General features: G+C 45.9%; 2 protein-coding genes and 1 long non-coding RNA gene across 4 annotated transcripts in view; 2 read left to right on the top strand and 1 right to left on the bottom strand.

Annotated features, from left to right (window-relative positions):
• Positions 1–13,099: 13,099 nt before the first annotated feature.
• Positions 13,100–18,292, bottom strand: LOC309375581. 2 transcript variants are annotated; one of them, XR_014170955.1, is made up of 2 exons: positions 17,767–18,292; positions 13,100–13,872 (listed from the first exon to the last, which is right to left on the bottom strand). It is a non-coding gene; the product is annotated as an uncharacterized lncRNA (long non-coding RNA). The 2 variants fall into 2 exon arrangements; XR_014170956.1 differs by having other exon boundaries at positions 17,951–18,292.
• Positions 18,293–29,945: 11,653 nt separating this feature from the next.
• Positions 29,946–35,851, top strand: DUSP2 (dual specificity phosphatase 2). Its single transcript, XM_081923228.1, has 4 exons — positions 29,946–30,344; positions 31,628–31,770; positions 32,746–32,965; positions 33,665–35,851. Exons 1-4 carry the CDS (start codon positions 29,957–29,959, stop codon positions 33,877–33,879), a joined length of 966 nt encoding a protein of 321 aa, XP_081779354.1. The 5' UTR covers positions 29,946–29,956; the 3' UTR covers positions 33,880–35,851.
• Positions 35,852–54,036: 18,185 nt separating this feature from the next.
• Positions 54,037–60,948, top strand: part of LOC309374906 (uncharacterized protein) — a gene marked incomplete at both ends in the record, with an annotated part of 7,960 nt that continues 1,048 nt past the window's right edge. The window contains 3 exons of the mRNA XM_081920125.1: positions 54,037–57,535; positions 58,591–58,713; positions 60,340–60,467. Coding sequence (XP_081776251.1) covers positions 54,037–57,535; positions 58,591–58,713; positions 60,340–60,467 — 3,750 coding nt within the window. The remainder of the gene's footprint in view (positions 57,536–58,590; positions 58,714–60,339; positions 60,468–60,948) is intronic.

Genomic DNA, 60,948 nt, shown 5'->3' with positions numbered 1-60,948 from the left:
GCTTTTCTAGTAAGGCCGTTTCCCATACAATTTGAGACCATTGGTCCATGTTTACTCCTGACGGGTCTCTCCAGTGTATGGATATGAGTCTTCTGGCTGCTGAGAGTAGGTGGGTTATAAGCTCTGTATAATGTGAGTGGTCGTTATGATCTTGGAAGATGTTCAGTAGAGTCAGTTCTGGGATGAGTTCTAATACCTGTTTAGTTATTTTGCATATCTCTTGTCGGACTACTCTCCAGAAGGGTTTGATTTTAGAGCATTCCCACCACATGTGGAGGTGCAGCCTCTCCAACATCTTGGTGAAGTTCCTGGGTAAATCAGCATCAGTTTCCATGATGTTAAGTACCAACTGTAGGTGGTTTTCAGAGTGAGTTCCCTTCTTTTGGCTGAGATGGACTTAAAGGGAGGTCAAGACCAGGCAGAGGGCCGCCCGCCCTGTGGAACGCCCTCCCATCAGATGTCAAGGAAATAAACAACTACCTAACTTTTAGGAGACATCTGAAGGAAGCCCTGTTTAGGGAAGTTTTTAATGTTTGAAGTTTTATTTTATTTATTTTATTTTATTTTAATATTACGTTGGAAATTGCCCAGAGTGGCTGGCGAAACCCAAACAGATGAGCAGGCTATAAATAGTAGATTATTATTATTATTATTATTTATTATTATTCTAGTCCATTGGGTGGGGTTCATTTTATAGCCTATGTCATGCTCCCATTGTTCTTTGATTGTGTCAAGCAGGTTTGTGGGATTTTGGAGCAGTATTTTGTATATTGTGGTTTCCTCCCTTTGCCATGTCCCTCTACTGTCAGGAGAACGTTTTTGAAGGTGGTCAGGGGCCTAGTGGCTGCTGATTTTACTGCTTGATTGTTTAAAAAGTTGATGGTGTGTTAGCCAAGGTATTTGGGTGTCCCCTAGTTTGTCTTGCATTTTTTGTGCTGGTGTGGGTTTGTTGTTTTTGTAGAAGTCTTTGAGACACTGTAGATCAGGCTTCCTCAACCTTGGCCCTCCAGATGTTTTTGGCCTACAACTCCCAGGATCCCTAGTTAGCAGGACCAGTGCTCAGGGATGATGGGAATTGTAGTCTCAAAACATCTGGAGGGCTGACGTGGAGGAAGCCTGGTGTAGATCTTTGGCTTGCCAGGTTTTTATCTGGAGGTTTTGTGTTGCATGTTGCAATAGTGGGTGATAAACCAGTGGGGTTAGTGATTAGTTTTCCCTCATGCAAATTTGACTGGACGTAACTGCCCAGGGGTCCTTTACCTTTACCTTTACCTTACCCATGGACTTGCATTGAAGGACGGGAAGCCAGGGAGCCTGGCTACTGGCAGTTGTTAATTGTTCATTGATTTATTTTACTGAACCCTTTCTAATTTGAAATAAATCAGTGCAGAAATATTTTTTTAAGTTAAAAGGCAATACTTTCCTTAAAAATAAGCTCAGTAAGCGTATCTATCTCAGCAACTCCAGATTATCCTAGCTCTAAGATACTGAGAACTGATGATGGGCAGGATGGATGAAACTGTTTTCGATTCAGTTTGCCACATTTCTCCTTCAGTCTGTGAATTATTTATTTATTTGTAAAGTCACTCTGCTAGCATATTAATCCCCAAATATTCATAATTTTGTATGCAATTTTGAACATGTTTTTTTTGTTGGAAAATTGCATTACAAAATTTGGAGAAGTCTGAATTTTGAGGGATAGATGCATTTTTCATTCACTTATTGTTTAGGGAAGTATGAATTAGGCATGACAATGCCACTGGCATGAAATTGTTCCACCATCTCTAGCATGGAGAAGTGGCTATATGATTGGTTTGGTCTATATTGGCTGCAGGTGGCGCTGTGGGTAAAACCTCAGTGCCTAGGACTTGCCTATCGCATGGTTGGCGGTTCAAATCCCCGCAGCGGGGTGAGCTCCCGTCTTTCAGTCCCTGCTCCTGCCCACCTAGCAGTTCGAAAGCACCCCTAAGTGCAAGTAGATAAATAGGTACTGCTTTACAGCGGGAAATGGGACGCGGGTGGCGCTGTGGGTAAAACCTCAGCGCCTAGGGCTTGCCGATCGCATGGTCGGCGGTTCGAATCCCCGCGGCGGGGTGCGCTCCTGTCTTTCGGTCCCAGCGCCTGCCAACCTAGCAGTTCGAAAGCACCTCCGGGTGCAAGTAGATAAATAGGGACCGCTTTCTAGCGGGAAGGTAAACGACGTTTCCGTGTGCAGCTCTGGCTCGCCAGAGCAGCGATGTCACGCTGGCCACGTGACCCGGAAGTGTCTTCGGACAGCGCTGGCCCCTGGCCTCTTGAGTGAGATGGGCGCACAACCCCAGAGTCTGTCAAGACTGGCCCGTACGGGCAGGGGTACCTTTACCTTTACCTTTACCTTACAGCGGGAAGGTAAACGGCGTTTCCGTGAGCTGCGCTGGTGCTGGCTCACCAGAGCAGCTTCGTCACGCTGACCACGTGACCCGCAACTGTCTCCAGACAGCGCTGGCCCCCGGCCTCTTAAGTGAGATGAGTGCACAACCCTAGAGTCGGACACGACTGGCCCGTATGGGCAGGGGTACCTTTACCTATATTGGCTGCATTGCTGCTCAGTCCACATCTGGCACTTTGAGGTGACATAATGTTGCACACTAGAAACTAGATCCATTCACTCTGGCCTTGCTGAGGGGCCTTTAGGGGCATCTTCTGCCAGGTCTGCCAAAAGAGTCCAGTGGAGGAAGGTTCTTTGGTGGTAGGTGTGAATGTGGAAGAAGAAGAAGAGTTTGGATTTGATATCCCGCTTTATCACTACCCGAAGGAATCTCAAAGCGGCTAACATTCTCCTTTCCCTTCCTTTCCCACAACAAACACGCTGTGAGGTGAGGGGGGCTGAGAGACTTCAGAGAAGTGTGACTGCCCAAGGTCACCCAGCAGCTGCAGGTGGAGGAGCGGAGACGCAAACCCGGTTCCCCAGATTACGAGTCCACCGCTCTTAACCACTACACCACACTGGCTCTACACCACGTAGAGGTGTTGCTTCTGGTCTGAACTCCTGGCTTGAAATCAAGTCTTCTTCTGCTGGGTCCCTTAGACAGACTTCTGCTGACCCACCTCAGAGTCATTTTCCATGATAGCTCATTACCTATATTCTCAATTTTTGTTTGTGAACTGCCCTGAGTCACCCTCCTTAGATTAGGACAGGATTGGGGAACCTTTAGCCCTTGGATGTTGTTGAACTCCCACCAGCCCCAGCCAGCATGGCCAATTGTTAGAGCTGATGGGAGCTGTAGTCCAACAACATTTGGGGGCCAATTGCCTGCCCCTTGGTTAGAATTATGGAGTGAGAAATAGCTTAAAAACTTTACTCCACTGGGGTCTACTTTCTCTTTAGCATCCCACCACAAGGGTCTGCTAGTGACCATTTTGCTAGCTATATTCTTTTCTAGCTGTTCACTTCGAGATGAGCTAAACATTATTCTGTACAAAGCCACTGCCAGAGCTCTCCCTATAATTCATCTGAAGGAGGTGAAACTCTTCCTGGTTGCATCAAGTACCGAAAGGACACGTAGCTACTAGGTGAGGAGAAATTGGGCGTGGCAGTTGTGAAACCATCATCCTGGACTCCCAAACTGGTTTGGCTGAGACCTGTTCAGTCCTATTTGGCCCCTTTTCATCCCCCTGAAGACACTGGTGTGTGTCAGGCTTTCCCAGATTGGTTTCTTCCCGATGCTTTAGAATACAAAATTCACCAGCAGCACATGGCAGCACTGCCTGACATAGACAGGAATTGCAGTCACTAACATCTGGAGGACACCATATTGGGGAAAGGTCTTGCAGGTTCTACCAGCTTGAGAAAGGTGCCTGTACTCCAGAGAGGCTATTTTACAAAACCTTAGAAACCCCCTTTCTCCTTAAAAAACAACAACAACCTTCATCTACATCATTCAAGTATCTCAGGAATTTTTTATATTTATTTCATATCTTAACTAATATTGTTAGAAATTGTGTGATGGTGTTTTCTTTTGTTTTAACAAGTGTGACTCTGTAATTAAGTTTGATTGATCGTAAGCACTCTCAGCATTTCTTAAACGATATTAAACCTTCCCTTCAAAACTTCCTACAGAATTTCAGGCCCCTCCCTGCCATGTTTTCTTGTTTTCTCCTGCTCTGGAGAGTAGGACTCGAATCAATGGCGTCACGTTACAAGACCTAAACATTCGGAATTTTTTTTTGACAGTAAGAGCTGTTTGGCCCTGGAACAGACTTCCACGAGAGGTGGTGGACTCTCCTTTCTTTGAGGTTTTTAAGCAGAGGCTGAATGGCCACCTGTCATGGATGGTTTAGCTGAGATTCCTGCATTGCAGGGCGTTGGACTAGATGACCCTATGATTCCATGATACTGTGATTCTGTGTTGTCTGTTAAAAAACATAGAATTAAAGGGAGAAATGCTGAAGGTTCAGACTTAAAGGACTGTCAGAGAGAATATTGCTTCTAGATCAGGAACACCTGAAACGATGAATAAAAGTGCTTTGTGGGCTTCTGCACAAAAGATATGTTATTTCTCACCGCTGGAGGGAAAAGCCTCTCTTCCCCAATGAAAAGAACAAGACCAGCACAATATATTTTTGCTGCTTGAGGCACCTCATCACCAACAATTCTACAAACAGAAACTGACTGGAGTGGTAGAGTCACAGAATCTTAAGAGTTGGAAATGGCCCATCTAGTCCAACCCTGGAGCTGTGTGTGTCTCTGAATAGGGTGCTCACAACTGCACGATTGTGGTTGCAGCTGTAGGCACGTCTGCAGTCTATGTGTCTGTATCAGTGAATTTCAGCCGGGGGCTGTGTGGTCAAAAGAAAAGGCATGTTAAGCGCAGAGGAAGTTTGTTATCCGATTATGGGAGGGATTTGCTGGTGTATTTATCTCTAATCCTCTCCCTTCTGCTTCCTCTCCTGCTCCCACTTTCTGCTCTGTCAGCTGAACTTGTCCTTGCACTACAGGCCTTCTGTCTCCTCCAGAAGATGGCCCCCTCCCCACTTACAAAAGGGCTCTGGTATCTACAGCAACCAAGGTAAAAGTAAAGGTAAAGGGACCCCTGACCATTAGGACCAGTCGCGAATGACTCTGGGGTTGAGGTGCTCATCTCGCTTTACTGGCCAAGGGAGTCGGCGTACAGCTTCCAGGTCATGTGGCCAGCATGACTAAGCCACTTCTGGCAAAACCAGAGCAGCACACGGAAGTACCATTTACCTTCCCGCCGGAGCAGTACCTATTGATCTACTTGCTCTGTGTGCATTTGAACTGCTAGGTTGGCAGGAGCTGGGACTGAGCAACGGGAGCTCACCCCGTCACGGGGATTCGAACCGCCGACCTTCCGATCCGCAAGCCCAAGGCTCTGTGGTTTAGACCACAGCGCCACCCTCATCCCTTTACGACAACCAAAGGGATACACTCTTGATGAAGGGCATTAGGATGCTTCACTTTACCTCAGCGTTCTTGGCTTCTTAGGGCACCACCAGACCTGGCTGCAGATGGAGCAGAAGGCTTTATTTCTTGTTATTTCTTGTCAGAAGTATTGCAATTTGGAAGGGCCTGAGGAGATCCATAAGGGAATTGCCAATTAATTTTGGGCACAATCCTCTGGGAAGTTTTCCTGCACGAGCTTTCCTGAAATGGAAGTAGCTTCTCTTCTGATTTATTTCAGTGGGCTTTGCACAGGAGAACTTCCCAATGTAGATGTGGATAGTGTCACCAGGGCTGCGTATGCACTATACATTTAAAGGATATATATATATATATATATATATATATATATATATATATATATATATATATATCCTGGGAGCTGTAGTTTGTTAAGGTCACAAGCTCTTCCTTGTGCTTTAAATGTCTGGTGAATACACAGCCCAGCTGGCCCTAGACGTAGATGTGTCTGAGTGGATTGGGGAGTTCCTTGAATCTGTTGTTATTGCAGGAGAGAGACAATAAAGCTGTTGTCTTGCTTCCTGTCTGGTATGTCATCTAAGCCAGGGATGGGAAACCTGTGGCCCTTCCGTCATTGGGTGCCAACTCCCATCAGCACCTGCTACCAAGTCAAATGTTCAAAGATGATGGGAGTTGGAGTTTAAGAACATATACAGTAGGGCACAGGTCCCCCATCCCTGTGGTAACCTTTCATGACAGCATCAGTCAATTCTTTTCGATTTCTCACTCTGCAAACATTTGGCTGGTCATCTGAAGGGCTGTCCAACCTAAGTCCAGTCTAAAGAATCATAAGAAGGGAGAGCAGTGGCCTTGAAATTGTTCATCAAAAGCACCTGGACAGCAGACAGGGCAACTGGTCACACTTATCCACTATGGAAAATTATTTTTAAATAACAGTAAATTTGAATCCATGCATGTAAATAATCATATGTGATTTTTATGCATATGTATCATTTTTTGTCCTCTTTTTCATGTGACATGTAAGTAGGAATGGTGGAGAACGTCACAATAAACAAACTTGGTTCCAAACTCTTCAAAGCTACCTTGAGCAACCTGGTCAGTTTCCATATGAACCCTAGCAATCTTGTATGATACCGACCCAACTCCACACCACGCCCACAGTTTGACAACATTAACAACCGTGTTTTTGAGCCCCCAAAATCCCTAACAATAATTCCTTATAATTCCTCTGTTTGTTGTCATTGCTTTGGATATACCATTAGATAAGATGCGCTGAAATACGCTTTCCATTGACATCTGTTTTACTGTGGTGATGATGGTAGCCATTGACATTCATTGTTATGTTTCTTCTCCTGTCTTTATACAATCTGAAGAGAAGCCAGGTTATTCTTCTCCTGTCTCCCTACCTATATGTCTCTCCATTAGATAACTGTGTGTTTGTGTGTAGATTAAGGTAATAATGCTTAATGGTAGTAACTTTTTAAATACATAAGCAAAAACAATTTTGAATGTCATACATATGTGATATAAAATGCTTACTTTAAATAAATGATTTATTGATTTCATTTTCCTTCTGTGGTATGTGTTTTCATAATCTTATGTTTTGGGTTCCTGCAGTAATGGCTAAAGTGAATTGTATTTTTTCCAAAGATAAGTAAATAAAGCAAGCTTTACAAACCTTTTCAGCAATTATGTCTGCATGTGCTGTGCCCTCCTTGGTTCTCTCTCCCATAATTCAAAATAGTGGTCATTTTTAAGAATACTTCTGCTCTCTCTGAATTTTGCAACTTGCCAACTTGTCTTCTGCATGAGTCCATTCACAGCTTTTCAAGGCAAAAGGGAAGGAAGGATGAGGGAGAATATTGGATTTACTGTTGTGCTTCAGTGGTTGTTTCCCACTGGGGATATTTTGATCTGAGTCATTTACACAAAGACAATGAATTTAAATCTTTTCTTTCCCACTCTAATCAGGTGGCAGACCTATAGTAAGAGGCAACCATGCCATTCATGCCATCCATTAGGTAAGAGGTGATAATGCCACAGTTAACAGAATTGGAAATAATTGTGTTGTTTTTGCAAAATGCCATACCAGGCTAATACAAATTTAACAGAATGGAAACCACAACTGGACTGGGCTTGAGTATCGATAATGTGATGATAATGTGCTCAAAAGATCAACAGAGAACTTCATCCCAGTGTCTAAGTGGCCATTAAATCGACAGTTAATTGTACTCTCTCATGCACAAACTCTATTTAGGTAGACAGAAAAGTTGTCCTCAACACCAATGAAAATGGAGAGGGGGAGGGAGAATAGTTATCAAGTCTAATAATTCCAACACTCTCGAAATCTCTGTTACAGATTGCACAATGTGATTAACTGTTTTTGACTTTACTCATAGTACATATCTTACTCATGGACTGTAGAGAAATGATCCTGACCTTCCCCCCCCCCCATGCTAAGCTCCCTGAGTCAAATATTTGTCTGGTCAGTCGTGCCCTGAAGCTATTCTGATTTACACCAGCAAGGAATATTGTGTTCCTGGCTTCTCCAAAGAAATACCAACACCAGTGTAGGATCTTTCACCCACAAGTTCCAGTCAACTACCTTGGTTTTACATAAGCTTTGTACTAGAAGAGTCTTCTAGTCCTGAGGAGTAATGGCCAATAGCTGCTATGAAGGTGAGCAGGAGGGGAAGTGACCGGTGGCGAGTTACAGAGCTTTTTGAGGCAGGGTGGTCCAGTCCAAATGCACTATTTGTAGACACATTTATGAGCACACTGCTTGCATTCCCTCAAACTGGGTTTGCACCACCTAAAGAAATGGTCTTTTTTCACTGCCCCTCCTTGCGCAGACATCTTTTAACATGTGCAGGAGCATAATCATGGTAACATTTGAAAAAGTCCAAATCTGATGATTTAGGAGGGTATTCTGTACCGAATAATGTGGTGATCTAAGGCCTATCCTGAGCTATATATTATTCTTGCCATGTGATGATGACAGGGCCATGAGGCAAGCTGAGGCAGTTGTTCTCTGTTTTGCCTCTAGTCAGCCCTGTTGTGGTCTCCCCACTGTAGCATTATTCTATACATTGTTCTTCTGTTCTGACTAAAACACGGAGGTGCTCTAGTCTAGAACAGGTCCACACACTCACAATCCTGTTGTCACTCCATCACCACCTCAATATATTTACACTGCAACTTGCAGGCCAGGCCTAACGAGCAGCTGCTTAACATTTGTTGATTTTTATTTATCATCTTACGGTGCTTTGGTTAATTTTATATCACTTTGTTGAATCTTTTTAAGTTGAATTTGTAGAGAAGGTGTTTTGCTTTTTCAAAGCATATACAGGAAAATGCAGGAAAGACAGATGCAATCACCATGGCTTGTGTCAGTTTTGTCCAACTTGTAAAAACCTCTCAACAGTACCACACGCCACATGAGGGAAACAGTCCTCAGGCAGATTAGGAAAATGTATGGTTTTGAAAAGCCAGATGTTCCATTTGTAGGTTTTTGATTGATTCACTTATGTAAACATTCTGGTAAATGTGAAAAACATTTACAGAACGTGTAACACAAGTACAAATTCATTTTCATCTGCTCAGAATACAGTCCGCCAGGAAGTCCCCTTGTGCAAGTTTCTCTGCCTGAATAACCAAATGTTTGTTATACTGAACAAGCATATAAATGGAAAAGATGGCTCATCTATTTCCTACACTTAACAGGGGAGGCCAGAGTACAACCATGCATATAGAGGGCTCTGGGGTGTTTTGTGGAGGGGTGTGTGCCGTGGGGCCATGCCAGAAAACAAGTGTGGGTCTGGCCCAATGGCAAAGCAGACTTCTCAGAAACTGCGCTGACATGGGCAGCTACCTAATTTTCCCATATGACTGATCTGGCCTTGCTAGATTCTAGTAGGTTGACATATGGCAGCTTCTTTAAAGGGCAAGGGGTTTGGTGCTAAGGTGTGCCTGGGAAGACAAATGCTGAGGTGATGGCGGCAGTCACATGGCGACTGGTCAGCTTTGTGTATCCTGCCACTTGTCTCGCTACCCGGCTTCGCACACACTCTTCACCTCCCCTTTCTTTCTTACAAAAGCTCATGCTAAACCCTGAAGCTTAGTTCCTGGAGCCCCTGGTTTGCTATTGTACATTAATCCTTTTGGATTTATTTTTTAAAATTCACTTTAGTGTTTCATTAGTTTTCATCCTCAATCCTCTGTGTATTATTTCCTTCCAGATTCAATTAAACTGGCAGGCTGTGCCCTGAGCCAGCAGGGCTAAAACGGGAGCTTCTGGGCACGGAGGTCTAGTTGGGTTTCATCTAATGAGCCTTTAAGCTACAAGGCACATGGCTGGACCACGGGATTGGCCATCTGCAATTGTCCTGCTTGACCCTCAGAGCTCCGTTCAGTGACCCACTTGTGGGTGGAGTGGAGGTGGGGGGGTTCTCTTTGACCTTCAAATTGGCGTGATAGCAGTAATTGTAGGTCTGAATTCTAATGCTCTTCACAAGCAGTTCTACCTAATATTCTCCCCTCATATTCTTGTAGTTCTCAGCATAAGATTTCGTGTAAGAGGAACGTAGAATCACATTATTTCCAAGAGGCCACATTTGCACCATATATTTAAAGCATTACAATGCTGTACCACTTTAAACAGCCATGGTTTACCCCAAAGAATTCTGGGAGCTGTAGTTTGTTATGGGTGCTAAGATTTGTTATGGGACCCCTATTCCCACCCCCTGAGCTACTCTTCCCAGAGTTCCATGGAAGGGGACTTGATTGTTACACAAATCTGAGAATTGTAACTCTGGGAGGGGTCTCCAAAAATGATCAGCAGCCTTAACAAACTACAACTCCCATAATTCTTTGGGGGAAGCCAGGTCAGTTTGAAGTGTTATGTGTGAATGTGAGAGACCTTCCCTGCTTCAGTGGACATTAGCAACATTAGGGGTTCTCTTGAGTTTCTGTATATCTTTTTTGTCTTTTGCCAGAGAACTCTATGATAAAAGACAGTTATAAATCTGTAACTAATATTCTGAGGGAGTTAAACCTTTATAGGGTTTTTCTTGTTCTGTCAATCTGGGCAGCAAAACAAGCTAATTCACTTTTCCCTCTCAGCACAAGGGTGTAGAGAACAAGCAGCTTCTGCCTCTCCTCTTGGGCTGATGGACGAAGCAGAGAACCTCTCCTGTCCCAAGTCTACTTGTGAGTCAGGCACAGTTGGGTGAACTACTTAGGGAAAGGTTTGGCTTGTCACAACAGAGTCATGAGTAAGCATAGGTATGAATCTTCCTGGTGTCAGTTTAGAGTTTATGTAAGCCGAATAAAGGTCTAAACAACAGCAAAGCTGGACAAGTTGATCTATAAGGAAACACTCTAAATTCCACGATTGGGCCATACCTGTATCAAAAAGAAGTCACTCAAAATGTGGTGATGCATGGTGTACATCTGTCCTTGGTGCGGCCCTTGTAAAACTCAGCAAGGAGCAGGATGGGAACAAAAGAATTAGTTGGCTCCATCTGCCACTGACCCTGGCTCCACCAGCCATTTGCTCTGGCAGCCCTTACTTTTCATCAGTGGCGTAGCGTGGGTTGTCAACACCCGGGGCAAGGCAAGTAATTTGCACCCCCTAACCCGTGGATTTGCGCCCCCTAACTCTAACCCCCAGATGTTGTGCCCGGTGCGGCCGGCCCCCCTGCACCCCCCACGCTATGCCACTGCTTTTCATTTCTCTAACTTCTGCCCTAATCAGTCCCATGAGACCAGCCTCTACCAAGAAGAAGAATTTAACAGATGTGGTATTAAGCAGCTTCCTATATTCTTCATATTGTAAACCTGAACAGTGGCTGGCACACCATAACCTAAAATGCTTCCTGCGTGTTATTCTGAGGGGGCTTAGAAATGTGGCAGGCTGACTTGGCAACCTCGACCTTGCTGAGGCTCTTATTCCCATATGTTTATTCCTGATCTCCATTTATCTGTGGGAGAACTAGAGGCTTCAGATGATTTATCTCTACACTTGATGAGACATGGCATCCTTCACATACGCCCACTGGTGAGCAAAAGCTGAACAAAGCCATGTAACTGTCTTAGGGAGTGTGTGAAGGGTAGGTCTGAAAACTGGCAGCAAAACACACAGAAGAGGGCAAGTTCCATGCAGACAGCTGATCCCGGGAATGTAGTCATGCCTGGACATGAACAGCCTGCAGTTTGAGGTTTGCCACACCCTTTGAAGAAAAGATATTTTATATAGTCATCCATAAGCACCATATTGGTTTCTCTCACTCAAGGATAGCCAAGTTAGTGCTCTCTGGATGTTGTTGGACTACAACTCCCATAATCCCTGACCACTGGCCATGCTGGGTAGGGTGAATGGTATCTGGAGCCCAACACATCTAGAGGGTGCTATTTTGGCTTCCCCTGATGTAATGACTCAACCAGATAACTTGCAAGTATTAGGGGTGCAGTTTCACTGCCCCAACTTGTGGTGAAGCATCAACTCCCGTTACTCCCCATACATTTTCCACACAGCTAATAGAATCCGGCACTGGGGTCTGCAGTTTACATGGCTGATTTCCTGAGGTTACAGCATGTCTTTTTTTGTAGATCCATCTTATTCTCTCATCAAAACCAGGAATGCAAAAGGCTATCAGATGTATGAAACCCTGCAGAGAAATTACCCAATTTCAGTAAAATGTCTGGCTTTCCCATTCCTTGAGGGACCTCCAAAGTCACTCCAGGGTATTTCTTGAGATAAAAAATTCAGTGCCAATTGTAAGCAAGATAACACCCCCCCTATCACTCGCTCTGTTTTATATGTGAGTGAGGAAGTTGATGAACACATTTCTTAACCTCCACCCTCAACCCCTCAAGAGACTGAGGTGAGACATTCTTTCCAGTGCCCTCTGGCTGACTTTCTCCCTTTGGGTGACATACACAATGTTCACATTGGTGGTGGTGTCAGGAAACGTGTTATGCAGTGTACTTGTTTTGCTCCATATGTGTGGTCTCAGTTCAGACGGCTTCCCCAGTCCCCTCACATGAGAAACCCAGGCCCATGGACCAAGATACTGCATGATGAGGAACATATGCAAGTAGCAGCGTCATATCCTGTTTGCGCCCAGCTTCATGTTCACTGTCATGGCAATGTCTGAGCAAAGCCACAAAAACCACAGAATAACCGTCAGAAGCTGGGCCTCAGTTCAGGTACGAGAAGGTCAGGAATCAAGTGGTTGTGATGACACAACCGTTGCCCTCTCCGTAACCTCAGGAAACATTTACGACACCAGTTCTCCTTTGATGAAGCAAGGCAGGGGCTCTCCTCAGTGCAGGGCCTGAGGTGGAAGCATGGCCACCAGGTTCGCATGCCTGCCCCTGCTTCCTTCACATTTCTGCTGCATGATGACAACGGAGTCCGTGGAGAAGGATGGCTGTCGCTGACTGCAGCTGAACAATCAGAGCTGTGGTTTCACTCTTGTGGAAAGTGGCAATGATGTCACCACCTTCTGGTTTCTACATCAATATCTAGACTTACCTTATCAGAGTTCCTGGTCATGTGGCTGAACTGATTCCCAGCACATCCACACTGTGCTATGTTAGGTTTTTTAAAAAGAAGTTTTCCCTTTAGATGAATAAAGTGTGTGGAACCATTCCAAGGTTTAGGTTTATCATTGATAGGGAGGTCATCTGAACCATCTTTATATCGATATAGGGATGCTTCCAGGACGCCAATCCTCATGTATGTCTGCTGGCTGTGTGCATAGCTGTCTCCAACGTCTTACTTGTAAGCTTTCCAGGGTCATTGCTCTAGGAATGTACAGGAACGGAGGTGGAACAAAGGGTCCCTATGTTCTTATTGCTGAGCCCAGGGCCAGCTCCAGGTTTGATGGGGCCCTGGACAATGTGTCCTTTTATGGCCTCTTTCCTCCATTGGTGGTCCTCCTCCTCCATTGTTGGGCTTTCTAGGTGGTGGTCAGTGATAAACAGTGCTCTGAGGAGCTCCAGGTAGCAGCATTTAGATTTCCCATAATGCCCCAAACAACTCTATGCCAGGGGTATTGTGGGAAATTGAAATAGTGACTTAACCCATCTACATGGTGTGGTTTAGAGGACAGGGAAAATGCTTTAAAGGTGGACTGAGGGCAGGTGTCAGTGATGGCCCCAATAACTGTCCATAACTGTCCACTACTGGGTGCTGGTAGTGGCCCTAGCTGATCCTGACCCTCAGTTACAAGATGAGAGCAGCACTGGAAGCAAGGAGTTCTTACTTCTTACCATCCTTATGGCAAATGTCAAAAGGCTTAGAGACATTACATGGCAGGTACCCCTTTTATGTCATCCGGAACTCTGCAGCAGCTGAAATCCTATTGTTGGTAATGATAGGCACCCACATATCCTATTTGACTCCAGGGAGCAACTTTCTGATATTGTATAATTCCAAACTGCAGCTGAAATGATATAATACATAAAACTGAATTTCACCAAATTTCAAAAAGTTTAAAGAAAAAGTAAGAAGTCGAAATGAGAGTTCCACTCCTAAAGCACACCCAGTACTTGCAGCATTTTTCAGATATATAGAGAAAATCCTGCTGTATTTTTTGGACGGTGGGGAAGTTGCAAGTACACCTAGTTGCATAGGAAAGAGAAGTCCTTTCAGCCTCTCTGGTGGGCACCATTGCGGGCTGGCATTCCCCCATGCGCCAGGATCCGATGTGGGAAGTACTGTTTCTTAGGCAGCAAAGGAAGCTTCTGGGTCAAGCTTGCTGCCTGGGTAATTGGTCCCGCCCACTCACCTAATTGGCAAATTGTGAATGGGCATGGACCATCAGGGGCGGGCTCAACCAACCCCTCCAGAATATAACATAGGCCTTGCTCTGCAGCCACTTTTCACTAGATCTCCCACCCTTTATATATTGTCATTGCTCTGCTTGAGCCACCGTATCCGAGACCAGGCTGGAATCTTCCTAGCTGGCAAATTGGCTCCAGCCCTCTGGGTTTCACCATCCTTCTAGCAAGTGTCACAACTTTGGTGGTTTGGCAATGGATAGGCCTAGTCCTGGTCAGAGAGGAGGTTGTGATCTCTGCCTGGTCCCTCTGAAATGGGGTGTCGTGTTAAAGGGGTACTGGGGAAATTCTTTGGTCCAGATGCCCAGGCAGGAGTGAGGGGCTACAGCACCCCTCAGGTACAATCCAGTGGGGCTGTTACTCCTTGATGTAGGTCAGCAACTCCCTCATTTTTGGTTGATCCCAAAATACAAAGTCTTCCAACAGGTTGGCTGGAAGGGGTGGGGTCTACCCAATGCTTGTGCCAAACCTCTTACATATGCTGTCAATAAAGTTGGGGCCTGATTTTGCCTAAATATTGGTTGTCATTTCTCTTATTCTTGGTATTGGGGAGGACCGAAGGGTATGGGGGGATGCCTTGCTATGCAAAACACGAATCCTTGAAAGCCTGCTTCTATGCAATCTTTAAAATAAAGGAGCACTCCTTTGCATCAGAGCTCTCCAATGATTATTTTGTAGTTGGCTATTTTTTTAAAAAAACAGAGCTTTTTGCTGACAGGGCCCTGCCAGCTGCTCAGGTTGCTCACAAGCTTGCATTAGTCCCATTTTAGAAACCACTTAATAACAACAATAACAATACAAACAACAACAACAACAAAGAAACTGCTTCCCCCAAAGTGTGCTGCATCTTGATTGGAAAGCACTTGTTTAGATGAAGCCAAAAGAGCAGCCCAGCTGAGCAGCAGCCCTCAATTTCCTTTGGTCCTCTGTACACCTACCTGCCTCGTGACTCTTCCAATCGCGCTTCCAATCGCCAGGAATTTCAGGGACCTCAGCTGCTAGTATCAGGGAGGCGGAGAGGGAGGAGTGAGTCTGGTTTCATGAACAAGGGACGCTTTGTCCTGCAAGAGGCCCTTCCTGAGTCGCATGGCAGAACATGGTGCAGGATGCATTCCAAGAGGTTTTCACACAGACAGGTGTTTCAGGAAGATTCACAAAGGCACACCCCTTGTCAAAAATTATTTAACTGCCATCCTAGGAGCCCCTTGAATCAGTCCAAATCTTACAGTGAGCTCTGATCTTCATTACACAGTATAAGTTGTGATAGGGGAGAAATCTGATTCAGCTTGCATTTAAAGGCAAATCTACACAATTCACACTTTCCAAAACAATATGGGAACAGAAACATGGCCAGTCTTCGAAATTTGAACTTTCCAAAGTTAGCAATGCAGTTCTCCAGCCAAAATGCCTACACCAGTGTAAAGTGTCCCTATTTTGAAAATAACACACAAAAATGCATTGTAATAGGGAAGATTGCCTTGCAAAAATGTGTGCACTGGGCAAAATGACATACAAAAATGTGTATATTAGGAGAAATTCAGACCAAATTTCTGATGAACTTTCACAAGGCCATTTAAATCATTTTAAAAAATCACAAACTGATGTGGAAATGTGGAGAACTGATCTTGACTGGGAAAAATGAGGAACTGTGAGAAACCAAAATGGACAGATTCATCCATGACTTGTACAAGTACACTGTATATTATGTTCCTATCGATCGCTACATTGCTCTCAGACAGTTAAGAGTTCCTATTCCCACAGAAGTTATGTAGAAAGGAGAATTCCCAACAGCACACTTTGTCTCAGAGATGAAGTAAACTGCCATAATTTCCCTTGCACAGAAATACCAAAGGCACTATTCCTAGTCAGCTTCCTGAAATCCACCCCCCTTAGCATCCCTGTCAAACTAGTGCTAACCAAACCAAGTCATGAACACGGAACAGGTGACTCCAAAACAACAAGCCAGGTAAAGGATCCAGGGTGGGAATGCTCATGGTGAAAGCCTTGTGGGGAAATGGCGACCGCCAGTCCCTTCTGCAAATGCAAGGTGGCGTGATCCACAAGGGTAGCAGACCCCAGCATAGATCCTTATTCTCTCCCCCTCCTCTTCTTCCTGATGCATCTCTTCACTCACCCCTTTTCCCTGGCAGTGAGGGGAGTGCTATTTTGTGGTTTGCCTCAGATGCCAAAATTGGGCCAGCCCTGGGAACATGTAATCATGATGGAAATAGTGGAAGTGGATCACCGGGCCCAGAAGACCTCAACTCATGACTAAAACAGTAGTGAAATGGACAAACATGACAAGGTGAGGGGGAAGGGCATTGGCAAAGGGTTGGCTCTACCTAGGCTATACTCAGAGTAGGCCCATAGAAAGCAATGATCCTATGTTAGTCATGTCCATTAATTTCAATGGAGCTAATGAAGAATTAAGTGTGGGTGTGGCTACTCAACTCAGTAGGTGCTCAACTCACACACATCCAGAGAAGAACATAAACGTGTACTCATATATATATGAAAATATCCAATATACAAACACCTATATATGCACAACACATGTGCAAAGCGTGCACCTATATTTAGCCCAAAGTGGGGTTCATCTTTGCACACATCTGTAGATATGCAAGCAATAATTAAAAAGGTCATAAAAACACACGTAGATATACACACACACAAACCCAGGCATGCATGCTAACATACAAAATAGGCATGTGTGCAATGCTCACAGAGATATCTTATGTGCACACACACGTATGGCCAAGTACAAAGGCAAACACACAAACATTTGTGGATGTGCAGACACAAACACATCACATGTATGTATTCAAACCTGTAAATACGTACATGGATTTGCAAAGCACAGATCTAGATTTCTACTGCAAATGCATGCTAAAAGTTTTGCACATACATGTGCAGAAGTGAACTAAACACACAAACACATGAATGTTAAAACCTTCCATGCACATATAAAGCACAGACATGCACAATACAAAAGAGAAAATAATAATTGCAAAGCCCATCTCTCTAAAGACCTCTAAACTTTGGACATATGCAGGTATATATTGCACATAGCACACCAGAATATATGTGTATGTACGAAACACATGCTAAAAGCATATATTCAGAAGGGCACACATATGCAACACATACATGGATTCACAAAAGTGCATCCCCACTATATACAATCATGTATATTTTGCATGCACAAAAGTGCACCCAAGTGCAAACACCTATGAGGATCCAAAAGCATGCAGAATTATACAGAATATAAGTGTGCATAACATTTCACTCGTCTGCTCTGATAAATACATGCATGTGTGCAGAAGTAATCTTGAAAATCCTGCACTGATCTTAAATCTGCTACAAATAGGAAGGTTTCTTTTTAACCTCCCACAGCTGACCCTTCTAATGCATGCATTTGGCAGCTCCAAAAGGTCACTCTGTTGCAGCTTCCATAGACTTTCATAATATAAATTAAACAAAATTGCAATTATCCTCACCATGGACAACCGTGTCCATCTTCATTTGGGCGCATCAGACAGACACACCTCGGTGGCAGCATGAAAAGTTAGAGCTCGTGGATGCAGCAGGCATTGGTTTCCCCTTGCACTTGGAACCCAATTTTCCTGCAGCAAATTCACTTCTCCTTTTCCCTTGAATTCCCCGATCCTCCAGATGACGCACCTGCATTTAGCGAAGTGTCTGTTGTTTGCTCTTCCACATTGTCCCACCTCCGATGGACCGACAGCATTCCACTTGTGATTACGGCAGGCTGGGCTCAGCACCGACAAGAACCTCTCTCATTAGCTCACACCAGTTTCTGCAATTACCTGCTGAATTGTTTGCGAACTCGAATGTGGAAAGCAATTATATAACGACAGCATTTTCACTGGCACTGTAATTATAATTTCCAAGCTGGTGTTGTGCAATGCAAACTACAGACCCATCCGTGCATCTTGTGCAGTGCTGGGAGGTTTCATGTGACGTGCAGTAAGATCTGATAATAAACAGTATACCATTTCGCTTTGCATGGGGCAGCTTCTAAACACGTGAGTACCTGACAAACTAAGCAGCCATTCCCAAACAGGTGCAGTGGTTGTTCCTACGCCAGCCTCTGTGCAGGATGGGTGAGGAAAGACCTAGGATGCTGTGAGGGGCAAATAAAGTGGCCAGCTTTTGATTTCAGGAGGACATCTAATCCAACCCATGATGGGGCGGCCAGCTGCTTCTTAAACATTCCCAGCAAAGGAGAACCCGTCACCTCCCAAGGTGGCCTCCTGCACTAAAACAGTTCTTACCATTAGGAAGTTTTTCTTAATGTTTAGTTGAATCCCGCTCCTGTGCAGTTTCCACTCGTTGGTTTCCCCAACGACAAAAGGAAACCAGAGTTGCTCCACCTTCTGTATGACCTCTGTCATGTGAGGCCACCATCAAGTCTCTTCTCCAGGCAGAGTGTATCCATTTCTCATGTAGGGTTGCCATGTTTCAAAAAGTGAAAATCCAGACAGAGAAGCTACACTGCCGTTATCGGTTGACGTACGTCTGGATTTGCCTGGACGTTACTGCTTTTGGATGCAGTAATCTGTGTATGTCCAGTAACTTCCAGACGTTTGGCAACCCAGCCATAGAATGAACATCTCTCACAGGACTTGGCTTCCTAGCGCCTCCTTGTCCTGCCCACTCTTCTCTGCACAAGTTCCCACTTGTCAATATGTCTGAACAAGAAATGTTAACCTGTATAGGGAACAGGGGGTCATCCCCAGGGTTCTTGTATAAACCTCTGTGCAACCAGCAACTCTGCTTTACCAGAGTTCCTGAGTGGGTGGTGGTTTCTGCTCTTGTGAGAGTGGATAAAGAGCCGTCTTTAGACTTTCCCCTTTTAAGGTTGGGAATGCGCAAGTGGGGTGGGGGTTGCACAAGCAGACCCATGCCTCCTAAGCAGGTTTGACATCACCTGTTCAGGTACAATGTCTAAGCAGGGCTTATTCCCACGATGCGGGTTGCATTAGCCTTTTCAACAGCTGCATCACACTGCTGGCTCATGTTGAATCTGTGACCCACTACAATGCCTAGAACCTTTTCACATGTCCTGCTGCTATGCCAGGTCTCCCCCCTTCTGTACCTGGGCCTTGGATTTTTTGTACTGAAATGCTGAATTTCATTTCAGCTCAATGTTCCACCACACTACAACTTCCTATACAGTGGGGAAGGAATATGGCAACCCACGTAGGAAGCTGCCTTATTCTGACTCAAGACCATTGGTCTAGATAGCTCAGTATTGTCTACACGGACTGGCAGCAGCTATCCAGGGTTTCAGATAGGGGATACTGCCCCAGCTGCAATCTTATGCATGCAGAGCGGGTGCTCTACCATGGAGCTGTGGTCCTTCCATCCACCTGGAAGATGCAATTGGAAATGGAGTCCCCAAATCTATACACTGAAACCCACATGGTTGCTTGTACCAGCAATATTTATACCATTGAAGCAAGAAGTGCATCCCAGGAGCTCTTGCAATCTTACAGAGAGATGAAGCACCAATAAAGGTTGCACCCCTAAGCACCAGTTGTGGTTATGACCCCTTCAGACTCGTGTTTCTGCAACAAATTCTAGACACAATAATAGTGCATTAATGATGGATTTATTCTGCTTTATGGTTCCCCAATGCAACTGCATTGGAGGGGCTGCAATGCAACAAAAGTGGGGCAAAAATAAAGCAGTTGCATTTATTTATTTGTTTGTTTGATTAAAAAAAATACGTGAGATTTCAGCAAGAAGTTATAGGGTGTGCACTTACAGGAAATGAACCAGTGTGACTACACCAAAACCTTTTCAGGCACCAACAGTAATGAGAGTGGGATTGTGTGTAATTGACCGATAGCATCATGAGCACAAATAATCATGAATGTGCAATAAAAAGGAGAGGCCTTATTTTATCTGTCAATCAATTTATCTATCTATCCATGTGGGTTGCATGATTAAGGTGAGCATGTTGCGTGATGTGCACACATGGCCACTGTGGATTTTTGGGGGGCCCCAGAAAATTCTTGACAATTTTGGGGGGACAGTCAGGCTAGATGGCGCCTATGAACCAAGGTTAGAGAGGCGGGGGTAGTGCAGGCAGGGTGAGCCAATCCTAGATAGATAGAGGGGATGCCCACCCTCTGTCTATTGTGTCTGTCTGTCTGTCTGTCTGTCTGTCTGTCTGTCTGTCTGTCTATCTGCAGAACAGAGGATCTGTTTCGTCCAAATCTCTGAATCAAACTACTCATTACACTGGGTGCAAGGGAATAGAATGTGTGGCTTTCTTTTAGAATTTAAATAGCAACTGCGGGAGAAGCAGTCAGATCAGGACCTCAGGACATGGGGCTTTTTAAACACTACCCCTGTCACAATTTTCAAATACCCCTGAAGCTGATATGAGCCCTGGGAAGGAAGTCTAATTGGGGAGAAAAATGGGCAGGGCAGGATTGAAGCAGGAGAAGCACACATACCAAAACCTAGACTCACTCCCCCGGGGAAGGCATAACTTTACCCCATCCACAGGGAACTTCTCTCTCACTGGACTCCATGGAAAGAAGGCATATATTTGATTTTCTAAAAACCACATCAGGATATGGTGGAGCTCTGCCCACAGTCCCAGAACACCAGCATCCATATATAAAACCCATTCTAGGAGGCTAGAACTCAGGTGCCAGGGTGCCTGGAACAGAGCTGTGTCTTCCTAACCTCAAGTCATGCACACTTATGCCCTAAACCATGCAGTGGAGGTGCTTCTTCTTTTTACTTTTATTTACCGGTATCTATTGAATTTATATACTGTCCTATACCCGCAGGTCTCAGGGCAGTTCACAGAATAAAATCAAAATATAAAAACAAAAAATACATAATCCAAATACAAACAACAAGAACCAAATAAATACCCCCCATACACACCAACTTTGCACCAACAGGACGCATTTAGGAACTTGGCTGAGCACATCATCACTAAGACATCTCTTCTCAGATCCCCAGCAGGTAACTTGCCGTACTACTCCTGGCACAAACATCCAACACCAAGCTTCTCTTCACCCCCAGGACCAGGGATTCAAGGGGGGTGAAAGGAAAGGGGGCAAGATGCGGTTGTCCCCCATCTGCCCTCCCCACAGTCATTTGACATATGTGGTTACTGAGTCTTGCTAAATTATATTGCTCCAACAGTGGGGAAGCAGACACATCTAGTTGGGCGATCTGTTTCCAACAGAGGTCAGCCAGCCAGGAAACCCCAGAGCATAAGCACGTCAGAAAAGCCTGTTGGATGAGGCCAATGGCCCATTGATTCCAGCATCATGTTCCTGCAGGGGCCAACCAGATAGATGCCTGTGGGAAACCAGCAAGCAGCGCCCAAGCACAAGAACCCTCTCTCCCACTTGCCGTTTCCAGTAACTGACATACCACCCAGAACTGCCCTTTCATGTATAAATGGTTTTATATTATTTCATATGTGATTTTATATTATTTTACTTTGCCTTGAGATTTTAAATTTTGTAATGTTTTTTTTTTTATACTGGTTATTGACTGTAATAAAATGACTTGACTTGACAGCAACTGCTATAAGCACGGCATGAGCACAATCGCCCTCTCCTGTTGTTTGTCCCTCCATCAGCCTTCCCCCACCAGGTGTCCTCCAGATGTTGTCTGACTGCAACACCCACCATCCCCAGCCAGGGATAACGGGGGCCGTCCACCCCTCTGGTTTTCAGAGGCGCAATGCTTCTACATGCTTTAGTTCTCCTGGACAACCACCCCATGATCCATGAACTTATCCAATCCTTAGACAATAATGTACAGAGGTGTTTTTCGATGCATGCTCAGGACATAAAAAGGCTCCTTGCGCATTCTTAACCCATTCAGTGCCCTGTGGCTACACATTCCCCCTTCCCTAGTATTCCCTAACCAGAGTGGCATGCAGGGAAGTAAACACACCTCAAGCGAAGCCAGCGCCACCCAGGTCAGGGAGTTGCCCCCGACTTAATTGACTTGGAATGCTTTGCTTTTTGGCTAGGGAACAACACGGCAGCATCCTGGGAAGGCAGATGCAAAAGGGAAACAAAGCCGTCTGCCTGGCACCATTCTTGCCACAAGTGCCTATTAGTTTGTGGGCTTAAGCCAGCCTCCCTGGAGGAAAGCACCTCTCACGTGGAACTCAGCACGAGTCAGCTCTCCAAGTTGGCCCTTCCAGGCTAGTGAGAGGCCCATTAAAGCAACATTTGGCTCCTTTGCTCATCACAGGGTAGGCTGCCTTCTGTTTCTGGGGAAATGATGCACAGTGGAGGAAAGAGACAACAACAACAACAGCAAGATAAATAGAACACTGCCACCACAATACAGGAAGCCATGGCAGGCCTCTCTCTGTGCAGAGAGGAGGCAGGGAAAGAGGAACAAGATGAAAACCTGTGCCATGCAGAGGTCTCAGGATTTTACAGTGCAGTCATCCAACCAAAAACTATGTACAAAAATGTGTATATGAAGGGGAAATGTGCATAAAAATACCATACAAATCCGCATTATTCTAGGGAGCATTGCTTGCAAACATATACATAAGGCAAAGGTGCATACCAAAGCGTGTATATTAGGAGGAGAAGCGTGCATTGAAATGCAGACAAATTTTAATGAGGAAAATTTGCAAATGCATGTGGAAACTTAAGGGTGGAAACATGAGAGCGAGAGAAGCTGAATTTGGCAGATTCACCCACCCTTAGCAGAGGCAGAACTAAAATAGCCACTTATTTTCCAAACAGGTATCCTCCAACATGGTCCTCCCTCCAAAGATCAACTCAATGGAGCTGAGGACTCTTGGGACTCATCCACACTTCTCTTTGTACCGTGATTTCTAGTCACGGGTCTGACACTTGCTAAGCAATCGTGTTCAGTTTATGGTTTTTTGATTTGTTAAGCTATGCAGGAGGTTGTGGATTCTCCTTCATTGTGGAGGTATTTAAGCAGAGATTGAATGGCCATCTATCATGGATGCTATAGAAGTTCTAGTTACAGATAGGTAGCTGTGTTGGTCTGCCGTAGTTGAAACAAAATAAAAAAAAATCCTTCCAGTAGCACCTTAGAGACCAACTAAGTTTGTTATTGGTATGAGCTTTCGTGAAAAAGTGTGCTATGGAAGTTGATATTGCATTGCAGGGGGTTGGACTAGATGACCCTTCGGGTCCCTCCCAACTCCACAACTCTTTGATTTTACACTCTCTTTCTCAGCATGAAGGGATCTAGCTTACATAAGACGATGGAACTTTCATAATGCTCAATCAGGCTGACTGTGCTGGGCATGAGGAAATCCAAAAGGATCAATTATTCCAATTCAGCTCAGAAGTAGAGTGCAGTTTGGAATCCCACATTTTGGAAGCTTTTGCACTTTAAACAGCACTTTGCTTCCAGAAAAAGTTGGTGAACTTCTCTTGTAACACGGGGACACACAAAAGAAAGAAAGAAAGAAAAGAAAAAAGGCCCTCAGGTTGGCAAAGGTTGACATGTAGTTAATGGAAAGCAAGGGGGTGGGGAGAACTATAAATGGCAGAAGGAATTTATTTAAAATTGGCAGTGGAAGTGTTGCTAGCAGGAAGCAGGTGGGTAAGATTAATCTGAAAGCTGCAGAGGCTGGAACTGGGTGGAAGTGCAAGAGAGTCACTGCGGCTGTGAAAGAAGGAGAGGACAGGAAGGAAACCACAAGCACAGGTGGTACCAGAGATGTATTTTAACTTGGCGGTGGGGGCGATGAGATGTCATCACTGGAGTTTTGCATTTGAGCTTCTGCTCTCTGCCCTTTATCTCTTCTCTCTGCTTTTGGGGGCAGTAGGATTGTTTTTCATGGCTGAAGTGTTTTAAAAAGGTGGAGCACAAATGTTTTAAAACATAAGTAAACAAGCAAGCAAATAGGAACAGAGACAGTCCGTGATATTTTCCAACCCTATTCGAGACACACACACCCCCCGCTACCCCACCTCAATCCGGCTCCTCTTATGAGTGTCATAGAGCAAGCTTTAGAGGGAACATAACTTTAAAAGAAGGGACACGGGTGGCGCTGTGGGTTAAACCACAGACTTGCCGATCAGAAGGTCTGCAGTTTGAATCCCCCGATGGGGTAAGTTCCCGTTGCTCGGTCCCTGCTCTTGCCAACCTAGCAGTTCGAAAGCATGTCAAAGTGCAAGTAGATAAATAGGTACCGCTGCAGTGGGAAGGTAAACGGCATTTCCATGCCCTGCTCTGGTTCGCCAGAAGCAGCTTAGTCATGCTGACCACATGACCCAGAAGCCGTACGCCGGCTCCCCCGGCCAATAAAGCGAGATGAGCGCCACAACCCCAGAGTTGGCCACGACTGGACCTAATGGTCAGGGGTCCCTTTACCTTTACTAACTTTAAAGACTATTGGACAAATTCATGGGAGAGGGCTATTGACCACTACTAGCCATGAAGGCTCTGCTCTGCCTCCACTGTCCAAAGCCGAAATGCTTCTGGATGCCATTTGTCCAGAAAACACAGGAGGGCAGAGAATTCTTATGCTCATGCTCTGCTTGCTGGTTTTCCACAGGCATCTGGTTGGCCACTGTGAGAACAGGGTGCTGGACTAGAGGAGCCAGTGGCCTGATCCAGGAGGCTCTTCTTAGACTCTTAACATAACTAAGCAGGTCTGGGCCTGGGAGCCACGTGTACACTTTCATGATGGAAGAAAGGCAGGATATAAATGTAAATTAATAATGAATAAATGAATCTAGTTGGCCTTTGTTAAGAGAGTGGGGGTTGGGCTGGATGGAATTTGCTTGGTCAGCTCCAGGGGAAAAAACCCATTATTAGTCCTTCCAAAGTTTCTGAGAGCATTGGCTTGTGCCATGTGGATCACATGCTTTTTCAGTTTTCAGTGGCACTCAGAAAAATATTGGTGCTCCGAGCAATGCCTTCGGTTGTCTTGTGCAACTGGAAAAGGCCCAGGTAGCTGGAATATAATAATAATAATAATAATAATAATAATAATAATAATAATAATAATAATAATGATTTATTATTTATTTATACCCTGCCCATCTGGCTGGGCTTCTCCAGCTACTCTGTGGCTTCCAACAAAATATTAAAATACCATAATACATCAAACATTAAAAGCTTCCCTAAACAGGGCTGCCTTCAGATGTCTTCTAAAAGTCTGGCAGTTGTTCTCTTTGACATCTGGTGGGAGGGCATTCCACAGGGCGGGTGCCACTACTGAGAAGGTCCTCTGCCTGGTTCCCTGTAACTTCACTTCTCGCAGTGAGGGAACCGCCAGAAGGCCCTCAGAGCTGGACCTCAGTGTCCAGGCAGAACGATGAGGGTGGAGACGTTCCTTCAGGTATACTGGAACAACTGGAGAAGGCCTGGTGCAGGGGGCCAGGAGAGAACGAAATTCCATTCATGTTTCATTTAAGCCAAATTGATCAAATGTGCAGTTTCTGAAACAATATGGGAACCAAAATACAGCTATTGCCCAAAATTTGCACTTACCTAAATTTTGCAATGCAGTTTGCCAACCAAACAATGAGCTTGGCAACACTTCCGCTTGTCCCATGCCTAGAACCATAGAATTATAGAGTTGGAAGGGTCCCTGAGAATCATCTAGTCCAACCCCCTGCAATGCAGGAAGCACAGGCCTGAGCAATTTTTCACTTGTTCCATGCTTTCTATGCATGGGTCTGAGCCCTGCAGCTTTCCCCTAGAAAACACACTCTTTACAGCTGAATTGGAACAAACAGCAATCTTCAGAAAACCCAAATGACCTTTGCTCCAATTCAGTGTAAAGATTGGGAAAGAGCGCATAAAAATGAATGTATTGGTGAAAATAGCACATCAAAATACATTAAGTTAGGAGAAGTTGCTTGCAAAAAATGTGTACATAAGTTAAAACTGAACATAAAACGTGTTTATTAGAAGAATTTGGTATTAGAAGAATGCTCATGAGTTTTCATGATGTTTTTTTTTTTTAAATAACAAAATGCAGAGAACTGAATTTAGGACTGGAGCAATTAAAAACTGAGAGGACTAAAATTGACAGATTCTTCCATCCCTTGCCTGGACTGAAATGACTCAGGGTCAGATTAGAAGTGGCATTTTGACACACCATTTCCCCTTGTATGGTAGGTTTTGTTTTCTGTTTTTTAAGAAATAGGCATCAAGAGACCTTTTCTTCACATAGTGAATAGCTGGTGCTGGGCAGAGGGACTGTGGTAGAGACAAAGGTTTAAGCTTGCCCTCCCCAGGCCATGGTCCTTATCCTGCTCAATTTCCTAACTCCACCATGTGACAGCTTTTGTTTTTTCAAGGGCAAATGATAAGACATTTCACCCCCTGAAGCAAAGGGCAAGATGACAACTTCCCATGTACAAGAGTCAACTGAACTGGTAACTGCATCTTCCTTCCGTCTCTGATGGAATAGCACCTCCCACCCCATCTATAGCAGCCACTGACAGCTGGTTTAGGGTGGCCAGGACAGGGGACAGCCGAGGGGGCCAGCCAGGGAAGAAAAGCCATGGGGCTCTTGCCTTGGATAACGGTCGGGACAGTCCTAACTATATGGCAGGTGTAACATATTGTTTGGTCTTCAGTGGCATTCAAAATGACTCTGAATGGCCACTGGAAAACACAGATACAGTCATAACTCGGGTTAAAGACGCTTTGGGTTAAATCTTTTCAGGTTGTGTCCCGCAGCAACCTGGAAGTAACAGAACGGATTTCTTCCAGGGTTTGCCGCTTGCGCATGCGCAGATGCTCAAAATGACGTCACGCGCATGCGCAGAAGTGGTGATTTGTGACCCGCAGGCGCAGGTTGCGTTCTTCTCAGGTTGTGAACGGGGCTCTGGAACGGATCCCGTTCGCAACCAGAGGTACCACTGTATGGCTTTATATTTGGCTCTAGGGTGGCCAGTTGTAAAGTGATTTGAATTTAGCCCCACAGGCTTGTTTTGAGTTGTGCGCATTTGCCCTTCCCTAGGCACCAGGTTCATGCTCTTCCTTAAAGGCCACTGTGTAGGCCTGCCTGAGTGTTCATTCAGTGCATCACCAGCTTCTCATGGAAATCAGCTGAGCATACATTCACATGACCTTGTGTGATTCCTCAAAATGCATTTTATTGTCCTTGCTTAGTCCCTATTGCAAAGACCAGGCAGACATTTAAGAAGCAATATAAAAAGCAGCAGCATCACCTGATCTAAAAACACGGATCTGAAAATATTCCAGTTCAGGATCCAATTGTGCTCTATATCCTAATTGATTAAGAAAAATGAACAAAGAGTCTCCATTCTACAGTTTCAAGTTGTGTTTCCAATATCCTAAATGCTACTGTGGAATTCCCTATAAAAGTCAGAGGCTGCTTATTAAATGGTACTCAATACATACGATATTTATAACCCTCATCAAAACCAATAAAGCATGTTGTTTATTGCCTTCAGTTTCCGGTATACAAGAGTTAAGAACTCCACACTGTAGCGACCAGTTTCACCTCCTTCTCTTCTCTGGGATGATGGAATTCACATTTGTTCATTAAGTCTTTAGCTTAAGCTTTTAGTTCTTATTCTCGGCTGAAACTCACCCTCAGGACCTGAATCTGCTCATATTCCTCCCTTGTTGACTCCCCCACCTCCCAGCAGATTTGGAATAGGCTTCAATACAGCAATTTACAGTGGAATCTTGCACTTGTCTACTCAGAGCACCATTGAGTTAACTGTGCCCAGGGCTGTAGTCCTAGGCTGTGTACACATTACTGTTTACTCTGGCTCCATTGTGCTCCTCCACTGGTGTTTGAAGCGGAGTACACGTAACATTTGCCACAATCCGTGTCTGTTCTGTAGTTTCTTATGGAATACTGCTGCTGGATGCATTTCACCTCAGTCCAGCTTTTATCTGAAATAACAAAACATAAGAAGCCACATTCACTTTGCAGTTAAGCTGAGGTGTGTACATTTGGGACACAGCTGTTGTGTATATTCAGGTGGCACAGCTTCATTGAACAGGAGTTCAGGAGGGCTGTAGGTTGGGGAACACAAATCAGGTAATGCATATCAGGAGAGAACATCCTAGATTATTTTGCAACACTGCTGTGTCTTAATCTCTTGAGAAGCATATCCTTGGATGACTGAATCACTTAATGACTGCAGCACTACCTGCTGGCAGGAGGAGAGGATAATCCTTTTGGCTGAATTCTTTCTTCCCATGGAGCCTGTACAGTGGTACCTCGGGTTAAGAACTTAATTCGTTCTGGAGGTCTGTTCTTAACCTGAAACCGTTCTTAACCTGAGGTACCACTTTAGCTAATGGGGCCTCCCACTGCTGCCGCGCCACCACCGCACGATTTCTGTTCTCATCCTGAAGCAAAGTTCTTAACCCGAGGTACTATTTCTGGGTTAGCGGAGTCTGTAACCTGAAGCGCCTGTAACCCGAGGTACCACTGTATGTGCTAATTTGTTATGACAAAGCAGACAACTAGCGTAGGTGAGGAAGGGGAAATAATTCCCAAGCATAATGTTTACATGATTGTGATATGGTGGGGGCACAGGATGGAAATACAATTGATGGACATCTCTCTCTCTCTCTCTCTCTCTCTCTCTCTCTCTCTCTCTCTCTCTCACACACACACACACACACACACACACACACACACTCCTTTTGTGTGATCAACTAGGCCCAGCACACCAAAAGAAAAAAAGAGACAAGACTTTATCAGATTTCTTGACAACAGTTCAGAATCAAGTACCGGTAAATAAATAAAAACTAACTATCCAAATATCTGAAGGGTTGTCCCATGGAAGACGGAGCAAATTTGCTTTCTGCTGCTCTGAAGGCTAGGACCCAAACCAATTGATTCAAATTGCAAAAAAGGAAATTCCAACTAAATATGAAGAATGTTCTGAGGCTAGGAGCTGTTTGACAGTGGAAGGAACTGCCTTAGGAAGCTGTGGACTGCCTTTCATTGGAGGTTTTTAACAGCGGTGGGGGGGGGGTCATCTGTCAGGGGTTTCGTAGCTGTGATTGCTGCGTTGCAAGGGCTTGGAACAGAGGACGCTCGGGTCTCTTCCAAGTCTACAGACAGTTAATTGATTCCATGATTATTGGCTGCTAAATGCAGTTCACCGAAAAGAACCCTTTGGGCTGAAGGAAGGAAATATGCAAAATGTTTCTGTAGTGTATGATGCCTACAGTGGCCTATTCACACATACATGTAGTCCTTTAGTGTCTTAAGGGAACTATTAGGCGCAGATTCCCGTTCTCAGGGGCCAGGCTGATCCTCTTAGCAGGCGAGTCTCTAACTTCCATCTGCGGCTGCTTTGAGGTCTGGTGACGGAAGAGATTGGCACGGAAAGGAAACAGTTCTTCCCCAATATGGGCCAAGGCGGATAATCTCATTCCGTCTGGCTGCCTCCGGATCGAGCGCGCTCCTCTCCCTCCACGTGAGGGGGAGGGCCCGGCTGGGAGTTCCTCGGTGACGCACACTTCCATATATGGCGGCCCGGGGAGGAGCGCCGCCCGCGAGCGCCGCGGTACTTAAGCTCCCGCGCGGAACTGGGACCAAAGTCGGATCCCCGGCTGGCTTGCGAGAGAGGCATCGCCGGGACTGTTGCGCGAAAGCTCGCCTTCATTACTCTTGTTTGCCCTCTCTCTCGATCTCGGCTTCCCCCGTCCGGCGCCAGGATGGTGATCGAGGAGGTGGTGGCCCTGGAGAGCTCCGGCCTGGCGGCGCTGCTGCGGGACCCCCGGGAGGGCGCGCGCACGCTGGCGCTGGACTGCCGGCCCTTCCTGGCCTTCTGCCAGGCGCACCTGCTGGACTCGCGGCCCGTGCACTGGAACGGGCTGCTGCGGCGCCGCTCCCGCGGCCGGAGCGCCGTCAGCCTGGACTGGCTGCTCCCCGACCGGGCGCTGCTGGCCCGGCTGCGCCAGGGCGAGCTCAGCCACCTGGTGGTGCTGGACGAGGCCAGCCGCTCGCCCGCCGCCCTGCGCCCCGACAGCCTGGCCCGCCTGCTGCTCAACGCGCTGCTGCGGGAGGAGCGGGCCGGCACCTCGCACATCTACCTGCTGCAAGGTGAGCACCGCCGCCAGGTGGGCTTCCGCGGGGAGGGGGCGAGACACGACCCTCTTCCAGGAGAGGGAGGGGGAGTCTTTGGGATGGGGCTTGAAGGAAAGGGATGCCTGTAGATGGTGGCCCCGGAAGGGTTCAGATCCCCACCCAGGACTGAAGCTCGCTAGGTGTGGGTGGGCCAGTCGCAGTCTCTCAGTTTGCCCACTCTACATGGACATCCATGATAGATTACATCAAATGCTAGACCTACTCGGAGTAGACCCATTGGAATTAATGGACATTACTATCTTAAGCCTATTAATTTAAGGAGGCCTGCTCTAAGTAGATCTTAGTCAAGAGGCAGTCTATTTATATTTATTTTACTTTTATCCTGTCCTATTTTGGGATGGTGGGTGGGATAACATTAATAATTATAATTATTTTGGGGTGGAAAGGAGTTGCTTCAAGTTCAAACACCCCGCTTTGACTTGATAGGAAAAAATAAAAAGCCTTGATGTATTACAGCAATCTTTTTAGAGGTTTTAACTTGCCAAGACAAGTTTACACTTAGTTGAGTTCCTCACCTTTTCCCCAAAACCTTTGATTCCAACTGCATCTTTAATTGGGAGAACTGAAGAAAATTCAGTTTTAGGGGGGATTTTATTTTTTTAGTTTAATTAGGAGGCATTAACATAAAGCCAGGATAGCCCTGGAATAGAATTGCTATATCCCAAGCAGACTCACCCCAGCTGTTCCCAAGGTTACTTGCAGCTAAGTCTGACTGCTATAGTGGTAACTAAATTGGAATTAAAGCGGTGGATGTACAAATCCCTTCCACAATGGCTGCCCTGGCGCTAAAGTGAACAGGTCATTCGCTAATCTGATTAGCACCTTCAGTATTGTAACCATGTCTGCTTTTGATATTGCATGCAGAGCCATATCACTCTTGCACTGTCACATAATGTAGCACCTTCATTGGGCTGCATGAACACCAAAAAAACACAACACCAGATACTAAATAAATACATTTGTTACTGACAGCAGTAAATCTGGGCCCATCCATGCATAAAATAATCAATCATACAAGATATCACAAACACAGGTTAAAGTTTGTGGCCACAATAGTGGTGTAACTGCAGGTACTTTTTAATGAAAGTGTATTTTAAAGGCACTATGAATAGATCTGAATGAAATGTATGGTCACTATGAACTATTCCAATTTGATATGTCCTTAGCGGTTGCATCTGTATAACATTCATCCTCAATTGAGATACACACTAAAAACTCTTCATTCGTCTGATGTTTAGGTGGCTTTGAGAATTTCCAAGCCAGTTTTCCAGAACTGTGCTTCACGTCGCCAACACCTTCTACATCACCTCCATCTCCATCTCCTGCTCTCCAAAGCCCTGAAGACAACAGCACAGAAGCAATTACTCCATTGTATGACCAGGTAAGTTCATGTGAATCTGGAGACCAAAGCAGCAAGAAGCTGAAATACCAATTCCCCCCCTCCCCCACATATTACGCTAAGCAGATATTTTTTTTAAATTAATATTCTGGGCCATTTAATTGCACTGTCTAGACTTTGCTATGTGAGTAATCGTAGTAAAATTACTGCTCACATGACAAAATACAATTGAGACTGCATAAAGGTATATTTATTCAGGTGTTCTTGTCCACCCTCTCCCTGAGGCTTGGAGCTGGTAACCACCAAGGCTGTCACCTACTTTAAGGATTTCACCTGATGCATTGTCTGTCTCAAGCGCGCTGCCTTGCCCCCGCAATTGAGGGGGCCGGTACCACGTGACGTGCGCAAGTAACACCAGCATGTTGTGTGATGTGCTAATGTCACTCGTGCCCCCCGGCCCCCCTAGTTGGTGCCTATGGTCTGCCTAGTAACAGATAAATTTTAAAAAACTTAAATCAGTTATTCTTTTTTACGACTGCATATTACCAAAACCTCAATATAGATGGTTGTGAAGATATCCAAGGAAGTCCAAGAGTTTATAGTTTAATCAGTAAAAGTTTAGTTAAAAGGAAGAGTTATCTCTAAATTTTTTTTCCTCCCCTTTGCAGTAACATACAAGACTCAAATAACCCTTTTTTTAAAAAGCAGAAGTCTCTTCAGCTCAAAGCTCTTGCCCATTAACCAACTAAATGATAGAATCATAGAAATGTGGGGTTGGAAGGGACCCTGAGGGTCATCTATTCTAGTCCAACCCCCTGCAGTGCATGAATATGCAGCTATGCCATACAGGGATTGAACCTGCAACCTTGGCATTATCAGCTTAGTTTATTAATCTACTAATAAACCTTGATAGCATAGTAGTAACACTACTTGGTTCATCCCTACAATATTCACCATCAATCCTATTTTGGCACAAAGGCTGATGGGCGCACTCTCCTTGTTCTTTCTCTTCTGCAGGGGGGCCCAGTGGAGATTCTGCCATTCCTCTACCTGGGCAGCTGCTACCACTCCTCCAACCGGGAGGTTCTGGAGTCCCTCGGAATCACTGCTGTGCTCAACGTCTCCTCCAGCTGCCCCAACTACTTCGAAGGCCAGTTCCTGTACAAGAGCATCCCAGTGGAAGACAACCACATGGCTGAGATCAGCGTGTGGTTCCAGGAAGCCATTGACTTCATTGGTAAGTGCAGGTGGCCAGTCAGGCAAACCTTTTCTGCACAAAGAACTCTCGTTCCCTAATGGTGGGCTTGGTTGTCTGCACCATCTTGCCACTTTGTAGGGAGGATTTTGCCACAAATGGGGGCAGATGTGTGGTAGAGAAACTGTTATCCATACCTGCCTCATATTCCAGTGGATTAAGTTATCCCTTGTGATAGTGGAAGAGATTTTGAGAGATTTGCTGTTCCCATGGCACACTGATATGCTTTGAACCTCTATTTTGCTTAATGTTGTGAGTGACAAGACGGTTTTGTAGATGGTTGGGGGTTGACCTCCAAAGCTGTACCAGGCAGAATGCCAAGCAAACACACAGATGCACACCCCCCACCCTTCCTTTGAGAAGTAACTTGGTAGAAGATTCCCCGTCTTATGGATTAGGGAAATAGCAAGCTGCCTCATATTGGCCCATCTAGATCTATATTGTTTACACTGGCTGGCAGTGGCTGCAGCCCTCCCTGGAGATGCCAGGGATTGAATTTGGGACCTTCTGCATGCAGAGCAGATTCTCTACCATCCTGCCTCCTACCATGCAGGCAACAAAAATGGCCCCCTTGCCCCATAAATGCACTTGCTCCTTGGATATGTCTGCTTCTGGCTCTAGGGCTGTGCTGCTCTTGTGGGCTGTCTCTTATGTGGCTCTTCTTGCTTGCTCCCCCTGCAGATTCAGTGAAGAACAGCAGTGGGCGCGTCCTGGTGCACTGCCAAGCTGGCATCTCCCGTTCGGCCACCATTTGCCTTGCCTACTTGATCCAGAGCCGCCGGGTGCGGCTGGAAGAGGCCTTCGACTTTGTCAAGCAGCGCCGTGGGGTGATCTCTCCCAACTTTGGCTTCATGGGGCAGCTCCTGCAGTTTGAGACGGAGGTGCTGTGTCATTAGCCCAGCCGCCCCACAGACCCAGCTGGGAGGGTGGGGCAACCTTCCTCTCTGTGGACAAAAAGACTAATAATGTGTGTTTCTGTTTACATCTCCAAGCGGGTGCTGCAGCAAAGGACAATGTTGTGGTTTTGGTTCATTTGCTTTCTATTGCACTAACTCCTGACTTCGGTCTCATGACTACAAAAGCAAAACAAGAGTGTATCAGGAGTGAAGAAAAGAGGGTGGCTCCAACTGTGTGTTGGGAAGCTGTCCTGTCCCTTTGTTGGGGAAGAGCTTTAAGGCCAGATCTATTCAGGTGATGCATTCTGCTTATTGATCATTACTGTCCACACACACCCCAAACGCAAGTAATTGCAGCTTAACACTGTGGCATCATATCCTAGCAATGGTAATGCAGCTGTGCTGCAAACCCCTGATAGGATTGTCAGAAGGTTTTCTTTTTTTGAGGTTGAAGCTACTTGGGGAAGTGGGAAGTGAATATCGTAATGCAATGATATTGTGCTAATCCAGCCTTCAGCCGTCTGGTGTTCTCCAGATGTTTCGGACACTGGGGGAGTTGTAGCCTGGAGGACACCAAGTTAGCAAAGGCTGGGTTAAGCCATTGTACCCTATATGGTATGCTGATGTCAAAGTGAAGTATAAAATGTGAACAAGCCAGCAAGAGGCTTATAGTTGGATAGCCGTTGCCGGTGTGTATCTCACCCTTCCTTCGTGGAGCTTAAGGTGGCATGAACAAGGCTCTTCTCATTTGATCCTCGCAACAGCTTTTGAGAGAAAGGTTAACCAGAGAGGGTGACTGGCATCTAGACACCCTCTAAGTTCCATGGGCTGAGTTGGCCTTTGGGAACCTGAGTCTGCCTTGCTCGTGTCCCAACAGTCTGTTCACCATTGTGCCATCCCTTCAGCTGGTACACTGGGAATCACTGCTGGGTTGTGGCTTGGCCAAAAGGACAAAACAAGTATGTCCCTCAATGCTTGTTTGGACTTAAGGTGAGTCCCAGGTTTGAAAAGCTGAAGAAGACTTAACTGCAACTGGCCTAATTCTCCCTTCAGCCTGAGAATTCAGGTTGAATGGAGGTGACTTTATAGTCCTATGGCTAAGGCACTCCAGAATCCCTCCTTTTCTACATCTTGATCAGCTGGCCCTATGCAGGAATTGATAGCACACTTCCCCATTTTAAAGGCTTCTCTCTGCCTTCTGTCAGTAAAAGTGAAGCTGTTTCACTGAAGCTTTAAAGACTGAGTAATATGTAAGAGAGATCCTTTTAAAAAGAAGCTTGGTTGGCTATCTTCACCTGACTATCCTCAAGTCAACCGTAGATCAGATTTTATTTTAAGCATAGGAAGTAAGATTATACACTTGAACTACTGTATCTCCATTGTCCAAGTGGTATGAGCTGCTTGCCTCTGGTCTCCAGCCTTATGCAGGTCAGCCATAGATCACCAAGCTCCATCCGTAACGGATTGCTCGTTATTCATATATGCTGTGAAACTGGGAGTCGATAAGCTTTATTAGGGTGAGAGTTGGGTTCCGCATCCCCAGATCAAGAGGGGAGATTTCACTGCCAATTGTACAGCTGTCCCCCTCCCCCAGCCCTGGGGGAAGAACAGGCAAGTATCCTGCCTTCTGGTATGGAGGGGCGGTAGGGGAAGGGGCTCTCTTCTGAATGCACTGAGAATGGACAACACCCACTGCAGCCAAATAAACCCCTCCTTCCCTTCCCCAGGGTGTTGTCGTAAACTCACTGAGCTGTCCTGTGTACCTCCCACTCATTTCAATGAGGCTTGCACAGGCAAACTTTCTGGGGGATTGTGCCCAGTGACCTCTTTCTGCCCCCTCCCCCGCAATATACAGTTTGTATATTTGTGGAAGAAAGAGGAGACCTCTTTCTTGACTGACATTGATCGTAAATGTCTTTTGCACTTTATATTTATTATTACCTGTTGCAATAAACAACCAGTTTTTATATTGCTTCTTGAGTCTCTTGATGCTTGATGTTGTACACACACACACACACATTTTGCCCAGCTGACACAACTTCTTGAACCCTGGAAGGCAAGGCAAACCCATTTAGCAAAGGCTAAAGTAGGATGCTCCTGCCAACCTAGCAGTTTGAAAGCACATCGAAGTGCAAGTAGATAAACAGGTACCACTCCGGCGGGTAGGTAAACAGCGTTTCTGTGTGCTGGTCTGGTTCACCAGAAGCAGCTTAGTCATGCTGGCCACATGACCCGGAAGCTGTATGCCGGCTCCCTCGGCCTATATAGTGAGATGAGCGCCGTAACCCCAGAGTCGGCCACGACTGGACCTAATGGTCAGGGCTCCCTTTACCTTTACCTTTAAAGTAGGATGCATCCACAGTGCAAGTGGTCTCTTTAAAAAAAATAAAACCCTTCAATTTGTCAAAAGTTCTCATCAGTCATGTCACCAGTCCTGAAGAGTTTATGGCTGCAGTGATGTAAGCTTTGAACCCAGGAGTCTAGCTCAGATGCTTCGTTGCTGTTCAGCGCTAGCTGCTTAAAATAATACCGGTGTTCCTTTGGTACAGAACTTTGATTTGATTACAGAATAAGCTCGTGGAAGCTTAGCTGTGGCCATGTGGCTTGACCTTACCTCTGATGTTTTTGTCAAGGCAGCTGGCGGAGAAAGATTGATGCCCCCTTCCTCGCAGAGGCCAAGAGCTTTAGTTGACCTCTGCTTGCCCTCAATCAGTCCATCTCTGGATCATGGCAAGTTGCCCTGTCTAGACCAGAGCCATCCCTGGGGGGGGGGGAATCCAGGCTGTGTGTCAGCAGGAGGAATTAGCTGTGAGTGGCAGGTGGGATATTGAGATGGAGGGGAGGAGGGGGAAAGAGCACATTTTCTAATCCTTCCCTCTTCCAGGGGGAAAAAAAACCCTGATACAGGACCATGGGCATATCACAGACACCTGCCACTAGCTGATCAGCAGAGTCCAGCAGCTAAGGTCTGGTGCTTTGAAAACCCACAGACATCCTACCTTGCGTAGAGGCAAAGCTACACCTGCAACCTCCATTAGTCTCTCAGCCATGGTTTAAGATCTCCTTCCCAAATCTGGGAAAGCACTAACTTGGCTTTGGGAAGGAGGCGGTGTTATAGATAAAATAGGGGGAATGGCTTTTGCTGTCCAAGAGACTGAGTCCCCTAAGTCCATGATCAGTTTGAGATGAATGGATGGAGGCAAGTTCCATAGAAAGCAAGGCAGAGCTTTATTTTTCTGTCACAACAGAGTTCCCTCCTCTCCTTACAAGGAGGTAGGAGAGACCCAGAACAATGGTGCACAAGCCCCTACAAAGACTTTTGAAATTGCCCACCCTGTAGCCCAAGACCACCCCCCAAAACATCATCCATACATCACAGAAGGAGGCAGTCTCCAGCAGAAATTTGAGAATGTTGCTTCTCTCCTTTCTGCCAGGATGCCTGATAATACCTTACTTGGTTGCATTTTCTGGGTAGCCTGGCCATTCCTTTGAGATGATAAATACTTTAGTTCCTGAATCTCTTACTCATGTTGATAGTTTTCTCATTTTAACAGATACTTGCCAGACTATATTTGCAGGGAGGTGTAAGCCCCTACAGTCCAAAGACAACTAGAAAACTTTTCCCATTTCTTTCCTCCTTGCAGAGAAATATTTGAGGTCAATTTGGGAGAGTCAAAATGGCTTCAGGATTGCACTCCTGTACTATTTCAGATATGTGATTTATATACTTACATGTCTGTTTGCTTTGTACATTTATGAACATTTACTCTATATTTGAGAACTTAGAATTCTTATATCAGCAGGATAACTCTTAGGACCCTTGCGCCTCCTTCCCCAAGCCCAGGGCCTCACCGACTGGGCTTGGGGGGCATCAAATGTTACCAAAGGCCGTCGAAAAAGGCACCAAGGGCCATGCCTTTGTCTATCCTGGGTTAGAGTGGCAAACTATGCCCCAGAGACCAACAGGGGCAGCACATCCCGTTTCATCACTGGCACCAATTTTGGGCAAGATTGTGCCAATTTGGGGTTTCCATTTCCTCCCCTGCTTTTTCCTCCCCTGTGCCTTTTTAATAGCAGCATAAGAGAGAGAGATTAAGATTACGTACCTCTGTGTGGTCTTTCACATAGCTTGCCAGGAAGAGATTCACCCATTTAACTTCTGTATGTCAGATTATAAAGGCACAGGGTCAGGGGCAGTAAAAGAAAATAAAGTTAACAGCCCTTCTCAGATTTGGGAGATCAGAAGTTACAGTCAGGGTGAAGAAAAGGAAAAAGCACCCTAGAACCTTCTCAAGAACTTTCATTTCTTGCTATTTCACCTCCATCAGAAATACCAATGGACTCTGTATCTATGTCATGGGAGCCAACTGTAGGGGCCATGTGGGCTTCAGCCCCCACAATAAAATATCTGAGGGGGCTGAGCCCCGACAAAGTTGATGGGCATTCTCATTCAAATGGTGTGTGTGCACCGTGTAATGTGATTGATTGTGCAGGGCAGGGCTTACCTGGGCCCCCACAATATTTCATTCAAGTTGGCACCTCTGCTCTATGTGTCAGTTAACCCCCCCCCCCACAGCCAGAAACATTCTGTCTGCACTAAATTTACCCAGCAGAATTACTTCATCTCAGCCCACTCACCCGAAACAGCCACATTCAGCTAGAAAATCCCAGTCACAGATGTTCACCCACTTGTGGGCACCAACACAGGCCCTAAAGATAGCCATGGCACATTCAGATATTCTTTCATGCTGGCCTGCTTACGCATGAATGCATACACACAGTTCATTGCACTCATGTGTGCACCTGGCCCCTATTTCCCTTGAAGGCAGCAATAATATACAGTGGTACCTCTGGATATGAACGGGATCTGTTCTGGAGCCCCGTTCGCATCTAGAGGTAAATTTTTCTAGCGACAGCACGTCTGTGCATGCATGCGCCGCTTTTCGCTGCTTCTGCGCATGCGCGTGACGTCATTTTGAGCGTCTGTGCCTGTGCAAGCGGCGAAACCCGGAAGTAACACACTCTGTTACTTCTGGGTTGCCACAGAGTGCAACTCGAATGCGCTCAACCCAAAGCGCATTCAACCCAAGGTATGACTGTATTTCAAAGAACATTACATACCACATCGCGATCATTTTCTCAACCACACAAGGCCACCATTATAAACCTTCATGAGGGCTTGAGACTGATACAACAAGGCACTCCCAAAGGCTACTGAGGCAAGTGAATAGCTTAGGCGAACTTTGAACCAGGGACTTGTGGGATATACAGTGGTACCTCGGAAGTCGAACGGAATCTGTTCCAGAAGTCTGTTCAACTTCCAGAAATGTTCAGAAACCAAGGCACAGCTTCTGATTGGCTCCAGAAACTTCTAGCCATGCCAAGTATAGATAACACCAGCTTCTTAAAAAGTCTTACTTTTCTTATTTTGTCTAATCTCCTGTTAAAAACAATATTTGTTCTCCATCTCTTTGTAATATTGTTTAGCACATCAGAGAGGGAACAAGGATGTTTGGGTTAGTATGGGGTATGTGTGTATGTGTCTGTCCATTTATATTAGCCTTTGCCAACCTGGTAACTTCCAGATGTTTTGTTTCAGACAGCTGTGCTGGCTGGGGCTGATGGGAGTTGGAGCCCCAAACATGATGTATAGAAGCATCTCTTGCACATCCTCTTCTGTTTAGCTGAGTCTGACTGCCCCCTTGTGGCTAAATGGTGCTTATAAGAGCAGGAAAACAGTGACACGGTGCCTCCTTCTTTGGACTCTTCAAAACCTTTGCACTGAAGCAGATGGACTTATGGCAGTGTTAGCTTGGAAGTGAAGAATGGGGAGGACTTCCGGGTTGGCGCCATCGCCGAATGGCGGGCTCCCTTCGTGCTCCGGAGGGAGCCGGCTCGGCAGGGGTTGGGTCCTACCGCGCCGGCGACGCGGGGACCCTCAAAAACCATGGGCACGGGGCCCATGGACATGGTGACTCGGCTGGCACCTTTGCGCCCCTCCCCGGCCCGCGAAAGAGCCTTTTTAAAGGCTAAAGAACGGGCGCCAGGAGGAGGGGTGGTGCTTTGAGTCCTCCGCTTCCCCTGCCGAGCGAAGCCGCATGCCATTCGGTGGAGAGCGCTAGCTTCTTCTATTAAGAATTCGGACCCAAAAGAAGAACCCGTGAGTAATTGGACTATGGACTAAAAAGAGGGATAAATTTTTAAAAATTGGAGCGAACGGGGGAGGTGGAAAAAGGAAGTCAGCCCCCCCTTAATTGTAGAAGAGCCAAAACAAAGGACTTGACAACTAAGATCGAGAGTAACCTTATCTTGATGAATCTGCAACTTCGTGAGGGGAAAATATAAGAGTGAGCTGGAGGAGAGAGTGGAATTTGTATTAAAAAGTAACACCCCCCCCCCGGAATCCCTGGAGCGATTTGTGAAAATGCCTGGAGAAGAGCAACGGAGGTTTTGACAGCTGTCAAAGAGCTGTCAAAACGGAAGAATAAATTGGAGTCTTTGTTATGAGGACTTTGCCGGTTACATTTGTTACATTTGTTATAAATTGGACATAAATTGTTTCAAATAAGAATCAACAAGCTATTTGGACTGGTGGATGTGATCTGGAAGGGAGCTCAGCTGCTGTGGTCCATCTAGAGGAGCTGAGGGTTATTGCATGTGTTTTCGACAGGAAACTTGAATAGCTGAACAGAGTTTTTAATCTCCTGGGAAACTGCAGAAATGGAACATTATTTTGTCTACAGAGGTCTACACACCATAAGAAACAATGGATTTATCTGTTGGAAAAATGAAAGGGACATGACACAATGTTTGGTTCCTGAATAACAAGCATCTGCAGAGAAACTAGAAGCTTTTGGAAAAAGAACATTTCTGCGGGAGAACAGGGAAATAAACAAAGAAACAAGAACGAACTGGAAGTGGGAACATTTGGGATATCCAGATTTGACAAGCTTATGGAAATAAAATTGGAGTTTTTACTCCTGGATACAAAAATCTGGATAGAAGAAATGGGCCCCTTTTGGAGATAGGCTCCTTCTATGATCGGACACTCGAAATTAAAAATGACTGGCAAAGAATCAGAGGGGTATGGGTGTAGTGAAATGTGGGAACCCCAGAAAGATACTAGAAATGGAGGGATATGGGGAACGCAGCAGGGAAGGGGGGGAGGGAAATTTGGAATCCAAAAGTTGTAAAATTATCTTTTTTTTTCTGTCTTTATTCTATATTTATCTGCATTATATCTGAAAAGGGGGACCTCGTGGAAGGGAGTGGATAGATCTTAGGGGATGGGAATTTGGAAAAAAAATTGGGTTATTGATGATGAGTGTAATTTGGGGACAAGAATTTGTTGAATTTAATTGTTTATTTGGAAGATTTGGAATGCAAGAGGGGGTGGGGAGGGGAAGTCCTGGTTATTGGAAAAAGATTATAAATTGGATTTAATTTGTATTAATTTGAAAAACCTTAATAAATATTATTTAAAAAAAAAAAGGAAGTGAAGAATGGGGGCTGGGGGCTGGCCTTGGGCAAAATGCCCATAGTGGGCACTGAGTGGGCTCACTTCTTTGCCACTTTTGCCACTGGCCATCTGCTTGCCCTCTCCATCATGACCTAATCCCCATCACTTCTCAGAAGGAGAGAGCAATGCCGGCGAAAACAGCTTCCTGGATGTTGATGATGTGCTTGGATGAGGCCGGCAAACAAGCAGAAAGGAGGTAAAATAAAGCAGACCCTCCACGTGTCCCTATTTTCCAGGGACATCACTGATTTAGAGAATCTCGGTTTCTGATTTGATTCTAGATTTGATTCCACTTTTCTTTAGGACGTCCCTATTTTCATTGGAGAAATGTTGGAGGGTATGGAGTTATCAGACCCCGGAGCCATCTGAAGGCAATCCTGTGCATAGGGAAAGTTTTTTATGTCTAATATTTTTTATGTTTTTATGTATGTTGGACGCTGCCCATAGTGGTTGGGGCAACCCAGTAAGATGTGTGGGGTATAAATAATAAAATTATCAATATGGAATGGGACGTCCCTATTTTCTTCGGAGAAATGTTGGAAGGTATGAGAAATGGGGGAGTGAGCACCAGCAGGTCCCTGACAATGCCAGCCCCAGGCCCTGATCCCTGGCCTCAAGTTGCACATGCTGAAACGCTCCCTTTTACGCCCCCTATTATTTATTTCTATAAATAACTATTTGTTTGTTTATTACACTGCTGTGTCAGCAATCCAAGCACATAATCTGGGCTGTTTACATGAACAGTGAAATATAAATGCAATTCACAATAAACACACTAAAAACAGAAGCCAAAAAGCTGGGCTAGGGGGCCTGATCCAGCAAGGCAATTCCTGAATGGGCAAAACTTTTGCTATCAGTACATCTCTGTGATGTTTCTGGGCACCAGGAATGAGGAGCAGTTTCATAAAAGAGGCCTTATTCAGAGGAGCTTCTAAGACCCTCTGCTAGAACTCAAACTGAAGCAGTCAGCTCAGTTGGCTAAAGCACGGTGTTGATAACCAGGTTCGATCCCCATATTGGCCGCCTGTATATTCCTGCATTGCAGGGGGATGAACCCTCGGGTCCCTTCCAACGACAGGGCAAGTCCTCAAATTGCCAAGTCCTTAGCTTTAAGGGAGCATCACCAAATCACAAGCTCTGTCATTATAATCCCCATGAGAGGAAAAGGCTTCACCTGCTAATCTTCAAAGTGCCAGGCTGCTCTTAAAGGCCCAGGAGCAGATCCAGAACGGGGAAAGGTGGCAATCTGATCTGTATTGGTTGAGTGAGCTCTTCAAGCTGTAGACTGTAAGAGGAAGCTGCAGAAGGGCTTCATCACACAAGGGGTTAAACTGACCTCCTAATGAAGAGGCTATTGCCAGGTGTTGCCTTTTCCCTGCTGCTCTATATAAAAGATCCAGGGGTCCCCTTTGGTTGTGGCCTAAGTATTGTTTGCAGTTTGTTTAGGGGAGATTTATCTTACTTATAAAAATACACACGGTAGCAGTGGGCTTTTTTCTTCCGCTATGGCTGTATTCCTTCATTTTTGGACTGTGGTTATAAGTGTTTTTTGGCTGCTTTCAGGTAAGGGCTAATCCTTTTTAACAACGAGGCATCAGTGCATCTGCTTGTAGACCTTGTGGAAGAGGAAAGGCGTTAGCTCAGGGCTAGCTGCATGCAGAAGCTCCCAATTTCAGTCCCTGGTATCACCAGGAAGGGCTGGGAAAGACCCCCCCCCCCGCTTGAAACCCAGGAGAGCTGCTGCCAGCCAGACCAATGCTCTGACTCAACAAAACACGGATTCCTTTGTTCCTAAGAACTTGCAACGCCCCACCACTTGGCAGATCCTGGGACCCAGGCTGCTGCTCCTCCTCTGTTGAACCACTTACTCACTGGGTGGGTGGGTGGGGTCTGCTGCTCTGGAAAGTAGCGTGCTTTGGCCTCACTTGGCCAGGGGCTCTCTCTGTGGTATCACTCAGAAACCTTTTGGTGGCCATATGTTTTAGGCAAGCTGCTATTAAGGGGGGGGGGTGCTATCCTGGGGTCAAGAGCAGCTACTGAGCTGAAGGGCATGAATAGCTGTCTCTGTTAGGTAGCATGTTCAGCTAGGTTTTTTTCACACTCCCTGCCTTCTATTTGCTTAAGGATGACTGCTGCAAAAATAGAGTAATGTAGGTACTTGAAGCAGCAAAAAGTATGATATAAAATGCTCAATAACCTGTGTCTAATTCAATCAGTGTGTTATTTGCAAGTTTGCCATCCTGTGGTGAAGCCTAGTATTTATCTTCTTGACAAATCAAACTGAACAGCAAAGGTTCTTTTTTGGTCACTGGTGGCAGAAGAGTGATTAGTAGGGATGCCGAATTAAATTTACATTATGTTTAATGTGCAATTCAGCCCTGGCTGTGGTGCAGATCTAAAACTGGTTTTAAAATGGTCACAGCTTCCCCTTAAGAACTGATTCCCATTAGCCCACGATTCTCAGGACTTGTTAGAAGCCCTGCCTGTCTTCAAAAGCCCCGAGAGTAGCCATAAATCTGTAATGCCTTTGTCACTTTCACGCTATATGCTCAGAGCACATTTATACCTCTTCAAACAGTAATGGTTCTCCCCCCCCCCAAAGAATCCTGGGAACTGTAGTTTGCCAAGAGTGCTGGGAGCTATTAAAGCACAGTTCCCAGTACACACAGCAAACTATAGTTCCCAGGATTCTTTGAGGTGGGAATCTCTGTACTTTAAATGTATGGTGGGGATGTGAGTAAAGCATCAACCTAGGCTGTTCTGCATCCTGAAACAGCAGTAGGAGGCATAGCTCGGTGGTAGAGCAGCTGATCTGTATTCAGAAGGCCCCAGGTTCAATCAAATGGTTCAGGTAACAGGTGATGATGGGTGAGACTCTGGAAAGTCAGTGTGTAGAAGTTGGTAAACTAAATGAATAAGAAGCCTGACCTAGTATAAGGCAATTTCCAATATTTATTGAATTTATATCCCACTTTTTACTTCAAAGAGACCATGGTTCTCCCTCTCAGTTAATCCTCACGACAACCCTGTGAGGTATGTTGAGCTGAGAGGCTGTGACTCCCACCCAATGCGTTTCATGGCTGAGTGGGGATTTGAACCCAGGCCTTCCGGGTCCTGACCTGGGTTCCTTCTGGCTTCCTATGTGGCCAGCCTCCTCTTGGGTCCTTCCAACAAGGTGATTGTTGATGCAACGGGTGTGCCTCTCTCTAGCGCTGCCCGTAGATGGCCGGGGAGACACCTTCTACATTGAGCATGCCCAGGGGAGTGACTGGGATGAGGCCAGGGATCCCCCTGATGACATCCTTGACATTAACCAAGGTAAGTACTTCTGCTGACTCTGAAGAGCACATGCCCCCACCCCCCGCCTATAAATGATGAAACACTTTACTTACCACAGTAGCAGGCACTTTAATATGCTGATTTATACATTTTTGCCCCCATTGCCCTGGTTCAGTCTGCTGTTTTTGTAAGTTGCAAGGTTTGGCTCACTTTCATGAGTAAATTGACCAAAAACTAATAATCACTATCATGTTTCCCACTATTTAGCCTTGTGTTTCTTTTAATGAACTGCCCCTTAAACAGAGGCTGCCCTGCCTAAAGGGGGGGGGGTCATGGCCATGCTATATGCAGGGGTGCACTGAAACCACTCACTCAACCCTGGTCACTGGGAACCTTATTTGGCCACGCTTTGGGCTTGATATTGCCATGCATGCATTCAAGGATAGCTGCCAGTCATAAGGGCTGGCACAGCTGGTGACTGGGTGGAACTGCAGCACTAGGGTGTGCTGCATTTTTCAGCTTTCAAATTCCAAAAATTCTACTCAGGTGCAGATCCCTGCTGCATCCACCACAGATGGGCATTGGGACACTATGTGCAACTTTTGTTCTCTTGCAGTGGATCCCATTGCATAGCTGTGGTTACATCCAGACCATGCCCCCCCCCAAAAAAAGTATGGGAACTGTAATTTGTTAGTTCTGTGAGAAGCAAACCTTAGTTCCTGGGGTGCTTTTTGGGAAAGCCATGCTCTTCAAACATATGGTGTGGGTGTCATCTATCAAATGCAGTGTTCACCATCTAAGACCTCTGATGGTGCCAAAATCAGTCCAGAGATGGAAAAATTTGTATGAGAAACCTGAATTTTGTTAGAAAATGTTGCATCCAAAATGTGAGTGACCAGAGTGGCAGGTCTGAAGTTAAAAACTGCAGTAATTTGCTTTCAGCTCTAGTCTGTCGTATTAGGCTATTTGATCCGGTAAAGGCTTCCGCCAGGTACTGAGTCCATTTTTCTCTTCCCAGAGCTGATTTTTCCAGGGGCGCCAGAAAGCAGTTTTCTGATCGAGGGGGATATCATCAAAGCGGTAGGTAATGATGGCAGAACTGGTACAAGAGACAGACTCTTTCCTAAGATGACTTAGTGGAAGATCTGAGTGTGGCCAGGCCAGGGCGTAGCCAGGATTTATTTTAGGGGGCAGGCTTTATGTTGGGGGGTTCAGAACCGAGTTATCTGCAACACAGTTGGCCAGTTAAGTATTTTTATATATTTACTTAATTTACCCATGGGCCTCTACATCAGGAGTGGCTACAGGGTGCCCTTCGGGTTACAATTCACATCAGCGCCAGCCAGCAATCGCAGTGGTCAGGTTATGATATGAACTGCAGTTCATAAACATCTGAAGAACACTGCTCTTGCTATCCTTGCTCTCTACATCCTGTTGAATCTGGGTAACATGAGCAGCTTGTTTGCTTACCAAACTACCCGTATGGTATGATTGCCATATGTCCGGAATTTCCCAGACATAGCTGGGATTCGGTTGTCAGAAAATGTGTCCTGGCGGAAAAGGCTGAAATCTGTATGTAAGTGTAGATTTTGGCGAATTTCCTTAAAAATATATTTCTTGTGTCCGGATTTTCACCTATTGAAATATGGCAGCCCTACTGTGTGGGAGAGGAGGGTGGCTGATAGTTTGCATGAATTCATCTGCTGCAGTCCTGAGAAAAACGCTGAAGCTGCTACGTATTTGCACTGCTGGGAAGCTCATTCTCACCAGCCCAGGGGATTCTGTTAGCTTTGTGCCCCTAGAACACTGGTGCCTAAAGCAACCCTTTTGCATTTCTATCCTGCCTGTTTTCTGTGCAGCTCAGAGATCCACACGTGAGGCTTCCAGATGCTCTGCCCAGCCTGATTTGCTTCAGCAACTTGGCACTGTGTTGGCAGCCTTTGGCCCACAATTTGGTATTGCCTGCTGGGTTGCTTCCGTAAACTAAAAGAGTAAAAGAACAAGCAGAGCATAAAAACTGCTGTCCAGAGACCGATGAGGTCACTGCAATCCTTGGTGTGACCTCGGGAGTGTCCCTAACAGGAGAACTTGGCATTCTGTTGATAGTAAAAGGGTTTGTGGAGGGGCTGCTGCAGCTCAGTGGGCAGACAAGCTGAAGGTCCCAGGTTCAGTCCCTGGAAAAGCTCTTCCTTGGAACCCTGGAGAGCTGCTGCCAGCCAGTGCTGGCAACGGTCTGGCACATTATAACGCAGCTTCTGATGTGAAAGTGGTGCTGATTCTCTCCCATCTAGAGTCCTTTCAGGCTGTTCCCATCTGCCAACCCAAGATGGCCAAAGAAGAGAGGGATTGTCCAAATTCCCTATGTAATCTCCTACAAATATGGTAAGTGGCAAACTTTGGAACCTCTTCCAGTAGAAACAGGGCATAGATGTTATGAATAACTTAGGTTCTTTTATGTGTTTAGGTGTTTAGCATAAATGAGATTCAGTGCACTCCAGGAAGAACACAAGTAAGCAGTCAGACAACCAATATATTGGAATTTCTACATAACATTTCTTTATTGATTAACAAACATAACACATAACAAGACAAGGGAACATGCACTCCGTCACTCACGCAAACACACACGCAAACATAGTCACCGTCTCTTCCCTGGAAGTGATCAAGTTCTGGTAAGAGTCCTGAGTGATCAGACAGCGAGGCCCCAGCTGCGTCTGACAGACTCATCTGAACAGTCTCAGTCTTACGTAGGTTTTTTGGTGTTCATCTGAATCTTAGCATTTCTCACTGCCTTTGGCATGTTCTTGGCAGTCCTCTGTCCTTAGCATGTTCTTGGCAGTCCTTTGTCTTTAGCATGTTCTTGGCATATCACAACTCTCATTGTTTGTACCTGGTCTTCTGTAACTTTTGGCACAGTACAATACTCATTGTTTGTAACTAGCATTGCATAGTCTTTACGCTTCTTTGCAGGTACAGTACTTTAGCCAGAACATGAACAGTCCATTAGCTCTTCGATCAACATAGTTCATCAATTGTTCATTAACAGCATCCATTTTGTGTGGCGTTCTTCAGCCATCTTGCGGCCCATTCAAACATGGCATTTGTTACATAGAGATAAGGTAGAAACCTGATTCAGGGCTTGCCCATACTTTACCTTTTGCCCTGCTCTTTCCAGGCACAGTTCCACACTTTAAAGCTCTCTGTTTGAGAACCCCCCTTTTTTGCCCCAGAGCTTTCCCTGTGAAAACCTCTTTAAAGCTGAATTGCAGCAAACAGCAGTTGGGTTTTCTGCAGATTGCCATTTGCTCCGATTGAGTGCTAAAGAGCAGGGGTTTTCATGCGGAAAGCTCACGAGCAAAAGGGGGGGGGGGATTTGGACATGGAGCTATAAAGCATGGACCAGGGAAAGGTAAATGTGGATAAGGCCACAGTTTGCATTTATAGGCAAATTTTGCTCATTAGCGCTTTCCAAAATACACAAGTGGATGGCCATCCTTCAAAATTAGCACTTCTCTGACTGTTCAGTGCAGTTTTGTAGGCTGGTAATACCTGCAAAAATGTGTACACAAGGTGGGTGTGCATAAAAACTTATGTGCTTGTGAAACTAACATACAGAAAGACATTAAGTTGGGAAAAGTGCATACAAAGATGTGCCTTTTGGGAGAAATTAGCAGTGAAATGCTGATGAATTTTCATGAGCAGTTTTTAAGTCATAAACTGATGTGGAGAATTGAACTTGGGATTGGGACAGCGAGAGAATAAAGATACATGGATGGGTTCGCCCAGCCTTGCTGCTGAGGGAGAGGTGATGGAGACTGGATGGAGTCCAGTTGAGGAGCAAGTGGATCCAACTTCCACCTTTCTGGCAGAACAGCCTTCTCTCCCCAAGCAAGTGCTCTCCAGATGTTTTGTACTACAGTTCTCACCAGCCTCAACCAGACATAGCCCACAACTTCTGGAGAGCACTGGGCATGGGCAATTCCAGGGGGACAGAGGGGCAATCACCCCTCCCTAATTACTGGACTCCTGTCATTAACATTTACTGTAATTTTTCTTTCAGAGCTCTTAATAGCTTGTCCATCTAGAAATATACTTTGCCCCTTCTGTGCCCACTTCCATTTTTTTTCTGGGGCTGCTACTGGTGTTGGGTTGGGAGGGCTGTGGTAGACCAAGTTTTGAATGATCAAGGTGCTGAATAACTTAGCCCCCGCCCCAATCTGTGCTATGCTTCCAAAGCACTAGGAACTGTAGTATTTTAAGGGTGATGAGAGTTGTCAGGAGACCCCTATTTCCTTCACAGAGCTGCAGTTTCCAGAGTTCCCTGGGAAAAAAGAGAATGGTTGCTAGAACTATGGTTCTCATAGTAGAACATGATGGGGATTCTGCTTCCAACACAGCCATCGTGGCTACTAGCCATCGTTAGCCTTATACTCCATGAACTTGTCAAATTATCTTCTAAACTTATCTAAGGTGGTGGCCATAATGACATCCTGTGGGAACAGATTTCACGACTTAACTCTGTGACTCTTCGCCGCCATTTCTGGCTCCAGGAAATCCTTTTTGGTTCTCATTGGAATGAGAGCAATCTACCAGGATAGTGTTGACTCCCCTGGATGACTATGATTTGGGGACAGGGACAAGGGAACGAGCTGGGGGTGTGTTGGTGTGTGCAACAGGAGGGGACAGGCCTACTTAAATGTCTTGCATTTGATTAATGGTGTAGAAAATAAGCTGAACTTGCTAAGTGCTCTTATTCTGAGGAAAAGGATTCTGCTCTGAGCATTATGACACTGCTCCTGTCTGTATTCTTATTGTTCCTGCCAGACGAATCCAGCGTGAAGATACTCAAGGGAGCATTTGAAGACTTTTCAAAGTTCACGTGCATCAAGTTTGTCCCTTACTCCAACCAGAGAGATTTCATTGCTATTGCCCCGCTCTCTGGGTTAGTAGTGACTTACAAGATGTATCTTACTGGGGAGTAATGGGGTGGTCTCCTAGTGGATGACCCACCACCTGCAAAAGCTAGATTCTCTTCCTTCCAGTGCCTCTGCCTCCTCCAGTTTTGTTCTGCAGCTCAACTTCCTGGCCTAATATGCAGATAATCATGCCGGCTGTGGACGATGGAAGCTGTAGTCCCAGATCATTTGGAGAGCACCAGTCAAAATTTTGGGATGGGCCATGTGCTGAAAAGGATCTTGGAAATGTTGACTTTTGAATATTTGCAGTTATGCTAGACATGCGATGACATTCTTCAATAGTAGCCAACTCTGGGTGGTATATGGGAGCTGCTTTTAACAACATGTAATACACTTCTGTAGAAAGATAAATGTCTTGATTTTAACCAGCTGGTAGTATTTCCCCTTGAACAGATGAGGAACAATCAAATTTTGAAGTCCCGGTTTCAAATCCAAAACTTCATTTAGGGGTACATGTCAAAAGTTAGCGAGTTTGAGTGTTGGCTTATAAAGTTTTCTGTACTTCATATGTATGGACCTAATTTGTGGATCAGAAGTTGGTTATTTGCTGGATGTTGTATTTATAAAATATTCTGATGCAGTTCATGGTTCAAAACAGTTTGTTTTGAGCTTTTAGGAATGCATATTTAAATACAGAAGTGGGAGAGAATTGATTTGTGGGTGAACACAGACCATCACCCACAAATCCTTATGATAATGATCAGGGATGAAGGAGCTGATCTGGTGTGACTGGTGGACATAGCTGGGTGAAGCACACTTGTTTGGACCAGCTGTTACCACTCAGAACCTGCATACAAGAGAGGTGGGATGGCTATAATACTATAACCCTAGAATCCTTATTTTATAAAATAGAACCAAATTTAGCAGTTGTAACACTATTAACATGCATACAATGCTACTGAGTGCAAGACATTGTCTACTAGGAATATGTTTTTCAGTGGTGGCACCATGGTTGTAGAATTTCCTCTCCAGCGACATCCAAAAGGCCCACTGCACTGATGGGTTTGAAGATTACTTTACATTGTTACTAGAAGATTGTGCTTTTTGTGGCTCTTGGAATTTGCTGGAGGGTTGTTACCATTTTAGTATATTGCTTTTGCTTTTTATTGCTAGGCCTTTCTGTAGATTTCCAATGCAGATTTTATGTACTGTTGTGTTCCCTTGCTTTTTCTACCACAAAATGGCTATCTATATTTAAATAGGCAGGCTGGTACCCTATGAGCCTTGGCTCCTTAGGCATGGGATTGGTTGTTTGGTTGCAATACGACTTCTTAACGCGTCTCTTTCACTCTCTCTCTCCAGCTGCTTCTCCAGTGTTGGGCGCATTGGTGGGATGCAGGTGGTTTCCTTAGCGCCCGCTTGCCTCCGCAAGGGGAAGGGGGTGGCACTGCATGAGCTCATGCATGTCGTGGGCTTCTGGCATGAGCACTCCAGAGCAGACCGGGACAAGTACATCAGCATCTCCTGGGATGAAATCCTGACTGGTAATGGGTGCTTCGGCTTTTCTAGCTGGCTCTGTGCAGTGGCACAGTGTGGCACCAGGTGTATTTTTTTGAGGGGGCACGACCAAGCACCCCCACAACAGGCTGCCCCATTGGACCCTGGCTCCAGTGCATGAGGGAGGGAATACCCCCTGCCTGAAACCTGGAGAGCTGCTGCCAGGCTGTGCCAATCCAGGGTGTGCTCAATGACCAAATGCAGCTCTCTGGCCTCTCTGCTGAGCTGCCAGGACTAGGGGTGGGGTGGGGGAACTTAAACCCAATTTGCTTTTAATGCCAAATCTATCAAATTCATTTGGGACTCTCCCCCCCCCCCCCGTAGTGGGACCAGGGACTCTGAATGTTTGTTATCCACTGCTGCTGAGACCCTCCTGCTTGTAGACCTAATCCCCTTCTTGGATTCACAGGCTTTGAAGTAAACTTCATGAAGTCTTGGAATACCAACATGCTGGTGGATTATGACTACTCCTCTGTAATGCACTATGCCAGGTAAGCAAGCCACAAGAAGGCTCCTAGGTATTTTAAAGAAAATGTTGGGGACATGTGAAGCACCCTGAGCTGCCTCTCTTTGGCAGTGGAGTGGGGCCAGGACAGGTATGTCCACATTGCCAAAGGGGTGCTGCATGTTCTGGGTGACTGTCTGCAAAAGCAGGGGCATTTCTAGTAAGGGCAGAATTTTCCAACCTGTTTGGAGCCTGCCATTCATACTCCTTGTTCTTACATGCATATTGTTTGGTAGCCATGGGACATGTCTGAGTCACTGTGTCTGAAGAACGTGACCTACACTGGCTATCTGAAGGGACGGCTGGTGATAGGGACCCTTGTGGTGGGACCATGACTTGGGAGCAAGAGTGCATTGTTTGCATGAAGAATCCTGGCTATGGGTGATTTCCAGTCTGGAGGCAGTGTTTCTGAATACCAGTCACTGGCTGCCACCGACGGGATGTGCTCTTGGACGCCAGCAGGCTCTTCTTAGCTTCTTACATTCCAGTTCAAAGGGTTGAGTAGCAGGTAAGGCCCTTCTGTACCTGAGACTCTGGGCTGCTGCTGCCGGTCAGAGTGGGTGGTACTAAGCTTGATGGAGCTAGATATAAAGCACCTTCTTATGCTAAGCAGAACCACGATCGTCCACCTGTGTATGTACAAGAGTGGCTCACACTGGCTTTATCTTGTTCTTTGCCTCCACTAGGAATGCCTTCAGCATGTCTGGCTCACCCACCATGACACCTCTCTCCAGTTCCCTGACCTTTCTTGGACAAAGGTGGAACCTGAGCAATTCAGATGTTGCCAGAGTCAACAAGCTTTATAAATGTTTTCAGGCTGCAGCACAGCCAGGTAAGAGAATGAAGACACATAGAATTATAGAATCATAGAGTTGGAAGAGACCACAAGGGCCATCGAGTCCAACCCCTGCCAAGCAGGAAAAAGCTTAGTTTCAACAAAGCTTAGTTTCCCAAATCCTATATTTTGAACGCATATGCGTGCGTGCAATTGAGTTTTCCATATGTTGGCCAATTGCTTTGATTTAGTAGTAAAATGTGGGCTTTCCCAGGGAAGGCACTGGGACAAAAATAAAAAAAAACCCAGACACAGAGCTTTAAAGGAAGTCTGGATGAACCCTCAGTTTCTTGGTTTCTCTACCCTACACAGGTAAGGTTGTTCCTCACCTTAAATATCAAGGGAGTCGCAGGTTGGCTCTTGTGTGTCCCCAGCTGATGCTCCAAAAGTGCCTGGCATGATAAACATGATTGTGTTCATGTACACATCTCTTCTGATGCACACAACTTAACAATGGGTGAAGCAGTGCTGTGCTAAATTTCTTATGCCTTTTAAAAAGCCATTCTCCCTCTGTTAATAAGAGAAGGAACTGCATTTGCAGGTTATCAAAAGGGAGAATAGTTTGGTGAAATTCTCATGGGCGGGGTGCAGGGGTTGTGTTGCACTTGCCTTCTGAGTTTAGTCAAAGGGTATTGTGGAAGCGTCCTTTCTTTCATTCTCCAAATCTGCTCACCAGAGATCTGTACTCTGCAGCCTTCCTGGGTGCCTGTGAGATAATGCCTCCCATGTAGCTTTTCCAGATCAGGAGGTTTGAGTAGGCAGGAAGGCTGCAGACTGCTGAGGAAAGGTTTATAGGAAGAAAATAATGATGATAATAATAATAATTAATAATAATAATTTATTATTTATACCCCGCCCATCTGGCTGGGTTTCCCCAGCCACTCTGGGCGGCTTCCAAAAGAATATTAAAATACTGTGATACATCAAACATTAAATGCTTCCCTAAACAGGGGGAAAACATTATCCAGAACAATTTCCTGCCAAAATTCTATAGTGGCCTGAGAATGAGGGAGAATAATTGAGGGTTGTATCCAACTAAGTTTCACTGAAATTAATGGAGCTGAGTTAGTCATGTCTATGCTGTGTACATGCTATACCTTGAAAGCATTTTCTTTCCCTCAAATTATTCTGGGCACTGTAGTTTAAGGGTTGCTGGGAATTGTAAACTCTACTGTGCGGAGAATTCTTTGAGGGAAAGAATGTGCTTTGAGTATAAGTTGCATACGCAACCAATGACTTCAGTTGGTCTGCTTTGACTAATGTTGGCTACAACACAGAAGCATCTTTCAAAGGGGAAGAAAACTTTCAAGAAATTGGGAAGATTTTCACACAGGACATGTGACATGACACAGGAACATGTGGCTGGGAACATGTATGACGAATGACAGAAGTTCTAATTGCTTTGTTTTCAGAGGCATCTACCAAGGGAGTCATCAAAGAGAATGTAATGGACTTCATGCCAAGTGAGCCCAAGCCCCATACAACGCAAAACAAACCCAGATTATCTACTGCCTGGAATCTCAGTTCTATAGCGTCTTCCAGTGAAATGCCACATCCTGCCAGAGAGCCTCTGGGGACCATCACACCATCAAGCAAGGTTGCTGGTGAAAACATTAGTACCACAGAAGCCCAGACAAGGGAGGTTTGGTCACCTGGGACAAAGAAGCAGATGCAAAGGACAACGTCTCAACACACCCCTGGTAAAGCAGAAGGGAGTAAAAAATCTCTAGTGGTTACAGAAGAGATGCTGCATCAAACCGTATCTGGAGAAATGGCAGTGAGTGCTGATGCCCAGAAGACTTCTGAGCCGCAAACTCTGCAAAATCCCATCAGTAGTACAAGGGAGCTGAGAAGCCAGACTCCAAGCTATGAGGAGGTCTACATACCAAGTGACCAAAGCCCCACAGAAGTAACGACAAGTAGGGCTCCGGAGGTGGAGCTTTCGCTTTCCTTTCTGACCAAAAGCCCAGACGCCTTTCCAATGAAAACGGTCCAGGGATCTGCCACAAGACTTGGTAAGAAAGCTCTGGACTGGACACCTTCTGGAACAAGAGCCATGCATATAGAGCATAGAACAAAACTGCCTACTGCTATGGCGAGAGGAGAACTGTCTACTGCTATGGAGATTGGAAGCTCACCATTAACGAGAAGCAGTGAGGCCGAGGATAGACATGGTTCCCCAAGCCCAGCTGAGGACCGCCCTTTCTCTGCAATGGAAAACCAGACTGGGAAACAGCTGGCTGAGCTATTTCTTCAGACCATAAGCATATTTAGAAATGAAACAGGTAGCACTGCTTCTACAACCCCCGTAGTCCGGGCTGAAGCAGGGTCTTCATACACAACAGCCTCTCCAAGAGCCTCTAGGAACTTGATCACAGCCTCCGGTGTGGTGGGACTGGAAGAAACCAAACACAGTGAAGTAGAAAGCCTGGGAAGCTTTGGCACAATTGAGAGCCAGAGTGAGATTATGAAAAAGGAAATGGAAAGCTTCCACACCAAGGAAGGGAGCAGGCCAACCGAAGTGCTATCTTCTAGCGGCAAAGAACAGTATACAACACATAGATTGGAACCTGGCATGTTTGCTACCCAGGGGCTTCCCTCTCTTGGAAGTTCAGAGGCTCAGGAAAGCCACCTTAGTCAGGCAACTGCTGGAGCCCCATCCCCTTGGGCTTCTGTCATAGGCCCTCTTGCCGTTTCCAAGCTAAATGTAGCAACTTACTCAAAGAGCAACCAGACCCAAGTGGAACAGTTTGATCGGTCAGCTGCTCAGCTGGCCAGGAAGGGCTACAGAAAAGAGACACTTACAACACACATACCACCAGGGCCTCTCTTAGTGCAAGTTACTGAACCTGAGCTGGAGGCTGAGGAGCAGACCCTTGTCCATGCAGAACTGCCAAGCCAAACTCCCACTTTACAGGATTGGGCTTCACTGGCAATGGAAAGCAACCAGGCTATACATCCTACAGAGGGAACATTTCCTCTTCCTCTGTCCCACACCCCTAGACCCACTGAAACAAGACACAAAACTTCATGGTTGCAACAACCAAGCAACACCAAAGTCTATGGCCCTAGTGCCCACGTTCCAGGATGGGGGCCCTTTGCAGATCTACACGGGGAAGAATTTGAACACACTTTAGAAACAGCGTCCATTACAACAATGTGGCCAGCTACAGCACAAAAATTCAGGGTGAGCCATGAAAAAGAAGTTAGAACTGGACACTCCGAAGAAGCCAAGACTCATTGGAAAGCCTCTTTGTTTTCCCCTAAGCCATTTGGAGACCAGATGCCCACCCAACCTAAATACCGGGTGGCAGGTACTCCATGGCAGCGTTCTTCTACCCCCTCAGTAACAACTGGCCTCCGTGGTGTGGTGCAGATCAGGAATCCTAATGGGCCAGGAGCAGCAGCACCCCAAGGACCATGCAACGGGGAATTGGCAGGCTCTTCACCTGGAACGGAATATGGACTAACATCCACACGCGTGTTGCCCAAATTGGAAACTACAAGCCAAGAGCATTCAGGATCAGAAAAGAGAGATCATAGCCCTACCTCCAAAGGGGACTCTCTGCCAGTGAGAAGAACAAGTCCTCCTCCTAAAGACCACACTTCATCAGCAATGGTGAGTCAACTGATGCAGACAAGGACCCCAAAGAGGACTGTGGCAAGTGATGAAGGATCTGTTACTGCTGGCTCTTTCAATTTATCCACCATCTTGCTTTCCAGCAAACCAGCTTTAAAGGGACTCCAAATGTCTTCTCCTTTGAGGAGAACAGAACCCGTGATGAAGACTGAGAGCCCACCTACACAATTCTTGGAAACAAAACCTTCCTCTAAGCTTAAAGATACCCTTGCAGAAGAGGAAATGACTGAACCATCAAATGCCACAGAAGACATGTCCCTCCATGTGATGAACTTGGCAACAACTCCAACTTGGAAAGCCACAGCTGGCAGAAATGGGGCACAATCTCCCTCATTAGATATGGAACCAACAGGATTGCCCCAAGTTGCTGCTGAAGGAACGTCTCTGCTTCTGACTACTGGCTCGCTAAAGTCTCCCAAACACATAAACTTAAGAGGACAGCCTACCAGTAGCCAGCCCAGGAAAGAAACCATGACATCTATGGCAAAGATTCTTGCAGTGGACATGGTGTCAACATCATCAGCATCCAGTACCGGTCCTCTAGACACATGGGGAAACCAGGCGACCTTATGGACAGGTGCAAAAGAGGCTACAAGGAGATCTTCCCAGAAAAGTGGAGAAACTGCTCCAGAGATCTATGCCAGCACACTAGCTTCAGAATCACACAAGACAGCTACAATTGGAGTTTCCACCCTGGGATCCCGTGAGGAGCATGCTGTAGCAACTAAAATCACACAATTCCAGCCTGAACATGGAACCCGAAGACCAGAGGTGGGGTATGAACACAGTAGGTTTCCTTTAAGCAAGGGGACTCTTGTAGGAATGGAAAATGGAGAGCTGCAGGCTCCCTCTACAAAATTTCCCAGGCACTCCTCCAAGAGCCAAACTGTAGTGAATCTGGAGGAAATGTCTGGAAACCATACAGAGAAAATGAAGTCCAAGGAAAATGGGGTGCCCCCTATAGACAACCCTAACTTCTCCCACCGTGTTGGCAAGAGGTCTTTAGCAGAGATAATGGCAACTCCAGCATCTCTGAGTGTTTCTCTGCCAGAGGAAATTGATCATGAATTTAGAGGCCACATGGATGAAGCTTCCCCAGTCCAAAATGTGGCAGACATAACGGAGGCAGCAGAACCATTGCCATTTGGAATGTCCAGGTTGTCCACTCTTCTCCAAGGGCTGTCTTCTGCTCTGAAAAAGGCAGGAAATAACCAAGTGGGGCCCCCAGGAACTGTGAAAGCTCCACAGCCTCTGACCACTTTTTGTCCCTTTGAGAAGAACTTGTGTGGCTGGGAGCAAAGCAAGGAGGATGACCTGGACTGGGTGCTTGAAGAGGGGCAGGAGCAGCTCATTAGGACTGGGGGAGGTGGAAGCCCCCCTGGAATGCCTTGCACAACCTCAGGTGGTAAGTGACTCCTGTGCTCTCATGCAGCTCCTGCTCCACTTTGGGGTGTGCTGCAGGGTCTTCTGAGTGGTGGGAGTTCAGGACAGACAAAAAGAATTGCTTAAGGCTGTAGCAAGATCGTGGTAGTGACCACCAGTTTGGGCAGCTTTAAATCCACGGAGGATAAGACCATTACTGACCACCAGCCATAGAAGGGCTATACATTACCTGCACTCTCAGTAAGTCTCTGGGTCCCAATTGCTAGGAGAACTCAAGTGGGAGAGTGCTTTTCACACAAGTGGGACTGAGTGCTGGACTATATGCACCTTTTGGTCAGATCCAGCAGGACTCTTGCATCAGGAGAACTGGCTGGTGGAGTTTCCATATCTTTCACTTGAGCTCTCTTGATGATGGCCAAACTCTGACCCTCTGCAAGGACTATGACAAACACAGTGGGGGTTTCCCCCTGCACCTGCCTCTGCTATCCTCTCTGGAGGGTCAGGAGAGCCCCAGAACAGAATGTGGAGGGAGGGTAGGAGAGGTTAATAATAATAATAATTGTTGTTGTTTATACCCCACCCTTCCCTGCCCAAACCGGGCTCAGAGTGGCTAACATCAAATATATAACTCATTAACATAAAAACAGGCAATCAGTTAAAATACATCCTAAAATCAGATCAGGATCAGAATAAAATCCAATCAGATGGCAACCCCCAGAATAGGGTTGAGGACCTTAAATGCCTACCAGGCCCAACTGTTTGTGCTGAACTTATATGGGCCTGTGAGAAACATTCTATATGGCAAGTAGAAATCTGCTGATGAAGCAACTGGAAGTGTGTGGTGTTGAGTTCCTCCTTCTGCTGTGAGAAGCAGTTGCTTCATTTTGCTTCGTGGCAGTGACCTCTGCTTTTGGGAACATTTTAATGATTGACGTCTCATTCTTCCTCCCATCCCATTTACAGGTTGTCTTGGGTGGGGTGGGGGGTGTAGGGGGCTTCCCAACATCAGCTCCAGGTTGTTAGTCTTATGTGAAGGGTCATGATGTCCAAATTATACCTGTGTCATCTCTTCACCAGGTGGCTACCTTTCCCTGATGCCTTTGGCCCACAATTCCAGTCAAAAGGCTGTTCTGGTCAGCCCAGTTGTGCAGGGCATCAGGTGCCTCAAATTCTGGTACAGCCCAGGGGACCTTCTCATGAGTAAGTGGCTTCTGTATAAAAGGGAGAGTGTGTGGATGAGACTGGCAGTAGGTGGCTGGCTTGTCTGTGCAACAGTTCTGGACTGCCAGCTGAGACCCTAATTCTCAATTTCCCAAAACTGGGTGACGCAAAGTTTTCTAAGGCCCTAGTGCTGATGAGGGATTTTATGTTTGGAATAAATGAAACACAAGCACCTTAGTCTGTAGGTAACCTCTTGTTGGCATCTATCTGTCTCAACAAACAACGGAGTGTGCCTCAGGGAGAAAGTAAAACTGCTGCGTTATCAGCACCAAAGTGACCTCCCTGAGGCACAATCCTAGGCGGTGTGTATGGAGGTCCTGGGTGGGCTACCCAGACAACAGGTCCTCACTGATGTGGTCCAAAGAAAAGCAGAGAAGTACGTTTGGCACCAGCTTTGCTGCAGGAGGTGCTGGAAGGAAGCATACAGCCATTCAACCATCTTAGGGACTCCACTCCAGATTTGTGTAGGGTTTACTCCTGAGCCTTTTCTTCTTCCAAAGATGTCCCACAAGGCAGCGGAAGTTTAGTATCAGAGTTGTGATTCTCTTAGATGGGCTGTAGGTAGGCCACCTACAGCAAAAGATAAAGGTATATTTTGCGTATTTGCCTTCAACCTCACCTTAGTTCCTGTGGTTGAGGGGATCCTGTCTGGAAGCCTGAGTTAGAGCCATAACACAATGGGTTGTTGCCTTCATAACAACCATCTTTTTAGAAAACAACATTGCTCCCTGTATCTTTAAGTGAGGTGCCTACATAGGAAGCTGCCTTATGGGGAGTGAGATCATTGGTTGTTCTTTCTTAAAACTGTATATAGTGGTACATTCGTTCCCAAATGGCTTGGCTCCAAAACAAATCAGCTCCCAAACGCTGCAAACCCGGAAGTGTTCAAGTTTGTGAACGTTTTTCAGAAACCAAACATATGATGCCCCTTTTGCAGCTTCTGATTGAGTGCAGGAAGCCACTGCAGCCAATCAGAAGCTGCACCTTGGTTTTTGAACATTTTCAGAAGTTGAACGGACTACCAGAACAGATTAAGTTTGAGAACTAAGGTACCACTGCATAAAGACTGGCAGTCACTCTCCAGGGTTTCTGAAGGGGAACATTCCCAGACCTACGTGGAGGTGCCATAGGGGGGCAAACCTGGGGTCTTTTGCATAATTATCCACTCTCAGTGGTACCTCGGGTTACAGATGTTTCAAGTTAGACTCCGCTAACTCAGAAATAGTACCTCAGGTTAAGAACTTTGCTTCAGGATGAGAACAGAAACCGCACGGCGGCAGGCCCCATTAGCTAAAGTGGTACCTCAGGTTAAGAACAGTTTCAGTTTAAGAACGGACCTCCAGAACCAATTAAGTTCTTAACCTGAGGTACCACAGTACTCTCCTACCTTCCCTGCCCCCCGTGAGTGAGTGCAGTTTCCCATTTGACACTCCTGTTACATTCCCCACTCCTAGTGTGCATTTTATCCAAACCTGGAAAAGACATTTATAGCTTAGTGTTGAGCATTTGTGCCAAATCTCTCTGTGTTGAACTTTTAAAAATGCTATTTGGTGGCGGTTTATCATTCAGCATGACGCCTGTTTCTGAGTGGCCTTCTCTTTGCAGGTGAAATCAACGTCTACATAAAGCTCCGGAATTCCTCTGAATGGCACAAAATGTGGTCTCTGAGGGGGAATCAAGGCACTGGCTGGCATCTGGCGGCTGTAGCCATTTCCAAGACTCGTGAGCTACAGGTAAGTATTTATGGTCTGCCTTGAAGACACGACTGGTTGGAATAGCTTAAGAAGACCCTTTATGGAAAGTGCATCTCTGGTAATGGCAGAGTCGATGTGAGCTGACAGTATGGTGGTCGCTAAGAAGACAAAAAGGTCCCAGAGTCCATAAACTCTAGACTTCAGCTGGTTAAGAAAAGTGGTAAATATGTACTGGGATACAAACTAACTCTGAAAATGATCTGGCAGGGCAGCCAGCTCTGTCCAGCTGTCCAGCTCTAAGGAAATCAGAGACTGAGTACTAGGCTAAGTTGGTGAAAACTGGTGTGCCCCACTGTAACAATAATGATTTGGGTACAACTTGTGGAAAGTTAAAGGTAAAAGTAAAGAATGCTTTAGCTGAGATTCCTGCTTTGCAGGGGTTTGGGCTAGATTACACTTGGGTCCCTTCCAACGCTAAGATTCTATCATTCTACTGGACAGTTAAGTCCAGTCAAACTTG

Source organism: Podarcis melisellensis (genome assembly GCF_964234715.1).
Source record: "Podarcis melisellensis genome assembly, chromosome: 8".
Classification (NCBI taxonomy): Eukaryota; Metazoa; Chordata; class Lepidosauria; order Squamata; family Lacertidae; genus Podarcis; species Podarcis melisellensis.
This window is presented reverse-complemented; position numbering and strand designations above follow the sequence as displayed.

What these genes read in the sequence shown, in the direction of transcription:
- DUSP2 (XM_081923228.1), top strand. Translation starts at nt 29,957, where the DNA reads ATGGTGATCGAGGAGGTGGTGGCCCTGGAGAGCTCCGGCCTGGCGGCG. An exon ending in TTACTCCATTGTATGACCAG is followed by an intron (nt 31,771 to 32,745) that starts GTAAGTTCATGT and finishes TCTCTTCTGCAG; the next exon opens with GGGGGCCCAGTGGAGATTCT. An exon ending in GGAAGCCATTGACTTCATTG is followed by an intron (nt 32,966 to 33,664) that starts GTAAGTGCAGGT and finishes CTCCCCCTGCAG; the next exon opens with ATTCAGTGAAGAACAGCAGT.